Consider the following 72,089-nt stretch of genomic DNA (forward strand, 5'->3'; position numbering starts at 1 on the left):
CACAACAAGATAATTTTTATCAGTGTGTCTCAAAAAAGTAATTGTTTTCATCATTTTTGTAATGTATTTATCAAGGATTAATCATTATTAAAGCTACAAAAGTTATTCAGTCAAGAGCAGTGGGTTATTTTGTCTTTGTCTTTTATTAATTGATTATCATTAACCTCTTACACTCCTCGACCATTTTTGGGGATTTCCGCCTGGATTTTCCTACCGAAATTGAAAAGCCTCCCATTTCCACATATTTTTTCCAAAATAGACAATTTTGGTGTCATTTTACAGTGCTAAAAGTGATAAACATTTAAGTATATGTTGTCTGAGCTGTAATCAAACCAAAAAAATATAGGCGCTTTTTGATTTTTTAATTTTAAATTCATTTTTGAAAGTGTGTAACTCAGGCCCTGTGGGGTCTAGCAACATGCAGACACTTATGGCTGTTTCCTCTAGATGCCAGCAAACAAGAAAAAAGATTTTTTTCTCTACACAAAAAAATGAAAAAGATGTGCATATTAATCTGAAGGGAGGAATATTACCTTTTTTTTATGTAATATCCACCTACCCAAATCTAAACTCTGCTCATACCCATATACAGTGGAATATATGCAATATTCCAGTGTCATTTTACAGAAAACACTTTGAAATTATATAAAACACTGCTGGATGTGATAAATATTATAGTATATGGTGTCTGTGATATAATAAACAGAAAGAAAAAAATAGGCGCTTTATGATTTTTATCATTTTATTCTTTCAGAAGATACAAGACTTATCATTTTACAAATTATTTGCCTAAAATCTGTGGTCTATTACAATCTAGAACAGGATCCTCATCCTCCAGATTTATATAATTCATTATATTGGCATCAGATTTGTCACCTGTGTTGTGCATCACCTCAACATCACCGGCCAGCCTCCAGGAGATCTGATGCCAAACTGTGCCCACTGTGCCAATCTTCAACAGAACATGAAACAAAGAAAAACACTATTTATACATAGTTTCTGCACTGTAATAATATCCATTTCACAATATCAAAATGTAGATTTACTGAAATTACCATTTTATTCCACTTATGCAAAGTTGTAAACTATTGCGCAATAATATTTTCCATATCCAAAACGTTTGACATTTATTTTCAAATAATAGTTTATCAGATTGGTTGCTGTGCTTTCACATTTCAAACTAACAATATTTTAATCAAAATATTTATATAAACATTGTAAATGCTGAAAAACCATGTACCATACGTACCCAAAAGCTAAGTGCATCTGGAGAGTGCGCATTCTCCAACAACTCCAAATCGTCCATTTAGAAACCAGTTGCACTTCCAAAGATCGTTTTTATCAATGCCATTGATGCTTTTATCTTTCTAGATGCAATTTTAAAAATCAAAACAGTTCATAAACTATAATAACACACGCAAACTCGCGGCTATCTTACTCAAAAGAGAGCTCGCGCTTACCCGGAAGTGATCAAGGAAGCGCATCCGATCCGACTCTGTTGAACTCGCGTCTTCTGGTCTTTTGTAATAAGTCCGTCACAGATATGCGACGCGAGATTAGTTCCGGTTAGATATATATACTAAATGCTTGCCTTAGCAGTTGCTTTGTGAGTAAGGCTCGCGCCTATACAAATGGCATGGAGATCTAGTGTCAGAGCGCTCAGAGCGCGTCTTCTCTCAGTTCATTCGAAAAGGTTTTTCTTACCAAGGAAAGCTCACAGAAACGTGAAAATGGTCTCATTTGAAAGATTACATCCTAAGCTAAAAGGTGATATAGATTATGTGGCTGTTTGCGGCTGACTGAAGCCGCCATCGGAGCAGGAATGTGATACTTTTATCTGTCATCTCTGTTTGATTTTATTTCACTGCGCGATTCTTTTGAAGATATTTCGGTCTATGATTGTCTCACAATGTAATAATCTACATCGTCAAATTCCTTAGAATGAGAGCTTTCTTGTGATATATGACTTGACTGTTTTGTGAAATATATAAAAAATAAATATTTGTAGAAATATTTCTTCGCAATCATAAAGCGGAATTTTTTGCCTGGGACCAATGCATATTTAAGCTAATATTTCATTCGACATGTATCATGAAAACGAAAGTGATGGTATTCTTTGTAAAGCTTAGATTCTAAGCTTTAAAATGATACCATGAATTGTCTAATACCATATAAGGAAGTTTATTAAAAGAACGTACGAACATCATAACAAAGATTTTCGATCCCGGTACCGGGTCGGTGGAGTTTATGTGGTTAATAATAGACAGCAGGTTTATTAGGCTGCTGTCACTTTAATGCTGCATTCCATTTACCTCAAAAGAGGGATGTTGAGCTGGGAATGACGTCACACCGGAGTTGACCACGTTCCAGTAAACAAGTCAGAAAACTAAGATGGAGGAGTCCAGGCAAACCTTTATTGTGCTTGCTCTTTCAGAATTCAAACACATAAAAAAGCGGTATTTTGCACAGATAATGCCGAAGTATCATGTCCACAGGTTGGATAGTACTGTGTCCAACGCTGAGCTGGAGAAGCAGTAAAACAGAAGTGCTAATAAACAATATATTACTACTGTTTCATAGGGCTGTGTATCGGCAATAATCTGGCGATACAAAATGTATTGTGGTACAGGGGTTATGACAGGATATTGTCACATCTGCTGTGTAGATGATCAACACGAACAAGATGATGAAGAGAAAAGTCTCTTTAAATCCACAGGCATAAATCCAAAACAGAGAGAGAGCTACTCACACACACGTAACATAGACAATACCCGACAATGAACACCAACAGAACTGAACTTAAGTACACGTGATAATGAGGTAGATAATGAGGTAGATAATGAGTGCACAGCTGAACATAATGAGTGACCAAGACAACAAACGACTAACTCAGGCAGGAGGTGGTGAAACACAAAAAATCAAAACTATCAGAACCATGACAGAACCCCCCCTCCCGGGAGGCGCATCCTCGCGCCGTAGAGAGAAGGAGATGGTGAAACAGGCCGAGGGTACAGGAGGCAGTTCTGGAGGTGGACGGATAACCGGGAGGAGGCAGAAAAGAAGAGTCCAGGGTGGTGATGACGGTGGAAGGATCCATGGGATGGCCTTGAGCAGGGGCAGGTAGATGATGCCCAGTGCACAATCAGGGCTGCGATCCACGGTGGCGTACCTGGAGGGAGGTGCGATGGAGGAAGACAGCCGGATGGCATCATGACGACAGGAGGCAATGACGACATAGGAGGTGGAGCCCACCGCATAGCCGGAGAGACGATGGAGCGAAGGGACACTGATGACTTAGGAGGGTGGAGCAAGCCGCAGCTGAAGAGGTGGAGGGCAGGAGGGCAGCGAACGGCCCGCAAGTCTGTGGCGAAGTTGGTGCGAAGTCCGACCCAGGTGGAGCCAATGCACAGAGGGAGCCTGGTGAGGCCGAATGTCCGATGGTCACTGCAGACATCGAGGGTAGAAGGAGCGCAGGCATGGGAGTCAGGGCATCAGGTCGAGTGGAGTGCACAGAGGCTGGAGGCGGAGCCATGGGCTCCCCACGCCCAGGATGAGATGACTCCCAGCAGTCCGGCGGTGAAACCGCTCCACTAAGAGGAGGCTGATGTGGAACAGAGGAGCTGATGGGAGACAGCGATGGTTGGGTGGCAGAAATGGTTGGGAACTGGGAAGGAGCTTGAAGGGCCAGACAAATATCACCCAAAAATAAAACAGTATTTGGGAGAGGTGGTGGGAGAGGGGGGTTGGGTGGGAACAGAGAATTTGGGACATGCCAGACAGTTTCAGATGATAACGGGGCAAACAAGTCAAATTCTCCAAAATAATGAAAGTTTTCCCATGCTGGAACCAAAAACTCAATCTCAGTGGCTCCTTGCCCTCGAATTCCACAAGAACTAACTCGGCGATGGATGGGGCAGCCGTTGCTCAGGCTCCATGGCGAAGTTCAGCTCGGTCACTCCTGTGGGCGCTGGCTCAAACGTCGCAGTGGAGTCTCTTACATTGTCTCCGGTGAGCTCTTGCTGTCGATCCTCGCAGTCTGGGTGGTCTTGGTTGTGCACTGGGTTGCGAGTGGGGCTGGCGTCATCGTCAACGGGTCCGACAGTAAGTGGTGATCCGCATGACGCCAGCAACCACTCCACAAAATCCTCGAAGCTCCCCTGAGGTCCCTCCCCGGACAACTGCTCCTTAGTGGTGGTGTTCAGGCCTCCATACAGGAAGGTGCAGAGGCAGTTAGCCGGGAAGAAAGATATGGTCCTCTAAATGTCTCTCGAGGGAGCGATTTCCCTGCTCAAGGCAAATTAACAAAAAATTGGGATTGTCCATGATGATGAGGAAAAAACAAAAAGGAAAAAGCCCCAAAACACGATGACACAGACACTAACGCACCGCAATAATCACTTTTGGTTGGGTATTCTGTCACATCTGCTGTGTAGATGATCGACAGATGATGATGATGATGAAGAGAAAAGTCTATCTTTAATTAATCCACAGGCATAAATCCAAATCAGAGTGAGAGCTACTCACACACATGTAACATAGATAATACCCGACAATGAACACCAACAAAACTGAACTTAAGTACACTTGATAACGAGGTAGATAATGAGTGACCAAGACAACAAACGACTAACTCAGGCAGGAGGTGATGAAACATAAAATGTCCAAACTATCAGAACTATGACAAAATAAAAAGTGTGAATCATAAAAAAAAAGAACCATGACAGATATATTATGATATATTGTAATACTGTTAGCAAGGTGAAACCTTATGATATATTGGCAACACATAGGCCTATGCATAAAATCTGAGCATAAAAGGTTTAATTTAATTTAATCGGAACATCCAAAGTTACAAACATCCGCACTTTTTTGTGAATCTGACGAAAGAAAAAATAAATAAAGTGCTTGCAGGATTCTTTGGGTAAAAAAAAAAAAAAAAAAAAAAATGTATACCCAAAAAAAACTACTGTTGTCACAGAGTCACCAGATCAGCATGCATTGCTCCGCCCACTCGTTCACTCTCCCCGGAATTCTAATTCGCCGCACCTGCACATCATCAACCACTCACACTATAAAGAGACACTTCCCCGTCACTTCTTTGTCTGATCACGTCCTAACGTGATCTCACAGACTCTACTCAACTACTTACCTGTTGCTACCTACCTCGAAGATTCCTCTCCAGTAGGGATGGCTGACGCGAAACAGTCGTTCCGAAGCTTTGCGAGATCCCGAAGTGCAGATGTTTCGAAACACTGATCCGAAGCATGATTCAAAACACCCATGTCACGTGACTATGGCCAAACGAAGCCTCGAAGTGTTTCACTAAGTGTTTCATCAGGTGTGGTCCGCCGAATCAGCGTTTGATTGACAGGTCGGGAACAGACCACACAATCGCACATCTGTATAAAAGTGAAATCAACGCATATTGACCTCGTGGGTTTTTGTGAGAGGAGTTTGATTTTGAGATAGCGGATTTTTGATGATATAGTGACCTAGTGCGATTTGACTATAGGCTCTTTAGGCTTACATTTAAATTTACACAACACATTGACTGATAGGCTACAGACAGAGTATAGTGACACATTAATAGATACATAGATATAAATAGACAGCTAGATTAATAGATACATATATAGATAGATTATACATACATGTATAAATACATAGATTGATTATAGATAGATACATAGATTATATCTAGATACATATCTAGGTACATATCTAGATACATAGATAGATTCATATAGATCAGGGATGGGCAACTTCGGTCCTGGAGGGCCACTGTCCTACAGAGTTTAGCTCCAACCCTGAAAAAATCACCTGCCTGTAACTTTCTAGTAATCCTGAGGACCTTGATTGGCTTGTTCAGGTGTGTTTAATTAGGGTTGGAGCTAAACTCTGTAGGACATTGGCCCTCCAGGGGCCTGTTTCAGAAAGGAGGTTCAACCAACTCTGAGGCCCCGTTTACACGAGAACGCTCGCGGGTGAAAACGTAAAAATATTTTATCAGATGTGCCTTTCGTTTAGACGGCGACGGCGTTTTTGGGCCTTAAAAACGCAAAAAAGTGAAACCACCCTCCAGAGTGGAAATCTTAAAAACGCTCCACCATCGCGTTCCCGTCTAAAGGGTAAAAACGCAAAAGTATGCTAGACAGTGAAGGCACCGATCACCGGTCCATTGCCACCTAGCCGCCTGGAGTGCATACTACATCGAATTTCACACAATTTTGCATCACCATATGCACGCAGATTTCCCCCCCAAAACGCTTGTCTAAACGCAGAATAAAAAAGTGATAACGCAACGCCACTTTTGCGTTTTCTCTTCAGATAGTTTCCGTGTAAACAGCCTGAGTTAAAACTTGAACTCTGGGTTGACTTACCCTGAGATGTGAGTTTTCGGTTACAGAACAGCTGAAATTAGTTAGTTCAATCAACTCTGAGTTAAGCGCGTGCACCACAACTATAAAAAGCCATTATCAATGGAGCGCAGATATTATGAGTCACCATGGCAACAGCGCCAGACAAAAAGAGGTCTGCATATTTCTCTCCAGCAGAACTGGATGTGTTTCTGCAAGCATATGGAGAGTACAAACATTATTTCGTTTATAAGTTATAAGTTTACATTTTAATTACTGTTATACAGTGATGGGTGTAATTAATTACCAAGTAATCATACTGTAATTTAATTAAAGGGATTACTCTTAATTCTTCTGTAATTTAAAATTAAATCTGATGGAATTGTATTAGATTATAGAACAATTCTGTATAGGCTATTTAACATACATTTTTAAAAGGTATATTTTTAATGTAACCTTCTCCCTCTACACACTTTGGTCAATTCAAGAATAATTCATGCAATTGTATATTGTTTATTTGAAAGCATTAAAAGTGCTGTTTCTTGTCTCTCCTTGTGTTGTTCAAGTGTTTGAGGTTGACATGGGATTTAGTAATTAGTAATAAGTAGACCAATAATTTCTAAAGATAGTCATTATTACATTAATCTAATTACACTGTTGAAGATGTAATTTGAAGTTAGTAATACAAGTAACTTACCCAACTGTTATAATATCAGAGGTGAAACTTGAAGAACAGTGTGTTATTCAATCTAATTTTAATGTTCATGTAGGTGCAATCCTGCAGGTATTAAAAGAACATGGCAGCAGCTGAAAATTAAGTATAAAAACATAATTCAATCAAGTAAGGCTTGAGCATATCATGGGTGTAGGCTACCTGACTTTACAAACATTTGACATATTAAATAACTATAGTATCCAGTTCCAGTGTCTAGCAGTGCAGCAGCATTTTCGGCTGAGGGAATTCCTGGAGGGACTTCAGAGCCAGTCCCGAAGATCCAAGGGCCTTCATAAAATGTAAGAGGTTTACATATGTGTTTATTTTTTATATAGGCTATTTTTTTATATTTCCATATATGTTGGTCCCAATATATTCTGATGGTAATATCTGTCTTTTGGAGCCTCCTGTCCCAACAGAACCCCAGGCAGGTGTAAGGCACCTACTCAATACACCAGAAATTATGTTAAATAGTGCTATAAATTGCACTCAACCAAATGCTCATCACATGGGGATAAAGAGTTTCTGCTGCCACAGAGAGGCCTACAGAGGTAATGTTAATATTATGTGTCTACACATCAAACAATTCACATTTTTTCACATTTTTATGTGGAGTAGCCTATAGAATCTAAGTTTAAATCTGAGTATAAACAGGTATTCTTATCTCTTCCCCCGTCCCCAGAGTGTGGAAGAACAGCAGGAGGACGGTCCATCAACTTCTGGTGCACAGATGAACAGTTCAGTGATTTTCAGTAAATGCCACAGTTTAATTCTGTAGAATTTGTTTAGAACTACATTATGTAACTCTAATCTACTACTGTATTTTCAGTTGCCAGTTAAGGAGTTACATAGACTTCATCTTATTAAAAAAATAAATAAATAAAAAACAGCAGTAAAAATAGCAATCTTTTATATTAATAAAATATGAATTTTATTAATAAAAAGGTACTGAAAGAATGAATGAGGTGTTTAAACACTGCTTCCTCTTTAAAAAATGGGAGGAGACCGAAAGAAACTCTGGGTTTACCGAAGAAAACCTGCTCCTGACCAGGTTAGGTTCACAGAGTAAGTTACCATGGTAACTGACTCTGAGTATAAGTTACCTCTCTTTCAGAAACGAGCTTGACTTACTCTGCTTTCTCAGGTTTAACATACCTCCCATTCTGAAACAGAAAACTCAGAGTTTCCCTCATTTCAGGGTTAACATACTGAAGGATTCAAATTTAAGAATATGTTTTAGATCTGCTGATCCTACTTCCTTACATAACATCACATGAAAAACTAAGGTAAATTACACTGTATTGGGCATTCAAGGTGAACATGATGGCATCAATTACTGATCAGAAGTCAGCTGTAAGTCAGCTGTCTAAACATTGTAATAGTCAGGGGTTTTGTTAGTCTTTGATCTTCCAACTAAGAGTTGAACTGTTTGTGAATGTTACATAGTCTTAGGTCTCGTGACCATTTGTTATTTATACAATTTGGGGGGTACCATCAGCTCAGTTGGGGGTAATTGCCTCTATTGTTTTTAGCAGTAGTCATCCCTAAAGGATGTGTATAAGTTCAGCACCTTTAGGGACAGCCCACTGAAATGCCTATAAAGAAACCATGTAAAGTTACGTTAGTCAGATCATGTTGGAAGTACTGCAGCCACGTACAGCGGAGTTCTCAATAAAGAATAACTTCTGTTGAACGTGATCCCAACTGTCTCCTGGTCTCTGCTTCGATGAAAGAAAACTTTACAACAATACTCAGAGTTTTCACTTAACCTCCTTTCTGAAACAGGCCCCAGGACTGAAGTTGCCCATCCCTGATATAGATAGATACATAGATAGATAGATTTGGATAGATAGATAAAATGGAGGCTCCCCAGAAGAGATGCCGTACATCTGTGGTGAGGGAGTATTTCCGTTTAGAAACCCCAAATAAAGTGAGATGTGTGTATTGTGATCGGCATCTAGCCTACTGCAACAATACATCATCCATGATGCGCCATTTGAGGAGCACTCATCCTGCCATTTTGCAGGGTGCAGAGGATGGCATTCTCCCTGTACCTAGGCCTGCTACTGACACTGCTGGGCCATCTAAGCAAGGTATGCATTGTTTGAAATGTAATTATAATTGAAATATAATTACAAACTTTTGGGACACTGTTTAGAAAGTCCATAGCCCTATGCCCTACAACCTAATGTCCCAATCACAACTGCCAATCATGTTAAAAATAGCTTCAATGTGAATATAATATAATATAATATAATATAATATAATATAATATAGTGTGAATATATTTTTTTTGGCTCGTCAAGGTTGTTTCAGATCAACACCTGCAAGGGACCACTAGGTGTCACCGTTGAGACGGGTGTCGGATTGATTCGAAGCCTCGAAACAATATGGCCCATTTGGTTCAACTGTTTCATTGCTTCACGAAGCGTCGATCTGCCCACCACTACTCTCCAGTGCTTCATCCTCGATCGCCCGCTTCCCGTCTTCCGTCTTCTGTCTGCAGCCATCTGCCCACTGTATCCACATTCATCATCTACAAATAAGAGATCAAGATTATTATCCAGCTAAATTCCTTATTCAGTACAGATTCTTCAACATATGTACTCACCAGTCATCTCTACTGTTCCACTCCGTACCGCTGTTCAATAAAACCCTGTTTTTTTAACTACTCACCTGTCTGCTCCTCTCTATACCGTGACAGCTGCGTTAATTGCATGAATTATTTTTAATGAGTTAAACTGAAGGGGAAAAAAGAATTGCAAAATAATATGATTATTTTGTAATAATAATTGCAAATTATTGCAATAAATAATATTTTGTATTATTTTATTCTAAGGTTGCTTCATTCCACTTATTACTGCTGGCCTCCTCAATCGTGCCGCTGACAAGCCTCACGACAGCCTCTGGTCCAGACAGAGTGCTGGCCAGCTGTTTGGGACCACTTTTGGGCCATACAGCTACGTCTGTTGCCCCTCTGGACTCATCCCTCCACCAGTTGTTTCTTCTCCTGTCTGAGTGGATATCCCTCAACACAGAAAAAACTCTGGCCACAGCTGGCCCTAGGGCCCCCGCAGAAATGCGTTCCCCAGTGAGCCTTCTTGCACTACGGAGCTAAAATCAGGAAGAGATAGAGCAGGTCCTGATAGTTGCCCCTTATTGGCCCAACCAACCTCTCCTCTCTACCGCCTTCCTGACTCATTCCTCTGAGTTCGTTCTCAGGGATGGGGAATGATGGCACCCGCGTTCTGGTTACTACCGCAATAATTTTTTATGCCATAGAGACCATCACTTCTGCGAGAGCACCTCTTAAAAAAGAAGTGGTTCTCTTAGAAGTGGAACCTATTTGTTGAATTGAGTCTTCTCTCCATGAGGAGATCCCGAAGGTGTTCGATCACTTCAATGCTTCCTTCCTGCTAACGGTTGGAGTAAGGGCTGTCTCCTCCACCTCAAAATGTTGTGGCCTCTGTATTGATGCACATCATGATGCAGTAGATACAAATCCGTGGGAAGAACAAATTGATTGTCCGGTTCCTGAGGCGAGCTAGGAGAAAAGAAATAACCTCTTTACCCTCTTGGGACTTATCTCTGGTGCTACTGCACTGTAGAGACCTCCCTTGAGCCCTACAGGCAGTGAGTTAATTTTTTTTTTTTTTAAAGAAACAGTTCTCCTGCTTGTTTGGTCTCCATCTAGAGCAGGGGTGTCAAACTCAGTTCCTGGAGGGCCACAGCCCTGCAGAGTTTAGCTTCAACCCTAATTAAACACACCTGATCAGCTAATCAAGTCCTTCAGGCTTATTTGAAAACTGCAGGTGTGTGTGTGTTGAAGCAGGGTTGGAACAAAACTGTGTAGGGCTGTGGCCCTCCAGGAACTGAGTTTGACACCTGTGATCTAGAGGGTAGGGACTTGCCCGCATTTTCGGTCAACGAATCGTGCCTGGAGTTCAGGCCGGCTAACTCTCATGACACCTGAGACCCCGGCCTGGATATGTGCCTAAGGTTCCTACCTATCCTACGGGACCAGGTGGTGAGCCTGCAAGCACTGCCCCAGAGGAGGCAGATCCACCCCTGGCTTTTTCTCTGTTCGTCCGCTCCAATGCGGTTATATGTGATCAGAATGCAAAGCCTTGACCTTTCTGCTGTTTCCAAGCAGAGGTGTGCCCACTACATGTGGTTGCCTTCATCTTGAGCCCCTTTCACACAGCGCTTTGAACCCGGGAAATTGCCGGCAAATTGCCAGAGTGCCTTCTGTGTGAACGCAAACACGACCCGGGATTGATGCCGGGATCGATGCCGGGTTGGGGACCCAGTAACATTGCCGTGTTCAGTCCCGGAACGCGCGCTGTGTGAACAAAAGCCGTAATGCCGTGTCGTAGTGATGACACTGATGCCGGGATCGTTCGCCAGCTAGTGAAACGGTACGTAATGCGCAAGTTTATGATCGAATCAGAGAAAAAATGCACAAGCGTAGTTTCTCGAGAGAGAGAGAGAAATCGCAGCTCATAAGCAAACTTAAGACGCTGCTGAGACATTACAAGTCACACCGATGTCACGTGTCTTTACGGGATTTTTACGGGTTGTGTGTGAACGCACTCTCTGATTCCGGAAAATCACTGGCAGTGTGAATGAACCAAAATCAAACGAACCCGGGTCAAATTATCCGTGTTTTTTCCGGAATCTCTGTGTGAAAGGGGCTATAGTGAGAAAGTTTCCCAAGATGCACATGCCCACCTGGTAGTGAGCTCCTCCTAAGCGAGGGTATTGCTCCCTCCTAGACGTTGACACAGAGTGCCTTGCTGAACAGGTGTTAAAAAGAGTTGGGGGCTGGGCGACACCTATACACGTTCGCTAGAGAACTAGCTTATGTGTCGAACTGTTGCTTCCCATGGGCTCCCTTCACATGAAGCCAGTTTCACTGTAAGCACAGTTCGAAGTGTCAGCTTGCTGCGCCATTCCCCTCCTATGGACTGGATACTTGTGCAATTCCAGTGAGTTCCCCTTATTAGCCAAACCCTGTCGAGTTCCTCCATACCCTTCAGCAACGGACGTGGCGGAATGTCCGAAGCCAGGCCTATCACTCGTATGCACTGGTGGAACCTGTGTTAGGCTGGGTCCATATGTTGTGATCCCTACACCGATCCCATTTGTGTATTGTTCCATGGTACAGCCCCCTATGGGGAGCCCGTGTCTTCCCTCGGCAGTCACTGTCTGCCTGCCGTCGATTTGTCTTCTCACAGCAGTCTTCCTCTGCTGTCACTGTTCGGTTGATCCTCCCCCCGTTATAGGCTGGAGTCATCCCAGTGACATTCCATATGCTGTACTGCCTGTCATCTGTTCAGTCCATAAGTGTATGCTCCACATGTTACCTCCCTTCGGGCAGGATGTGGTTTCCGCAGCGTCCCTTCCTTCCTTGATAGGGTACGCTTTCCCAGTGGTCCTGTGGAACAGCAGTTGACTTCCCTGGCCTAAGCCTTGCCCTTCTCCACCTCAAAATTGCAGGTAGTCAGGAGGCTTTCGTCCAGGCACTGGAAGGTGGCAGCTCTAGTGGCGCTTTCCATAGTAGATCCCATTCTATGACTCGATCCCATTCTACGACTCTATCCCATTCTACGACTCTATGAGTCGACTATGACTCCTTCCGTATTTATACCCGCGCCGCGGGGGGCGGAGTGTGTGATGCGAATCACGCACGCCAATTGCACTGGCTCATTCAATAATACTCGAAGATGACAGGCTCCCTAGCATGATCCCATTCAGTCAAACGTCGACTACGTCTCCGTTCCCTCCTTCAGGGAACGAGGGTTGCATACGCAACCGAGACGCTCATTTTGAGAGACCTATAGCAATAAATGTTATTGTCTCCAGCATTCTAACTCATATCACAGGTTTGTTTTAGCACTGTATGTTTATGCTTTATATATATATTTTTTCTGTTTTTATAACCTCATAAATTAACAGGAGTGATGTCAAACCTCACAGCTGTCCAAATGTGGTTGTAATAGGTGCAGAACAGACATTTCTGTGGTGTTCATGTTACTGCATCCAAGGCCTCAAAGATGTGTTTTATTTCTAAACCAGTTGTAATTGTTTAATAGACTAATAAACAAATGTATTCATTAAAAAATGGAAACACAATCATAATTACAATACCTTACCATGTATCATTATGCCATCACACCCAAGTTTTCACAGAAAAAATATTTTGTTGGAAAAAAAAATCTGACAGTATTCTGAAAAAAAAAAAAAAAAAAAAAAATCAGTAAATAAGAGGAAAATACGCTTTGCATTTTAATATATATATATATATTTTTTTTACAAATTTTGATTTTGCTTTAGATTAAAATCCCATTTTATATACAGTTATCTTATGTTATTATCTTATAATGATTATTGTGTATTTATAAATATACATTAAAAGCATCCCAGAACAGACTTTCCGAAATACTAACAGAAATGAAAGACTTTGCTGTAACCGCACTGGCATTAGTAGTACATTTAACATTAGCTCAAATGATCTATAGGGAATTTTAATAATTAATCATGAATATGATTAATATTTTGCATATTACAGTTACATTAATTTATCGAAACTGAAACTTGATCGATATGTATATATGAATAACCAATCACAACAAATTATAATTCCTCATTCATATATCAATAATCTTATTTCAAATCGAAGTTATGGGATAACTTTCAATGGAATTAATTTAGTTATCAAACAATCTGTTTGTCCAGCAAACATTAACGTAAGATTAACTTATCAAATCTCAAGTAAAATTATCCTTCTTACAAACGCAAGAAAGAGTATTTTTTCTGGCCTTGAAAAAAAAAAAAAACTCGCTGTGTTTATAAAATTAGGTTACTTCAATCGTAACAAGATAAAGCATGTAGCTTGGATCAACAAATCATTGACTTCGTAAAATGAGCATTTAAGACAAGATGCAATCAAGGATATATGGAATTTTAATAATTGGACTAATAGCCTACATCGAACTAAGGAATACAAAATACTACAATTTACACGAGTAAATATGTATGTACAGGACACGTAAACAAAATACAAGACTAAACGAATAACGAAAATGAGAGAGAGAGAGAGAGAGATCGGACAATGAGAGAGATGAGACCGGAAAATGAGAGAGATGAGAGAAAGTGAAACTAACATGTGCGATCAAAGAAAGATCACAGTTAGGCAAAATCACAGACCAGGTAACCTTTGAGAGACAACAATAAATCAGATTACATTAAAAGTTCAATAAACTTATCTTGCAAAATGGTTCTCTTGCTGAAGAACGCAGAGTCGTGCGTGTGTTTCTTTAAGAGCAGGGCATGCTCTTTCGTCTCTTCCTGGCGAGCGCGGTCGCGGGATGTTCAAGTCTCTTTAAAGTTGAAGTTGCCAGCTACGTTTGCTTCGCTGAACGTAGGGAGAGTCCGAAGACGAAAATAAAGAAAAGACTTAAAGAAAAAGAAAAACGGAGAACGCTCCCAAAAAGGGAGCCATATGGATCTTCTCGCTGACGAAGAGGATTCGTAAAAGTGCTCCAGAGAAAGTTCTGTGTCAGTCTCTTATGGAGAGGATGGCTCACGCCTGCTTCGCGTACGTGAACCAATCATCTTAGAGCATCTCGGGCGGGAAGATTTTTCCTTTGTCCTGTTTAGACACGCCGACTTGAATGTGTCATGAGGAGATGAAATTAAAGAGCACCTATTATGGCATTTAAAATGTTGTTTTAGAAGTCCCCAACAACAGTTTTGCATGCATGCAATGACAAAAAAGACTTTAGTTTTCTTATAATATGCATTTATTTTTACCTGTTTTGACCGCGATTCTCAAATGATTCGTTTAGTGAATCACTTTTCAAAACCCCGCCTTTACGTGACGCTAATCTGCGGTGATTGGTCCGATGATGTTAGCAGTGTTTACAGAGATAATACTTATTGTTTAACATGGAGTACAATGATGCTTTTATCAATTAAATTGTGTTATAATAATGATTATAGTCCACTGCTTTGTAGTTTGTAGTAAAACATTTAAAATGAGATAAGGAATTTAATGTTATGTTAGCGAGCATAGCCCAGAGTTCATATTGTAAAAGCACAATCAGTCTTTGTTTGCGTTAGCCCGAGACATAAACATAACGTTTTTACAACAACAAAAAAAAAATGCAGTTACGAGGTAGCCTATTACTCTATTCTTTAAGACAACTCCGAAAACAACGACAAACACTTCACATATCTCAATACAATTGTCATTGAAGACCTAGAAGCTAAACGGTGCTTACACAACAAACCAAACAATTATTAAGCATGCTACATAAAACATAAAAGCAACAATTATTAATAACACTTACAGGTTGTGATACGGAGGAGGAAGCTGATGCAAATACACTTAGAACTGAACCTTCCTTCAATATCAGCCGGCTCGCGAATCCAAGTTTGATTGCATTTAAGTTGGTAAAGCAATCGTCTTCAAAATGGCGCGAACAAAGCACAAGGCTCGGACTATACTTCTGTGGTATAGTTGCATATATGAATTGTAGCCACTTAGTCTTCAAATGCTTCAGAACACAGCGTCTCGTCGCCATGGTGTTTTCAAGTTTTCCCTGGCCTTGGAGCGCAGTAAGTGGGCGTATCGTATTCAAATAACTTGACAAGTTGACGTCATCTAGTCAGACAAGTTGACGTCATCTAGTCAGAGAAAAAGCTTCGGTCTTCTAACGATTCATAAAAATGACTCAGAGTCGACTCTTACTTTTGAAAGACAATAACTTTATATACAGTGCACTTTCATATTTCAAACTTTGCAGGATGTTTTTGTTCACTTAGATCTATGTTACACACTACATGAAAGGTAAATTTCAAAATTCCATAATAGGTGCCCTTTAAGAAGATTTGCTCACGACATATGAAATGTGTCGCAATGATACAAATTACTGCAGTTGGTTATCGAAATTCAACTCCGTTAGATTGAGAGAATTTCAACGATATCACACACATCATATGAAGATAGGAATACAATACATAGGAATGCAAAATTACATAAGATGCATATTACAAGCATTTTAAGGTTCGTTCCTTCAAATACGTCATAAACGGAGTGAATATAAACTGGGAAACACACAGGAGTATATGAAATATGACATGCTTACTGTATATTCTAAGTTTAATGTTCAAAGTTTGTGTATGTGTGTGCGTTGGAATGTTCGCTCCCCGTTATCTCTTGCAGCGGAGCTGGATGAGCTGCAGCTTGGGAGTCATAAAGTTTATGACCTAGCCCTGAAGATTCGATTCCAATGGGAGAAACATTCTTCAAAAATACATTTCAGAGCCACAAACACACACTAGACGATCATAACTAAGTGATATTCAACACTAATCAACATGCATACAGGAAGCTCAGATACAAGTCTGAGTTACATACATTAAAAGGATATTTCTATCCTAAGTTAAACACAAAGGATGTTTGTGTGTGTGTGTGTGTGTGTGTGTGTGTGTGTGTGTATGTGTGTGTGGGATGACTCCTCAGTCTCCCTGGGGTCGTAAAGCCTGGCAAAGCTTCAGGAAGATGTATATGATTGGACCGCAGGGTCGTAAATGATGTAAAAGAGGCAACCTAAACCCAGACCTGGTGACTCCATACTGGTAATTTAGATGCTCAAGAGTCAGGAGGTTAAAAGCTTTAGTAAGCTTTAGCAAAGAATGTGTTGGGAAGGAATGTGCTTAGAAAACACAGAGAGTCTGAATTTGTTAATTCAGGCCAAACGAATGAATGATTCAAATAGCCCAGTCGCTACATTGCCTTTAGATTAACTTTATATTTTCTTACCTGGCTGATACTTCTAGCTCTGACACCATGCACCTTGTCACCTTCTTCGCACGCCGTCTTCATCCAATACATTGGAAATTGTCACATCTAGGGTTTTTTTAATAGCAAAATTTTAACCCTTTACATCAGTTTAACGATTGATAATTAAGTATAGTGGAAAATTATACAAGTTAAGTTAATTAAACGCAATACAATAGTTTTTTGGTGGTAAAAGAAATATATGTATATATGTTACTTTAACAAAGAAAATTTGGGTGAAAAGAACAGTGCCACAAAACCAACATTTTGAGTGTAATATATAATTGTATATTTAAAACGACATTAAAATGATTGTGATACTGCATTATTGTTGGCCCTTGTTCAACAGGGTGCTTTCGAGAGAATGCAGCCATGCTGCCTAGGACTGACTTTGTTACATTTTTATTTTATGACAGGTTTACACACTCAGAACTGTTACATTACATATAATTAAATAATTGCTGAATTCTTTGAATATTTAAATAGTAGGTGGGTTCAATGGAGTATAATCAAACCTCATGTTTAATGGGATGTCCCTTTTTTCTGTACATATAAATTAGTTTAAATCAGTGAAGGAAGGCAAAAAGCTGAACGCTGTACTATAGCTTCGAAGAGGCTTTTGATGAGTTAACAACAGGGCCAGGCTACATATGAGGATATAATCAATTCTGGAAAATGTTTGACAGGAGCATCATGGAGGAAAACAGTCAACAAATCCAGTATTGCTTTCCAAACAACAGTTTGTCATGTTTCAAAGAAGTCAAACATGAAGCGGAATATGTAATTTTGTACATATTCATTTCATTATTATCCGTGTTTACTGTGTTTCTGAACCTGCTGGTGATCATCTCCATCTCTCACTTCAAGAAGCTTCACACTCCAACCAACCTGCTCATTCTCTCTCTGGCTGTGGCTGACCTGATTGTGGGACTGATTGTTATACCTTTAATGGGCATCACATTCATAGAATCATGCTGGTACTTTGGAGAGACATTTTGTTCTTTATTTTTATTTATTGCTTTTATGGTTGTTTCAGCTTCTCTTGGTAACTTAGTCTTTATATCTGTAGATCGTTACATTGCTGTGAGTGACCCTTTGAGATACACAGTAAGGGTCACAACTGACAAAATTGTTTGTTGGATTATTATAAACTGGCTTTGTTCAAGCATATATTCTATCATTATCTTATATAACACTATGTTTAACCCAGAGACACATAACAGGTGTTATGGAGACTGTACAGTTTCTTTTAAACTTGAACATGTTGTCACGGATCTCATAGTCACTTTTGTTGCCCCTTCTTCTGTAATCATGTCTATATATGTGAAAATCTTCTGTGTTGCGAAGCATCAGGCCAAGGTTGTAAATTCTGTCACAGGTGTCAGCAGGTCACAAAGAAAGGCAGCAAAAACTTTGGGTATTGTTGTAATGGTTTACTTTATGTGTTGGATACCATACTATATTGTCACTCTTATTGAAGGAAATGAGTCATCAGTTGCATTTAACATAACATGCTGGATTTTGTACATGAATTCCTGTATGAATCCACTTATTTATGCACTGTTTTATAAATGGTTTAGAATATCAGCTAAACACATTGTGACTCTAAAAATATTAAAACCCTCATCAGAATACTTCAGTCTTAATGTATAATTTTTTTTAAAGACTTTATAAGAGTTTTCCTTGGAGAGTCACTGATCTGATATAGCCTATTCCTTCTTGTTTTCTTGTACAGTATTCATTACTTTGTATTTGAGGATAAGTAATGTTGTACATCAGCAGGTGAAAGTTATAAAGTCCCTGATGAAGGTTGGTTAATTCATAACATTCATAGAACCACTGCAAACACAAGTTGTTTCTTTTTACATCAAGATTTTACATGAAAATGTACTGACTTATATGAAGGAAAATGTGTATGGTGTGCATTTCTTTTCTTTTTTAACCTCTTTGCAGTTCACTTACTCCTAAAGGGTGCCAAGATTGTGACAGTTATTGTTGTATTAGTATTATTGTACTATATGTAGTGTCTCAATATGAAGTCATGGAACCTGCCTATGCAGTGATTATACAAGAATTAGAAAAATGCCGTTTAAAATAGCTTTAGAAGTAGTATGTGACAGTGTTTGAAATGTCAACTACCAACATGATTGTGTACAAATGTTTTTCTTAGTTCAACGTCAATGTAATCAAACAGGGCCAGACTTGTTAAAAAGTAGAAAACATGAGTATGAAAAAATTTAAGTACACATCACATTAAATCATTTAAATTGGGTCAATACATAGAAGCACAACACCTCAAATGTATATCAAGTAAATATATTAAATAAATATAAATTGAATTAATAACTTTACACACAGACCTGGCAGAGTGTTTCGGTCCAGAAATCTTTGCACAATATTTTGTCTTAACGCTGGCAGAGTGTCTGATATTCTAAAGAAAAGATTTAAGTAAAGGTTTAAGCTAAGTACTGTAGCATCTGTTTCATTTATTAGTTTTTATTCTTCTGTTTCGTCTGGTTTTCAGTCTTTAGAAGCCCACAGAGAATCCAAACATTCATAGCACACGTTTTGACACTCAAATCAAAACTACTCAGTTTCTTAACAGCATCTGTTTTTTCAAACTCGTGTAATACAACAATATGTGAAGCCTCTACCACATCAGTCAAAACTCACATTTCTATGGTGTTCATGTTGCAATAATGAAGGCCCCAAAGATGGTGGCATAAATATTTGTATTTCAAAACAAGTTAAATTATTTAAATGATATGTCATCATCACATCCATGTTTTTTTATTCTTTTTAGTTTTTAATTAAAAACTAAAATTACTCTCGATTACTAGCCTGGGTTTCCCCATGCTGCCTTGTGCGCAGCGCGATTTTATTCACGCTGCTAGGCAGTCTGGCTACCATGGACCAGATTTTCGCCTCAGTTAGGGAACCAATCACAGAACGGGGAGGGAGCAGCAAGACGATGACGACATCTATGCGACACACCGAAGCAGTTTGTTTATATCTATGGATCTAACATGAGACGTAAAAATATATGCATATTTTTAGGAACACATCTACAAAAATATGCCTGTATTTCAAGTTGATAAAATAATTTAAAATCAACATCAGTTTATTTGTGCCCACACGCCACGCCCTCCCAGGATCTATAACGTGCTACCTAGGCTACTTTCACTTTTAAAAAATTCTTCACAACCGCGCGCGCGTGATCTGCTTGCAGTTGTCGAGATGGATGCTGAGGAGTTGAAGAAAAGAATAGCTAGTGGAGATTGTAAAGTTGTCGACAATACGTCATCAAAAATAAAGTCCAGTGTGTGGGAGAAATTTGGAGTTATCTGAAGAAAATATTGTGAAAGGCTTTGCTGCAAACATTTTCGTGTTGGATAGCCGCAAATGTGGAACTTCATCCCCGAGGAAGCACGCAGAAACTGTGGCAAGAAAGCAGTTCTATCGAACGGTATTTTTCATATTTAACACTGTGTTAAGTAACTTATGTGTGGTGTGCAGGGCGTGTTTGAACCCAAAATGGTCAGATGTAGGCTAGACGAAATTGCGTGGCATATAGTGGTGTAGCCGCGTCTGTTCGATTGGTAAAATGTTATAAAGCTACTCAGTTTTGTGGTAACGTTAGCCATGTTCTTCATGTACCGGCCTTTTGACAGCTTCGGCTGAAGTTGTCCTTGTGTTAATTGTCGTGTAATAACTTCTGTATGACCTGGCAATAAACATTTTTGTAAGTGTGTCTATAATGTGATAGTCTAAACTGATTTTATTTCGGGTGCGGGTCGGGTGTCGGTACTATTTTAAGCGGGTCGGGTGCAGATTTTAATTAGTGCTGTTGACGGATAACGGGTCGGGTGCTGTTTTAAGCCCTGCGGGTACGGGCGGGTGCGGATACAAAATAGGACCGTGCAGGACTCTGGTGTACACATAAATCTCTGACCCATCGTCGTCTTCTTCTTTGTTGAATATCTGTCGCTCTACATACGTCATCTGGTATAATTGAAACGATTGGCTATGAGCTACGTACAGGCGCATTTGATAGACATTTGTAGCGCCCAATAAACGGCTCTGGGCATTCGTAAACCACGCCTCAAATACGAGAAAATGCACATGTGGTTCCCAGACCACGTCTCAAAGAGAAAGTGGTCTGACGTTAGCCAGGCTACTCGATTACTCCTGTCTGCCTTGCTCTCGATTGCTCCTGGATTGCCTTGCCTCTCAATTGCTTGACAGGATTGCTCCTGTCTGCCTTGCTGCTGGTTTGTGTCTGTAAGCTCCGTATAGCTTTCTGTTTTGAATCTTACTATCATTCCTTGTTTTTTATATTGCTAAATATAACTTACTCATAAACATATATTAGATATTTTCTTATATTGCCTATCACATTAATCTGACATCACTAGATTTTAACTAAATTGTCATCGCTAGCACAACACGCTAGTATCTAGCTTAACCTGCCATCCGTGCTTGCCGTCTTTTTTCTCGCACGTTTTCACGCCTTTTATGAGTCAATCAAACAACTCTGGTGAGTAGGATCAGTCAAACACGGTGAGTAATGTCTTCTGTTATTGTCACTTGCACTTCATGTCACATGTATAGTATAGCATTCTCTGTCAGCACTGAGGGCTTTACATGTGATAAACGCAGGGAGATGGTCAGGCTGACGGAGAAGATTTCATAACTACAGACATACATCCAAGCTTTAATCAAGGATAGTAAGAATGCAAGGGCTTTAGATACTACTTTGGATGCGACTAGCTTAGTGAACTCTGTACATTGTTCGGTTCTGGCTGTAGAGCCCACGCAGCAGGGCAACTGGGTGACCGTGAGATGCTAGTCACGGGACAAAACACCGCTCTTCCGTTCTGATTACCATAACAAATAGATACTCCCCACTCAGTAAAACACCCACTGTGAATATTAAAAGAAATATCTGATCATCCTCCATAACGCGGTCACAATTTACACCTCTTATCATTAGTAAACTGTTGCATTACCAAGGCAATGACTGATGCATTTATATTGCATTCCAAAGAACTTCATGTCACTTACATGTGACATGAAGTGCAAGTGACAATAAGAGGAGAAGATGACATGACTTACCATGTTTGTTGACTGATCCTACTCACCACAGTTGTTTGATGGACTAGTAAAAGGCACGAGTGTGCGAGAGAAAAAATAAATAAATAAAGACGGCAGGTACGGATGGCGCCCGAGAAAAAAAAAAAAAAAAAAAACGCATTTTAAGTCAAAATGTTAACACAATAGTGCATATTTGACCATTCAATTTTTGATATTATAGGGGAAGCCGAGCTTCCTTTGCAGTCTCAAAGAAATCCCCACTGATATATATATATATATATATATATATGAGATGTGACCCTGTAATTGCAGCTTCCATGTCACCCAACAGATGTAACTATAGCCTGTATGTCTGACAGCACAGCTAACATGAACAGCTAATGGTAAAACAAAATCTATAATGATTCCTTGGTAAACTTCTAGTCATTTATTGTGCATGCTACCTTATATTTACCAGTTGTTATTTTACCCTAATAAAATTGAGATATGTCATGCATGGGATTGGTAGGCTACCATAGGGTTTAACCAAAATCTAAATGTAGCAATCAGTAGCTATGTAGCTACCTTATATTTTCCAGTTTTCAGCTCAGCAACCTCGGTTTTGCATATCTAAGCTACCCGTAATTTAACCCCCTGAGGTCGGCAAACGCGCCGGCACGTTTTGCTCGATTTTTTTTACATAGCAGCAAAATAGACTTAAAATACTCTGTCATTTATGGTCATACAGACTTAAGAAATATAAAAAAATAAACTGTTAAATGTCTACTTTTTTATGTTTCCACTTACAAGCGAAACAACTTTTTTTTTGGAGCACGTCTCTAAACTTAAACAAAACTCAGCGAATACTATTCACCCAGGCATGAGCAATATATCTTTATAATCATTCAAGTGTGTACTTTTAAATGATCTAATTCAAAACTAAATCAAATATTCTCTGTTTATGTAATCTGTATGAAAAGAGAGAGATGTTAGTCGCTCTCATTTCAGCTTATTAATGTGATCCCGCCCACGGAGAGCGCGCGCTATTCAAACACAAATGATATGAGGCAATCCATGCAAACTGTGAACGCCCCCATATCAGCTCGAGAAAACACATCAAGTTTAATCAGATCATTGTACTTGTGTACTTGTTATCTCGCGGCGCTGTGAGGAATAATACTATCGTAATTAGCCTGGGTTTCCCCATACTGCCTTGCTCGCAGCACGATTTTATTCACGCTGCTAGGCAGTCTGGACACCATGGACCAAATTTTCCCCTGAAAAAGGGAACCAATCACAGAACAGGGAGGGAGCAGCAAGACGATGACGACACCGAAGCAGTTTGTTTATATCAGACTCGACGTTACCTTCTACCCTCATGTTTATCTTGCACAAACGGTAATATTCGCTAAACGCCATCGTGTACAAATAAATCTTTGACCCATCGTCTTTTTCCTCGTCGAATTTCTGTCACTCTACATACGTCATCTGGTATAATTGAAGCGATTGGCTATGAGCTACATACAGGCGCATTTGATAGACATTCATAGCGCCCAATAAACGGCTCTGGGCATTCGTAAACCACGCCTCAAATACGACAAAATGTACACGTGGTTCGTTAGCCAGGCTATATCGTAATAATAATAATGGAAAATGTACCTCAGAAGTGCTGGTATTTCGAGGAGCAACGGATCCAGCTGAGATGAAGAATACTATAGTAAGTTTTTTCATTCTCAAGTGAATCGTTTCTGTGTGTGAATTAATGAACGGCAGAGATGTGCACTGTTTAACACAGCTCGCAAAAAGACGGTTTAAATTTGAATCGCGTTTCTGTGTGTGAATGAATGATCCGCTTTTAGCAAACTATATTGCTATACTGAGATGAGTAAAAATCGACTGAAATATGTTGAAATAAAATGTATTTGTATAAGCAACGTATTAAACTGCAAATTAACATTTATATTCCCTGTCATAAAAACTATAGACCAATGTTACAGACGTTACAGACATATGAAAGACAATTGTTGAGATTCATAGGCTGATTCTTGATGTCTGTGTGTCTCTTTTTTGTATAAGAGAAACTTTTTAGAAATTATTTGGATTACATTGTAAAAGTTAAAAATATTATGCCGTAAAAGGCCAGTGCTGCTATAATTAATAAAGTAAACCTAACTCATAAATTGGACTCTATATGAGTTCAGTGATTCAGGTCAAATGATTGTGAAATAATGATTATGTTAAAACACAACCAACACCATCAGATCACCTTTTCTATTTGATCATCTGGCGGTTATAACTCAGGTACAGCAGCCAAACAAAACTTAAAGTTAATAATTTAAGGGTCCAAGAGCCCAACTAAAACAATGGTGACTTAAATTATGGTTTTCTCCTGCTTGTTAACATCAGTTATCTTCAATGTTGGCAATAAAAAAAGAATTCTTAATTCAGATATTTTTGTTTAAAAATTGTTTTTGTACATTTTACTCATTTTAAATGGTTAACTTTTAAGGAATTAATTTAATTATTACTCAATTCTAATTTGTTAAATTGAATCAATAATATTGCTTGTAATCTGTTGCCACAATTTTATTGAGTAGATATAGCGTATTCATTTTTACAGAGTTGGAGAGATAGATGGGAAGGTGAGTGTGTGAGAGAGAGAGAGAGAGAGAGAGAGAGAGAGAGAGAGAGAGAGAAAGAGAGAGTAAAGAGAGAGTAAAGAGTAGAGAGACTAACATATGGTGACTGTGACATTTAGATTTGTGTATGAGAGAGGTAGATGGAGTGAATGTGTGAGTGAATGCGGGGGTGAGTGAGAGTGAAGGGGATGGAGAACTCTTATTTGTACAGGAACTTTGCTCGTCTATCTTTCTGAGTGGCAAATCTCTCAATGACCCTTGTGTTGAAATCTGGAATGTCCCGTGTGAGTTTTTTCTCTATAGAGAGCATAGCCAGAGCGTTGAGGCGATCTTGTGACATCGTGTTCCTAAGGAAAGTTTTTATCCTCTTTAAAGTAGAGAAGCACCTCTCTGATTCTGCTGTTGTCATTGGTGTGGTGATGAGGATCTTGAGAAGACTTACAGTTTTGGTGAATGTGTCTTGAAGGTTATTTTCCATTACAACCTGAAAGAGAGCCAGTGCACCACTGCAACCCTGGAAGTCCTCATTTTCATAGATCAGGGACAGTTCTGTTTTAAGTCTGGCTTTGTCCAACATGGGATAGGCATCCACCATGGTTCCTAGTGCTGAATCTGGGAACTTTCTGCTGTGTTGTGGGAACAAGTCTCCTTGCAACAGAGTGGCACTGATGAGATGATTGGTGAAAGAAAACCTCTCCTTGGCATGGCTCATAATGGTATCACATACCTATGCAATGATAGCCTGGGTTTCCCCATACTGCCTTGAGCGCAGCGCGATTTCATTCTCGCTGCTAGGCAGTCTGGACACCATGGACCAGATTTTCCCCTCAAAAAGGGAACCAATCACAGAACGGGGAGGGAGCAGCAAGACGATGACGTCGTCTATGCGACACACCGAATTAGTTTGTTTATATCTATGGATCCAACAATGGCAGCAGACGCGAAGTTAGCTTTCGATGCAGCCTTAGATAGTGTTCTAAGTAGTTTAGAACGCAAGTTTATTTCGTCTTCTTCCTCGTCGAATTTCTGTCGCTCTACATACGTCATCTGGTATAATTGAAACGACTGGCTATGAGCTGCGTACAGGCGCATTTGATAGACATTCGTAGCGCCCAATAAATGGCTCTGGGCATTCGTAAACCACGCCTCAAATACGAGAAAATGTACATGTGGTTCCCAGACCACGTCTCAATGAGATGTGGTCTGACGTTAGCCAGGCTAATGCAATGATACATAATTGTAGAAAAGTAAGCACATAAAACAGTAAGTTTTCACATTTCTCAGTTCAACAATACAATAAAATCAGCATATTCATAGCAGTTACAATTTTGTTATGAACAAGTAAGTTTTATTAATTATAATTATAACACACACACTAGCTGTCATTCTCTTATCCACTCAGTCTCTCTCACACACACACACACACACACACACACACACACACACACACACACGCAAACACACACACACACACACACACACACACACACACACACACACACACACACACACACACACACACACACTCTCTCTCTCTCTCTCTAATAAGCTTTATTGGCTGTCTGTGTCACTCTCACACATACACACCATATACACAATAATTAATAAAAGCACAAATGTGGAAAAAAAATCATATAATTTCTGCATTCTCCAGTAGATAGATATGTCTAATAATGACAATTCAGAATACAAAAATGTGCAAACGAACACGAATACATATAGGCTAATAGAATACAGAAATAGAATTTCTGTTACTGCTTACCTCTATTGCCAGATGGTGTTGCGTTTCTTCTCCCATTGCCCTCCGTTTCTTCAGGGGTGGTTCCTGTACAGGTCCCCTATACTCCTCATCCTCAACTAGAGAAGGAACGGAGTCCCTGATCCAAAATAAGTTTCACAAGTCACTGTCCACCCTGAAATTACTGTATCAGAAACCAACTTGCTGGAGATATAAAAATAATTTTAATAAAACTGTATTAAAATATGTGCTATTGTTGTGTTGGGCCTAGTCAATGTTATCTAGATTCATCACAAATAAATTCACTAGTCTAACATGTTGGCGAAATTGTGATATTTATGATAGGTTCTATTGTGCTCAGCCATGTGGATTTATGTTTTTATTGTTTCATAAGCATGTTTTCAGCCAATATGCAAAATCATAGCCTACCTGATAGCCTGTATGCTGTGAGTGAACCTCTGGGTGATCCCTGCGATGAAGACAGAGTCTATGTTCCTCTTCTGCAGATGGTTAAACAGCATGTCTACATGTGGCATGATTTTGAGGAATAACGCCAGGATGAAACAGAAAACCTCATCTTCCAACATTCTCATACAACCCCCCTCTCTCTTCGATATGGCATCAAAGTCTCCTCTGTCTCGAATGGTTTGGAAGCACTTAACCAGTTCATCTTTGTGCTCGTAAACTGTGTTAACCGCACAACTGTGGAAGTTCCATCGCGTTGTTGAAGCACCTGGAAGTCTGTGTGCCACCACTTCATCCAGCACTGCCGTTCGTTTGAATGACTTGGAAAAAAATGTAGAAAACCCCCCTACGTCTGAAAAAAACTGGCCGATCTTTGGGATGTGGGATGTTGCCTGCTGCATAATGAGGTTCAACTGATGCGCATAATAGTGAACGTAGTATGCACTCCCGTAGACGTCTTGCACTTTACGCTGCACTCCACCTGTAGCACCCCTCATCACTGCGGCACCATCATAGGCCTGGGCAATTAATTTTCCCTCTTGTCCCGCAGGAAGGATGGTGCTCAGCCTTTCCAATAATGCAGTGGCAATCGTATCAGCGGTCGCATTTGGAAGCGCAATAAACTCAAAAAAGCGTTCTTGAATGTTGTTGTGGCCATCTATGTACCGTAGCACAAGCACAAGCTGACAATGAGTGCAGATGTCGGTTGTCTCGTCTGCCTGAATGGCAATATAGTCCGACTGTTTCACCTCTTCCAGAATGCGGTCTCTGAGAACTGACAACATGCAGTCTAACAGTTCATTTTGCACGGTCTTCGAAGTGCCTTTAAAAACAGTGGCGTTCTCCAGGTGCACCTCCAACTCACGGTCGATTGAGGCCATGAGATCAATTAGACCCAGGAAAATGCCAGGGTTTTCTGATGTGTCACTCTCATCGTGAGCACGCAAAGCAAGTTCAAAGGCACCACAAAATTTCACGGCATCAATGATCTTTGACAAAATATGCCGATTCCTGTCCACCTCCTCATTGTGCCTTCTTATGGCAATGCGGTGTCCCTCATCTAGCTGTGTGGCTATGCTAATTCGGCCCAGCATGGCTAGCTTCACAGAGTTGTCCATATACTCTTGCCCGTTCATGTTTCTTAATGCGTTCTGACATATGTTTCAGGTCTGTCACCCCTGTCTGTGTCCACGAGCTATCACAAGCACTTTCCTAGGCCAGACCTACAATTTCCACAGCTTCAGGCGAGGATGGAATATAGTGCCCTCCGCCTGAGACAACAGATCCCTCCTCAGAGGAATCTGCAATGGCAGAGCTATCAGGAGTGAAATTAAGTCCGAAAACCATACTCGGGCCGGCCAAAACGGGGCTACCAGAAGAAGACTGATGCCCTCCTGACGGACCCTCTCCAGGACTCCCGGGAGCAGAGCGATTGGGGAAAAAGCATACAGGCGAAGCCTTGGCCAGGCCTGTGCCATGGCATCCAACCCCAGCGGAGCTGGATGAGTGAGGGAGAACCAAAGTGGACAATGGGACGTCCCTCGAGACGCAAACAGATCCACTTCCATTGGTCCAAACCTCTGCCATATCAGCTCCACCACCTCTGGATGGAGTCTCCATTCCCCGGGACATATATTGCTCTTATAGATAATATTTTCCCTTGGGACCATAAAATAATCTGATGCGCCAATCTGGATAGAGGGCGCGATCTGAGTCCCCCTTGTCGGTTCAGATACGCTACCACTGATGTATTGTCCGAATGTATCAAGACGTGATAACCTTTGATGTCTGGGAGGAAGCTCCTCAGAGCCCTGAACACAGCCAACATTTCTAGGCAATTTATATGCCAAGAATGATGATGGTCCTGCCACAGACCCCTGGCAAAGCGACTGATAACCGCTCCCCAGCCAGTGATGGAAGCGTCTGTCAAAATGGTTTTCTGGTAACATGACGCCCCTAATACTGGCCCTTGGGACAAGAATAGGGAACGAAGGCATCTGCGCGTAACCTTTATTATACGGAATGGATTCCCATTGGGGGAAAAACCCCTTGGCTTTGAGCCACCACTGAAGGGGCCTCATGTGAAGAAGGCCCAAAGGAATTATGTTGGATGCCGCTGCCATGAGGCCCAGCAGTCTTTGAAATTGCTTTACAGCAATTTTTTGATGGCCTGGCCTAGCTTTATCCCTGACACCATGGTCAGGATGGATTCGATACGTGCTGGAGACATACGTGCCTGCATCGTAACCGAATTCCATACCACGCCCAGAAAAGTAATTTTCTGAGCTGGTTCTAACACACTTTTCTTTGTGTTGAGTCTCAACCCCAATTTCTGAATGTGGCCAAGAACGACATCTCAATGCCGAACTGCCATTTCTCGAGACTGGGCCAATATGAGCCAGTCATCGATATAGTTCAGAATACGGATGCCCTGAATCCTCAGTGGAGCCAGAGCTGCATCTATACACTTAGTGAACGTGCGGGGAGAGAGTCCAAGGCCAAACGGAAGAACCCTATATTGGTACGCTTCGCCCCCGAAAGCGAACCTCAGGAACCTCCTGTGACATGGAAGGATGGAGACATGAAAATAGGCGTCTTTTAGATCTATCATGACAAACCAATCCTCGGATCTGATTTGATTCACGATGATGAGAATAGTGAGCATCTTGAACCTGAATCTCCTCAGAGAACGATTCAACTGCCTCAAATCTAAAATCGGCCTCAGCCCGCCATCCTTCTTTGGAACTATAAAGTACCGGCCTCCCTGTCTGGTAGGGGAACAATTTCTATGGCCCCTTTGACCAGTAGAGTATGTACCTCTTGTTCCATAACCCGAGCCTGTTCTGGAACCACTGCAGTCGGTACCACCCCAGCAAACTTGGGAGGTCGGTGACCGAACTGCAGTCTGTACCCATATTTTATAATATTCAGGACCCATATATATAGATATATTCAGAAGGCGTTGCCATTCTTCTACAAAATCTACTAAGGGAACCAGCCCTTCGAAACTGACCTTGGGTTTTTTTCGAGCACTATTCTTGACCTCCTGAAGCGCAGGACCGACAGGAAAAAGTCGAGAAAGATTTTGTGACCATAGTCGGTGCCCTGTTGCAAGCTTTTGGGGCGAACGCCACGGTGTGCATTCGCTGGAAATCGATGTGGCCCGAAGCGCACTTTACGGCGGGATACAGACATCGATTTTCCTGAGGGCTTCCCCAGAGGGGAGGCTCTTTCGGTTTCGTTCTTGACACCCTGAAGCGGAGGACCGGCAGGGAATAATCGAAAACAGTTTCCGATGTGCGGACGCGAACACTGCCTGGCCGCAAGCCTTTTGGGCACTACAGCGTGCATTCGCTGAAAACCGATGCGTCCCGAAGCGCACTTGATGCTGGATACAAGCATTGATGTCCTGAGGGCTCCGCGGAGGAGCAATTCTCGCTCGTCCCTCCACGGGGGGGACAGCCATCTTCGTCTCGTTTTCGATACCCTTAAGCGGAGGACCGGCAGGGAAAAATCGAAAACGATTTTCGAAGTTCGCTGCTCATCATTTTAATTCCTCAGAATTAAATGCAGCCAAAAACACTGGATATAATAAGTGAAACACTGTCTGGATGGTAAGCTGAATTAAAATATCTAACTTCTTAAAGTCAGATAATATATTCCATCATTTTAATTCCATAGAATTAAATGCAGCCATAATCCCCAGACTATGTGTATATATATATATATATATATATATATATATATATATATATATATTATAATTATTAATTATGTTATGTTTTTCACTATTGATGTTTCAGAGTTTCACGCCTTCATTGCTGAGCACTTTTTTTTCTGCATCGTGGCCGATTTGTAGAGATTTTATGTGTTTTTGTCAATTTCCCATTCATTTCCTATGGTCGGTCATTTTTGACCGAAGAGCAAAAGTGTGATTAATTTTTTTATGACCACTTAGCCTGCTCGAATCATGCCTTAATTTTTTTGTGTGTTCACATACCTAATGCAATGCCATAAAAGTCACCAAGTTTCGTAACATTCCGATGAAGCTGTGATTTTTAAAAATTCAAAACAGATTTATTTTTAATCACAGTTCATTGGTGTGTATGTGTATAAAAGTGTGTTTGTATGTGTGTGTGTGTGTGTGTGTGGGTGGGTGTGTCTGTTTTGCACTCTTGATGTTTTAGAGTGTCACCCCTTTATTGTTGAACACTTTTTTTCTTCATCGTGGCCGATTTGTAGATTGCACACACACAAATTCTCCGAATTTTTGTCAATTTCCCATTCACTTTCTATGGTCGGTCATTTTTGACCGAAGAGCACAAGTGTGACTATTTTTTTTACGACCACTTAGCATGCTCGGAAATGCTACCAAATGCCATAAAAGTCACCAAGTTTCGTAACATTCCGATGAAGCTGTGTTTTAAAAAAATTCAAAACAGAAAATTTTCCGGTCAGAAATGACTGAAGATGCTAGACCTCCACCCCCTCTCGTAAACCGTATAGTCAGTACGAACAAGTTCAGAAAAGGGACTTTGATCCCCAGGATAGTGATGTATGTCTCGAGACCACTTTTACATGGTCTTGGTCTTGTCTTGGTCTCGGACTTCTCGGTCTTGTCTAGGTCTCGCCGTTTAATGAGATGTAGCCTAATATATGTTGTCAGTGCTGAGAATTTTCGTGTGACTCGTTTCGCCTAATTGAACAATGTATATCTTATTAGTCCAGTGGTAGAACTTTCGCCAACCGTGTCAGAGGTTTTGGGTTCTAATCCGCACTCATATAGTTTTTTTTTTTTTTCTCGTATAGTTTTTTTTTCTCATCAAAACCGATTATGTTCATCAGTGGTTGTATATCAAGCAGGGACACGTTTGTGTGCATTATGTTTTGTGATTTCACCAGAACGGATAGAGAGTATCTGCAATGGATTGAAGCCATAGACTGTAAAAAATAGATTGAAGTGCGCGTCCGAGTGAAGACAGTGCGGCGTGTGCGCGAGCCACACGAGAAAACACTGTATCCGCGCCACTGATCGCAGCGGCAACGAGCACTTTGATCACTTGATTTAAAAAACACATATCAGTGACATGATGGGTTTTAACTTCATTCAGGAGATTTTGGGTAACTGCACAACTGACAGATGACTTTGAGCGCACTGCCAACGGTGTGTGTGTGTGTGTGTGTGTGTGTGTTGTTTGATTACAGTATTGTATTTAAGATGGTGTTAGACTAAATAAATGGTCTTTTAAATATCATCTGCATATCTCCATTGTGTTGACTAAACATTAGGCCTAATCCAAGTTAATAATTGTGTATCTTTAATTTGATGTTACGATTTCATCTACACATTAAGTATAATTTCAATTGGTTACATATTTCTCATTCTTTAGACAGTTGTTGGAGGAGCAAGATGGTGTTGGAGGTGTTTGATGTTTTGTCAGATGAACCAGTCAGTACAAGTCATGTCAGTCCTCAACAGTACACAAAAGTTAAGGGAGTCTCAATCCTCTAATAGTGCAGTAACAGCCGTCATGCAATTGCTACACATAGTTGATCTCACCCAGTCTGCAAAAACATTTACAGTGAGCTCACAGTCACACACATGACATGGTCTGTCTCTGTATTGTTCTGCCTGTGTAGTTGAAGTAATACCGTCTAATATGTAATGTAAACTGCGGCTGAACCCTATGCTGCTGTTCTTGAATTCATACAAGTTATTGCTTAGCTTCAACACTAGTCTGTTTTTTTTCCCTCTGGTCTCGACTTGGTCTCGGTCTTGGTCTCGACTTGGTCTTGGTCTTGACTTAGTCTGTCTTGGTCTTGGTCTTGGTCTTGTCTTGGTAGTGTCTTGGTCTCGGTTTAGGCGGATTTGACTACAAGTCTACCCGAGGATTTAACCATGTCTCTGTAATGAAGAGAAAATCCAAGCTGTGCAAGGTGATAAAAGTCATTTAGAATAAATGTCTTGTTTACCATTGACCACGCTGATCAGAGCCATCCTTAGCGGCAGCGAGTCGTCTCCATAGTGAGTTTCCCAGCGCAGCAATTTCAAGTTTTGATGATTCACTACACCTCGACGAACATGCAGCAGTCGTTGACAGACGCTATTAGCAAAGTGTGTTGGAATCACAGGCCGAATCCAATCATGCCGTAATTCCAGGGAGCCCCTGGATATAGAATAATCGTAGTTTCGTTCAAATGCCCGCACATCCGGCCGAACCTGGGTCGCAGACCAATCAGCCAGGCGGGACTTTAGAGCAACTAAAATACCACAGCGCTTTCCTCATCTTCTGCTGCGTTTTCGTCGATGTACAGCACTGGGCTGTCGAAGTAGAAAAGCCGGAACAGACGGAACAGACTAATATTTAGAAGGGTTTGACGATTGTACGTCCGCAAAGTTGAGATGTTTGAATTAAAAGCAGAAATAAAAACAGCAACAAAGCACACATACTAGGACACAGACGGCCTGCCACGCACACCGGCACCATCTTGAGTACAGATACTCCCCAGTCTTCAACCAATGCTTGGTTATAGCATTAAGTTCACCACCAACAACAACACATATTCAAAAACAAATATTTTAGCAAAATATATGTATATTTTAGTCAGAATTACAGCGCTCATATTCTATTGTGCTCTGTCTGTGTGGTGCGCATGCACGCGGTGGCGCTCGTTCATGTACATGCAAGTTTAGCTTTCAGACGGCCCGTCCACTCTTGACAGAAAAATATAAATATTTGCTTGATTTTCAGTTTTAACTTGAGACAGTTTTAAGAACAGATAATGCAAAGTGCTGTTATAAACTTCTCTTAGCGCACAGTTATCTGCAATGTCTGTCAGTGCAGCGTGACTTCTCACTTGAAATGCAATGTAAGTCGGTTTGGATAAACCTGTCTGCCAAATGCATAAATGTAAATGACTGCTGATACACTTACAGCAGATGTGACAAAGTAAATGTTCTTTTACTTTATACTGACACCTATTGTTTGGTTATAACATTGTGTAAAAACAATTTCATGTCTCTCTTTTGTCTCTTATGAACAGCAGTTTCAATGCTAAAGTTGAGATTATTAAAAGAAAATAAGGTCCCACTTTATATTAAGTGGCGTTAAGTACTATGTACTTACACAAAAAAAATAAGTACAGTGTACTTATTGTGTTCATGTTGTATTGTAAAACACTTTTGCTGCTATTGAGGTGTGATACGGGTAAGGTTAGGGACAGGTGTGGTGGATTGGGTAGGTTTAAGGTGTAAGGGAAGGGTCAACTGTGTAATTACAAATGTAATTACATAAATTAATTACAGCTGTAATTACATGCAGGAATTTTTCAAATGTAAGTACAATGTAAAAACATGTAGTTACACAATAAGTACATTGTATCAAATGATTAATTTCAATGTAAGTACATGTAAGTACTTAGTACTTAAAGCCACTTAATATAAAGTGGGACTGAAAATAATTATGTCATTATGCAGCGTCAGTGTGGCCTGTAGAGGGTAAGTCGGTCTGATCCAGACACTTTATAAATGAAAGGACACTAAGGAGATCAGAACAAACTCCTAACAGCAGGAGACTCACTCATGGCCTATAAGACAGAGGATCATGAGACTCAATACTGCTTTCCTGCCATCAACTCATCATGTGTCAAAGGGAAACGCTCCACACATGAATACAATATTATGTATGTGTTTTTTTCATTGCTGTCAGCATGGACTGTGTTTCTGAACCTGCTGGTGATCATCTCCATCTCTCACTTCAAGAAACTTCACACTCCAACAAACCTGATTATTCTCTCTCTGGCTGTGGCCGACCTGCTTGTTGGACTTATTGTTATGCCTGTGGATGCCATCAAGCTGATTGAGACGTGCTGGTACTTTGGAGACACTTTTTGTGATCTGTTTATGATAATCATGGGACTGCTTATCTCAACATCTATGTGTAATTTAGTTTTAATTGCTGTTGATCGTTATGTGGCTGTGTGTCACCCTTTACAGTACCCACAGAAAATCACCACAACTAAAACTTTAATAAGCATCTGTGTCTGCTGGTTTTTCTCCTCTACCTACAATATTGGCTATTTAATTAGTGGCAGATATTTTGAAAGTTCCCAAAGACCAGATGTGTGCTATGGAAAGTGTTATTTAGTAATCAGTTTTTCATTGACATACACAGACCTGTTGTTTTCATTATTGTTTCCTTGTGCCCTTATTATAATTTTATATTTAAGGATATTTTATGTTGCACATCAGCAAGTGAAACTTTTAAACTCTCTGATAAAGGGTGGAAAATGTGTAATGGAAGGTTCTGTGAGGAGGAAATCTGAGAGAAAGGCTGCAATGACATTAGGAATCATTGTGACAGTTTATCTGCTGTGCTATATTCCATACTATGTATTGTATGTAACAGGGACTATAATCTCTTCTGCCACGGTGACATTTCTAATATGGATTTTGTATGTTAACTCAAGTCTGAATCCTCTTATCTATGCTTTATTTTACCGCTGGTTTAAAATATCAGTTAAACACATCTTAAATCTTAAAATATTGGAGCCATCTTCCTCTCTCATAGACCTTTATACAGATTATGAATAATTTAACCCTCTATTGCATAGCGTTGCCATATGGCAACAATTACTTTATCTTAATTTTTTTTAAAGCTGTGATATAAAATCTATGTTTTTACAGTTAGTTGTGAAAAGGGGGCTTTAACTTTTAAGAAAATACAATTTATGAGGTCACATGACCAGGATATCCTGTTTGCCAGTCCTTTTTGCTCATGGACATTGACATGCAAACATCACTGTCTGGGGCTCCTGAAGATAGCCTTTTATTCAGAATTTTGGAAAATTTTCATCAAATAAAAAGATTAAATCAGTATCTGGGGTAAGTAAACTTAAATTTTTTAACATTAAATTCAGTTTTGATTTTATAAGTTTTTTGTAATATGCTAAAATACATTTGTTGCCATATGCCAAATATGGAAACGTCCTGGTGCATTCAACCTAATGGAGTCCCATTGACTTACATAGCATGAAACTACTCTGAGACTATGTTTACAACTTTTGCTTATATTTTAAAGGTAAAAACATTAGACCTTCAACAAGCTGTTGTGGTGGGGAAAAATAAAAGAGGGCCCCAAAGCTTTGTCCCGCCAGATCCTGTCCGCAGAGACCGCACAGACCACTGGCCCTTGCATGCATCTGAGAAGGGCAGATGCAAAATGCCAGGATGCAAGGGCATTGTAAGAAGCAAGTGCTCCAAGTGTTTAGTTTTCCTCTGCTTCACTGACTTTCACAAGTCATGAAGAGAATTAAATGAAATGAAACAGCAAAAAAAAAAATGACTAAATGAAATGAAACGAATGAATAGTGTATTTTAGTGAGACAGGTTCCAGGTTCCTGGTTATTATTACCAGACATTTCAGATAACTGTTGAAATTATATAATGTTTTTACTGTATAAATGTTTGTTTAAACATTTCACTAAGTATGAGATGGATTTGTTGAGTCTTGTTTTAAATAAAATTAGTTTTTTTTTTTTATTTTTTTTTTTTTTATGGTACTTTCCACGATTGCATATTGTTGCCATATGGCAACAATTTACCAACGACCCCCCTTTAAACTTTTTTTTAGATTTTTTTTATATATATCTGTTATTTAGCTCATGTTAAGTAATAAAAACATGCAAAACATTTTTTACAATGTCTAATTAATAATGCGTGCAATAGAGGGTTAAAGACCAACATACTATACTTAATTTTAAGCCATTTATTTAAATGTGTTTATTTCTTGTAATAATTTTTAATCATATTTTTAATCATATATATATATATATATATATATATATACATACACACACACACACACACACATACTGTATACACACACAAGTCCCCATTGTAGTATGTGTATTTTGTTTGTGACTGCTGATACACTTACAGACGATGTGACAAAGTAAATATTATTTTACTTTATACTGACATCTATTGGTGTGGAAATAGCATTGTGTAAAAACAATTTCATGTCTCTCATTTGTCTCTAATGAACAGCAATTTCACTGCCAAAGTTGAGATTATTAAAAGAAAATAATTGTCATTATGCAGCATCAGTGTGGCCGCTAGAGGATTAGTTGGTCTGATCCACACACTGTATAAATGAAAGGATAGTAAGGAAGGATAGCAGAACAAACTCCTAACAGGAGGAGACTCACTCATGGCCTTTGAGACAGAGGATCATGAAACTCAATACTGCTTTCCTGCCATCAACTCATCATGTATCAAGGGAAAACACTCTAAATATGAATACAATATCATATATGTGTTTTTTTTCATTGCTGTCAGCATGGACTGTGTTTCTGAACCTGCTAGTGATCATCTCCATCTCTCACTTCAAAAAGCTTCACAATCCAACCAATCTGATTATTCTCTCTAAGGCTGTGGCCGACCTGCTTGTTGGACTTATTGTCATACCTGTGAATAACATCAAGCTAACTGAAACGTGTTGGTACCTTGGCGACAAACAATGTTCATATTGAAGGCTATGAAAACAAACATAAATCACATTACATTCTAATATTGTAACATTACATCTAAAAACAAAATAATGCTTTTTAAAGAAGTTAAATTCACTAAACTTAAAAAGAAAATAAATAAAAACAAAACTGCTATCATAAAAATACACTTTTAGGTTTGACATTCTTATCTACATTTTATGTTCACCAACAACAACAAATATTCAAAAACAAATATTTTAGCAAAATATATGTATATTTTAGTCAGAATTACAGTGCTATTGCGCTCTGTCTGTGTGGCGCGCATGCACACAGTGGCGCTCGTTCATGTACATGTAAGTTTAGCTTTCAGATGGCCCGTCCACTCTTGACAGAAAAATGGAAATATTTGCTTGATTTTCAGTTTTAACTTGAGACAGTTTTAAGAACAGATAATGCAAAGTGCTGTTATAAACTTCTCTTTGACTTAGCGCATGGTTATCTGCAACGTCTGCCAGTGCAGCGCAATTTCTCACTCGAAATGCAATGTAAGTCGCTTTGGATAAACGTGTCTGCCAAATGCATGTAAATGTAAATGACTGCTGTGCTGATACACCTACAGCAGATGTGACAAAGTAAATGTTCTTTTACTTCATACTGACACCTATTGTTTGGTTATAGCATTGTGTAAAAACAATTTCATGTCTCTCTTTTGTCTTTTATGGACAGCAGTTTCACTGTCAAAGTTTATTACAACTTTATTACAAGATTATTACAAGAAAATAATTATGTCATTATGCAGCGTCAGTGTGGCCGGTAGAGGGTAAAATGAAAGGACAGTAAGGAGAGCAGAACAAACTCCTAACAGCAGGAGACTCACTCATGGCCTATGAGACAGAGGATCATGAGACTCAATACTGCTTTCCTGCCATCAACTCATGTATCAAGGGAAAACGCTCTAAATATGAATACAATATCATGTGTGTGTTTTTTTCATTGCTGTCAGATTGGACTGTATTTCTGAACCTGCTGGTGATCATCTCCATCTCTCACTTCAAGAAACTTCACATTCCAACAAACGTCTTGGTTACTAACGTAACCTCGGTTCCCTGAGATGAGGGAACGAGTATTGCACAAGTTAGCTTACGCTATGGGAAAACTCCTTTTCTCGAGAATATTGAAGCCAAATCATTAAAACGCCATGCAGGTGCACAGCAAACACAGATGAAAGGCGAGAGCAGTCATTGGCTGTGCTGCTGCAACTGCACGAACCTATGGCGAGGCGGCTCAGACGCGTGAACCAATCAGGACACTTTGCGCCCCGCACATCAGAGCCCGCCAGAATGGGCGTGGCCTACGACTATAAAAGTGCCCATTCTCCGCCTAGGACCTCAGGTTTAACCCTTTCACACGTAAGTTTAAAATATTCTGGCTGACCCCCCAGTGTGAGTTTTTAAAGGTGACTGTTATTTAGAACTTGTCACTTTATGGTTTCCATGGTGACGCGTCATTGCTTGTCACGTGACATACCGCAGCAACAACAGCGCTGAATGAATGATGATCTGCTTTTACGTCAGTTTTCCTTTTTAATTCAAAATATTCACAAATTTGTTAGCTATTGGATGAAATATCTGATATTCCGATTGTCAAATATATGCAAGTGGAAGTGTTTTGTTGTTTAAACACCTTTATAACGATCACGTTAGTTGAGCTGTATGCGCGATGGGCGCCGCCAAGTTAGTTTGTGCCGCAGACGCAGTTCAGAGAATCGGATCTGTTGGATTTATTTACAACACGTGAATTCATCCACTTCTCCTGAAATACATAAAAGTAAGTGGCTGGTGAACTGGGAGATGAATAGAGTAAACTTTAAAGTTACTTACACAATGTGTATCTGAATAAAACGTAATTATAATGGAAATGATTATTATTGCCTCTTCCATAGACATAAGTGTGTATTTTACAAACTATAAATGTATTGTTTTTTTTAATACTTATGTGAATTTATATGTCTGAAACCTAAAATAAACATTATGTGGTTGAAAACACTGAAAAGTTGTGATATATGACAGCTCTGAACACGCCTGTCTCTGGCTCAGCGCCAGCTAACGCGCAAAAGCACATTTGAATTTAGCAGTTGATCACGTGATGCACTGACCGTTCTAATCACACAGGTGTGATCGTACGCTCCAGGGACCAGCCTAGACTGATCACACCGGTGTGATCGTACGTGCGAAAGGGTTAATCGACTGAAGTGATCCCCTGATCAAAGTACAAAAGCACGGCAGGTTACGCAATACTTGTTCCCTCATCTCAGGGAACCGAGGTTACGTTAGTAACGGAGACGTTCCCTTTCGAGAGGTCTCTTGCATTACGTAAGTTAGCTTACGCTATGGGAACCCCCTTCAAAAAGCCATGCATGCTTAACTTCGCTCCATACGTTAACCCGAGGCAAGATGCCTGAGGCTGTCAAAGAGTAAAGTATGAACCCAAAAAAACAGTCAGTGACTGGCTTCATATAGAGAAAAACAAGGAATGGGCCTAATGAGGGCCAAACTCTTATAATGTATATATATATATATCTCAGCAGAGATACAAATCTCTGCTTTGACACGGCGAGCCCCTTGTGCGGCCGCCAAAGCATATGAAAAGCTATTCTGAATGAGGCAGAACGCTCTAGATAAACTCTGAGAGCCCTAACGGGACAGAGTAAATTCGCGTCTCTTTCGTCCTCTGGTGAGTAAAGAGCTGCTAGGGAAATAACCTGTGCTCTGAATGGAGTCGAGAGCACTTTAAGAATATAACCATGCCATGGCTTAAGGACGGCTCTGGAGTCGTTAGGCCCAAATTCAAGGCAGGATGCGCTCGCTGACAGCGCGTGTAAATCACCTACTCTTTTTACTGAAGCGAGCGCCAGTAAAAGAGCGGTTTTGAGTGAGAGGTGCTTCAGGTTTGCAGATTGAAGTGCCTCAAATGGGGCACCCTTCAATGCTTCCAGGACCGTGGAGAGGTCCCAGATAGGCACAGAGGGGGGTTGCGGAGGATTCAGCCTCCTTGCCCCTTTAAGGAAGCGGACGACGAGGCCGTTTCTTCCTAGTGATTGTCCGGCCACAAGAGTGTGAGATGCTGTTATGGCCGCCACATATACTTTGAGCGTGGAGGGGGTATGACCCGCGTCCATAAGCTCTTGTAAAAAGGCGAGTATACTTGGTACTTTGCATGAGTAGGGGTCCAGGCTCCATGCTGCGCACCAGCCAGAGAACACCACCCATTTCTGAGCGTAGAGGCGCCTAGTTGAGGACGCTCTAGCTTCAGTGATGGTTTTTTAGCACCCTATCCGGGAGACACCCGGGTACCCGTTGAGGGGCCATACACGAAGGGCCCAAAAGTCAGGACGGGGATACCAGATTTTCCTCTTCACCTGCGAGAGGAGATCTCTCCTCAGCGGAATTGGCCATGGGGCTGTTTTCAGCAGTTGTGTCAACTCGGAGAACCATAACTGGGTCTTCCAGAGAGGGGCTATTAGTAGCACTACACACTTGCTTTCCCTGATCCGTTCGATGACCTGTGATAGCATCGTGACAGGAGGAAATGCACATAGCGGCCAGCTCGGCCATTCGTGGGCAAGCGCGTCCCTGTTCTTTGAGAAAAAAATGTTCGGCAAAGAGCTTTGTCTTCTTCTTTTTTTAATTTTTTTTTTTTATTATACATAAGGTGAACACAGAACACAACAACAGAACACAAAAACAACAATAAAACAGCAGTAATCATAACAGCAAGGGGGAAAAAAAGCAGCAACGACAAATAATAATAGTCACAGTAGAAGTATTTAAATAGTAATAGTATGTATAATAATAATAATGATAATATTTTGTGGTGACGGTAACAGTAATATCAGTGATAACAGTAACAGTAATAATACAATAATGATACTAAGGATGGTGATAAGTTGTGTTGACGGCAATAGTAATATCAATAATAATAATAATATATAACATTGTAATAGATAATAGTGATAATAACAATAACAGTATTGGTACTCATACTAACACACACAAAAAATGATATTGATATTGATAAAATCAATAATAACAATAATAATAATAACAACCACAACATTTATATCAGTAATAATAGTAATACTAAATATGGTGATGATGATAATATTTTGTATTGACAGTACAATTGCAATAGTTATATCAATAATAATATAATAACCATAACAACAATAATAATAATAATAATAACAACAACAATAGTATAATAAAAAAACAATAATAATAATAGTAATGCAAAAGATAGTAATGCTAAAGATGGAGATGATGATAACACTTTGCGGTGACGGCAACAGGGATATCAATAATAGTTACAGTAGTAATGATAATAATAATAATAATAATAATAATAATACCAACAATAACAATACAAAGAGCTTTGTCTTCTGAGGCTAAGAGGTCGACCTCTACCTTGCTGAAGATGCTCCATATTAGCTGAACCGTCTGAGGGTGGAGAGACCATTCCCACGGGGGAACCTTGTCTCTGGACAGCATATCTGCACCCTGGTTCAGAATGCCTGGCACATGCGTTGCCCTCAGCGAGCGCAGGTTGTGCTGAGCCCGTAGAATGAGACTCCTGGCCATGGCTTGCAGGTTGTTTGACCTGAGACCGCCCTGGCGATTTATTTAAGACACCAATGCCATGTTGTCCATTCTGACCAGGACGTGGTGGCCTTTTAGATTTGGGAGAAAAGCTTTCAGTGATAGAGCGACCGCTCTCATCTCTAGACAGTTTATATGTAGGCGCTTCTCTGGGCTTGACCATAGGCCAGAGACGGGCCTACCCTCGTAAAGGACCCCCCAACCTAGGTTGGAGGCATCTGTCGAGATCACTTTTTCTCTTTGAAACCACACCCAAACTCACGCCAGACTGGTACCAGTCGGTCGCTTTCCAGGGAGCCAGGGCTTTGATGCAGCCGTGACTTGCTCTGATTAGTAAGTGGCCAGATAGCCATACGTGAGCTGGTACACAGTGTTTTAGCCAGTGCTGGAGAGGACGTATGCGCAGTAGTCCTAGCTGGAGTCCCGGTGATGCTGAGGCCATGAGACCCAACATCCTCTGAAATCTTTTGAGAGGAGCGCGAGCGCCCGCTCTGAAAGACACCGCTAGGCATTGAATGGAGAGCGCACGCTCTGGTGTAAGGCACGCTTTCATTCGTATAGAGTCTATCACTATACCCAGGTAAGGAAATATTCTGGCTGGGAGACAGTGTGCTTTTGGAAATGTTGATCCTGAGACCCAGTCATTCTAGATGGCTGAGGAGCCAGGATCTGTGAGTTATTAACTACGCCTCCGAATGAGCTATAATCACCCAATCGTCGAGGTAGTTTAACACTCGCACTCCCCGCTGTCTCAGGGGAGTAAGTGCTGCGTCCATACACTTCGTAAATGTACGAGGTGCTAGCGATAGGCCGAACGGTAGTACTGTGTACTGGTAAGCCTGCTACTCGAAGGCGAATCTCAGAATTGGCCTGTGATGAGGCGATTTTTGGATGTGAAAATAAGCATATTTCAGATCCACAGAGAAAAACCAATCGCCTGGGCGAATTTGCGCGAAGATCTGCTTGGTTGTCAGCATCCTGAATGGACGCGTCATCAGTGCCTTGTTCAGGTGTCTGAGATCTAGGATGGGCCGGAGGCCGCCATCCTTTTTCGGAATGAGGAAGTAGCGATTGTAAAAGCCCGACTCGCTTTGTGAGGGGGAAACTGGTTCGACAACTCCCTTTTTTAACAGTTTTAGCACCTCGGTGCGAAGAACGCCCCTTTACAGTGGGCACACCCGTTATCACGTCTCCAGCGTGAGCTAGAGGGAAAACTGATGTGGGAACAGTTTTTATGTGTAGGGGTGCGTACTTTACAGTGGGTGCACAATCTACATTTATTGTCTCTCCCGCACTGGCTGGGGGGAGAGTTAATACAGTGTTGGTAGTGTTTGTGTGTAGGGGTGCATACTTCACAGTAGGCACGCGCGCTACATTTATTAAACTTCCAGCGTGAGCTGGGGGAAAGTTTGAAACTGTGGCCACAGTGCTTGTGTGTAGGGGTACATACTTCACAGTAAGCACACTCACTACATTTATTAAACTTCCAGCATTAGCTGGGGGAAAGTTTGAAACTGTGGGTAAGGTGCTTGTGTGTAGGGGTGCGTATTTTGTAGTGGGCATGTGACCTATATATGAGACAGACAGAAAAGAGCTCTTTTTGTTGTTTGTTTGCGTAGCCGTAAAAACGGCGTCTGTTTGCAGGTGAGCGTATTTTGTAACAGGCCCATTGAATGCAATATCGACAATTCCAGCTGCCTGAGAAGAGGGGACTGGAGAATGTTTGAGATTCTTAGTGCTTATGTGCAGGCGTGCGTACCCTAATGTGGGCATACAACCTACATTTATTATACCTCCAGTGCCGGAAAATGCTAGAAAGCACTCTTTCTTCATTAGAGTCGCTGTTGAAACAGCGTATGTTTGCAGGGGAGCATACATTACAGTAGACTCAAACCTGCATTTTCAATACCTTCAGCTTGAGCTAAAGAGGATTAGCAATTACCCATTGTAGGAAGCCAGAGATGGCTCTTTAACATGACTAAGCACTTATGCTGGGATTAGATGGGAGGCGGGGTCAAAGTTGAGCCCGACCAACCCCGTCTTTGGACGCTGCCGAAGAGAATGAGTCACGCGGGGGCGGGGCCAGCGTGAGCTCGTTCGCTTTGGTAAAAAGATTCAGCTCAGCCAAGATTCGAACTCGGGTCTTTGGCGCGAAAGACTCAGATTCCACCACTGAGCCACAGAAGGGGTGTGAATAAGCACAGGAGAATAAAGTCTGTCTCTGTAAAATGTGAGTCACGCGGGGGCAGGGCCAGCGTGGGCTCATCTGTTTTTGATCGCTCATCAATACTCAAACCCCGTCGTGTGAACGGGAGGGCGTGAGGGGCGGGGTCGCTTTCTGTACCTAAGAAAGCTGGCCGCGAGCTCAGTGAAGAGAGCAGCATCATCTGATGCAGTGAAGAGAGCAGGATCATCAGCATCCGCCCGAACTAAAGAGAGGACTGGGAAATGTGTGAGAAATGGAGGTTGGTCTGGCCTCGGCGGGACTAAAACACTCTCTTTCTTTCTTTCGCCGGTGAGTGACGCAGTTTTGAAAACTCACTCACAGTGTCCGTCTAGGTCATGCAGAGAGCTTGAGAGGGCTCTGCATGATGTGCGAATGGGGCAGCTCTCTTGAACGTAAAGAGAGCTAGCTGCGGGCATGGAACTTTGCTCGTGTCTGTCCGCTCTGACATCCTTTGTGCGTGGCACTTCTTTTGCGTGGCTCAAGCAAAGGGAGAGAGAGAGGGAAGCGGGGTTGTCATATGCAAAATCAGCCAGTCGTGCCCGCAGGGTGGGGAGATCCATCTTGTCACTCTCACCTTAACTAGTGCAGTTTCCGCGTGGTAATGGCCCAGACAGGAAGCGCAGAGGATGTGATGGTCTCCGCCGAAGAGAGGGCCTCTAGAGGGCAGGTGGTTTGAGGCATTTGCAACAATGCCTCAAATTTGCTCTTTTAGAAAAAGTATGACATAATGGCAAAAACACTAATGCATTAAAAGGATATATAGCGCACCGGATGGCACAGCAGAACAGTGGCTGAAGGCGGAGTCCAGTTGAAAAACCAGGAAAGCCGGCATCCTCAGAACTGCAATGCAGGTGGCTTGTTCCGCTGAAGCTTTTCGGCGGCGGCTTCTTATCCAGAAATCAGCGAAGTGGTGAGTTCGCTGAAGGAGATAAAATCTGAGGTCCTAGGTGGAGAATGGGCACTTTTATAGTCGTAGGCCACGCCCATTCTGGTGGGTTCTGACGTGTCGGTGGCGCGAAGTGCCCTGATTGGTTTGCGCGTCTGAGCCGCCTCGCCATAGGTTCGTGCAGTTGCCGTAGCACAGCCAATGACCGCTCTCGCCGTTCATCTGTGTATGCTGTGCACCTGCATGATTTGGCTTCAATATTCTCGAGAAAAGGAGTTTTCCCATAGCGTAAGCTAACTTACGCAATACGAGATACATCTCGAAAGGGAACCTGATTATTCTCTCTCTGGCTGTGGCCGACCTACTTGTCGGACTTATTGTTATGCCTGTGGATGCCATAAAGCTGATTGAGACATGTTGGTACTTGGGAGACACTTTTTGTGATCTGTTTATGATAATCATGGGACTGCTTATCTCAACATCTATTTGCAATTTAGTGTTGATAAAACAAACAAAATATAGCTTTAATGGTAAGGAATCTTTATTCTATTGTATTTATTTGTATTACTTTTTAAAATTTAATTCAAAGATATAAATCAAGCTACCTTGTGTTGTGAAACCTCTTGAGCAACAATATTACCCATTGTAAATTGAATAACACAAATACAATGAGTCAGCAAACATTTAGGTGAGATAATTGTAATTAAATGTATGTATATATATATATATATATATATATATATATATATATATATATATAAATTGTAACGTATATAAATTATATCTCATTGTAACGTTATGCAGAATTAATGCAACATGATATATGCAGGTGTTTCTTTAATGTGATGTGAGTAGGGCTGCACGAATATATATATATATATATATATATATACAGTATATATATACATACAGACCTGAGAAGTCTTTCACTTAACTTAAAAATTATCTCTGAAGTGACCCTAGCATGACCAAAAAATATTTTCTCTTAACTTCCATCCTTTACCAGCAAAGCGACTTTTCCCCATCACACCACATCACATTTTTTGCAGATTAAAGCAAACCAAATCACTCTCTAAAAAAAAGTCCCTGAAGACTACACATTTACATTGTGATTAATCAAAATTCACATCATGGCTTTGAAAATGCATGGATGTCTAGAATTACTTGCTAAAAGTACTATTACTTTATCAGTAATAAAAGTGCTAGTTATTATTAATAATGCATCAATGTTTTTGAAAAAGAAACATCTAAAATTACTGTTTCAAATAACAGCAATGCTGTTTGAGCTGAACTGAAGCACTTTAAGGGTTATTTAACTCAAAACGCAACCTATGAGATTAATCAGATATTTATACAACATAAACATAATATTACAAAGTGAACTTGAACTAAGTTACGTGCTAGTAAGAACATGCAATTCCTGTTTTTGATGGACTCTTTGCGTAACAACGTGCTTAAACGTGACAACTAAAACCAACGAATTCACAACGTTTTATTATAGTGTTCTCATTATAACGTTATGCAATGTGAAAGTCCCAATAGTTATTAATTTGTGCATTGCTGTTTGAGCTGCATGTGCTGAAACAATGATCACCGGTGCGCTGTTCTACCATGTTAATTCTTAACCAAAAGCATCCTATATGAGATAAATCAGATACATATATATATATACACAAAATAAACATTACAACTTACAATTGCACAAAACAAAAAGCTGCAAATAAACAAAACTTATTGTCATGAAGGTATAACTCCGTTGTGGATGCACTCTAACAACTTGCTAAAATGGGCGTAAAAAGAATTCTCATCATTCTTTTACTGCACTTAATTGTATTTTCCTTTTCGAAGTGATTCCAATCATATTTCAAGCCATTTGAAATCATCATGCCGAGTGCACATCTGAAGTGTCTCAGCTGAAGGACATAATCCATTACTTATCGGCTTGAATTTATCCGCAAATTTTATTATTGGGTCGACAACGATAACATTAAAAATGAACGTATCGGCTGATACCGATATGGTGGCCGAAATATTGTGCATCTCTACTTGGTAGACTGATCCACAGTTTGGGACAAAAAAAAAAAAAGCTGATCACCCCTAGTCTTCAGTCAAGACATTTGGACCAATAAAAGTCTTTGATCCAAAGACCTTAGATGTTTGACAGGTGTATTTATTTCCAGAAGGTCAAAAAGATAAAAATGTGGGAGCCCATTTAAAGCTTTACACATTCACCATTTTGCACATTCACAATATTATACACATCATCCAATTCCTCATTGCATGCTTTGAATATTTAAATAGTAGGTGGGATTAATGCAGCATAATCAAACCTCACATTTCATTGGATGTCTCTGTTTTTTGTATATTTAAATCAGAGTTTAGTCAGTAAAGGAAGGCAGAAAGCCGAACTGAGAGTTTGAACATTGTACCACAGCTTCAACGTGGTCTTTTGATGCAGAAGGGGGTACACAGTCCCAGACTACATATAAGGATATTTTAATTGTGGAAATGTTTGACACAATAATCATGGAGGACAACAGCCAAAAAATACAGTATTGCTTTCCAGACAACAATTTGTCATGTTTCAAAAATATCAAACCTGAAGTGGAGTATGTTGTTTTGTATGTTTTCATTTCTTTATTGTCAGTATTCACTGTGTTTCTGAACCTGCTGGTGATCATCTCCATCTCTCACTTCAAGAAACTTCACACTCCAACCAACCTGCTCATTCTCTCTCTGGCTGTGGCTGACCTGATTGTGGGACTGATTGTTATACCTTTAATGGGCATCAGATTTATAGAATCATGCTGGTACTTTGGAGAGACATTTTGTTCTTTATTTTCATTTATTATATTTATGGTTGTTACGGCATCTCTTGGTAATTTATTTTTTATATCTGTAGACCGTTACATTGCTGTGAGTGACCCTTTGAGATACACAGTAAGGGTCACAACTGATAAAGTTATTTTTTGCATTATTATAAACTGGCTGTGTTGTGGCATATATTCTGTCATTATATTACACAATACTATGTTTTATCCAGAGACACATAACAGGTGTTATGGAGACTGTACAGTTTCTTTTAATTTTGAACATTTTATCACAGATCTCATAGTCACTTTTGTTGCCCCTTCTTCTGTAATCATGTCTATATATATGAAAATCTTCTGTGTTGCGAAGCATCAGGCCAAGGTTGTAAATTCTGTCACAGGTGTCAGTAGGTCACAAAGAAAGGCAGGAAAAACTCTGGGGATTGTTGTTGCAGTTTTCTTCATGTGTTGGATACCATACTATATTGCCACTCTTATTGAAGGAAATGAGTTTACAGACTCAGTTGAACTTAATGTAACATGCTGGATTATGTACATGAATTCTTGTATGAATCCACTTATTTATGCATTGTTTTTAGGGCTGTCAATCGATAAAAAAATTTAATCGCGATTAATCGCATATTGTCATGAGTTAACTCGCGATTAATCGCATTTAATCACACTTTTTTTAATTTGTTCTAAATGTACCTTAAATTAATACTTTTCAAGTTTGTAATACTCTAATCAACGTGGGCATGGATACATATAGATGCTTTATGCAAATGTAGCCTATGTTTATTATTGAAAACATAGTCAATATAGAGCATAAAGACGAGACATGTTTCAAAGGTCATAGATGTTTTTCAAAGAACTCGTTCATGTCTATTAGACACGTAGAAAGAACAAAAAAAATGCCAGGTTACCATTACTTCTCTTTCTTTGCACTGAGCAATTTACTAACACAAACATGTTTAGATTTTTGCATGACAGGGCAGCTCTTCTGAAAATGCTAAATGTACATTTGTTATTTATTAGCCTATTACATAGTTTGTCTCTCTCTGTGCCAATTTTGATGAAGCTAAATTCTCAATAAAACTGTTTTCATTGGTATATTTTACTGTTTCTGTTGTCAAACAACGGAATGAATTTGAAATTGTGACTGAAACGCGACCCAATAAACATAACCAGCTCTCCCTTCCAAAATGTTAAGTTAATCTGCACAAAAATTCTGATAATCGAGCCGTCGTCTGGTGAAATCAAATTCACATAAGATAAAGACTATATCTGTGCTCTGATTTCGGCTATACTTGTAAAATTAGAGAAGCAACATAATATCTGTGCTTAACTGAATAAAGCGCTGCTCCTCCGCGCGAGACGCAGAGAGAGAGAGAGAGAGAGAGAGAGAGAGAGAGAGAGAGAGAGAGAGAGAGAGCGAGAGAGAGCGAGAGAGAGCGAGAGGTGCGCGCACGTGCTGGAAGAGCAGCCTACCGGCGATTCTCAGAAACTAAATAAGGTTTAGTTTTTTACTCAGAAACTAAACTAAATAAGCGTTCTAAATAACGCTTTGTTGAAGGGAAAAAATCGCTAAAGGGGTCTGCAATGTCGCTAAGTTGGCAACACTGTATCTCCATTTCTCCAACTGGGGTTGGGCCACGGGTCAAACCGAAAATACGCGCTGCGTTAATCGCGCGTTAAAAAAATTAGTGCCGTTAATATGATTTTGCGTTAACGCGTTATTAACGCGCTAACTTTGACAGCCCTAATGTTTTATAAATGGTTTAGAATATCAGCTAAACACATTGTTACTCTAAAAATCTTGAATCCATCATCAGAGCACTTCAGTCTTTTCCCAGACGATAAATGATCGATTTATAATTTTTTAAATAGTTTTGCTTGGAGAGGTACGGATCTCATTCCCTTATGTTTCCTTGTACAGTGATTATTACTTTGTATTTTAGGATATTTTATGTTGCACATCAGCAAGTGAAAGTTATAAACTCTGATGAAGGGTGGTACATTTGTAATAGAAGGTTCTGTAAGGAAAAAAGAGCAAATCAGCTCTGACATTAGGAATAATTGGGACAGTTTTTCTGCTTTTTACAGTTATCTCATCCACCATATAAAAATGTCTAACTTGGACTTTGCACATTGACATCATATCTGAATATTTTCTATGCTTTATTTTACTGCTGCTTTAAAATATCAGTTAAAAACATCATAAATCCTTATTAATATTTACTCACATATATTCCTTATTAATACTGATTAATCACGCCTAACATAATTGTAGATTATTACACACATTGTAGATTCAAAGACAGTTTATTTTAAATAGGTGTTTAATGGCATCATTTTACTAAGTATGAAGGCCATCATCACCACTACGATACCAATACTAATGTCTATATTAAATGGATTCCCCCCCCCCCCCCCCTCATGTTTAGCCATTAATTATAACCATTCAAAATTACACTGTATTTGAAAGCCATAACTGTTACATTTAATAGGCTTTAAAAAATATAATAACTTTTACATGTAAGTGAACTTAAAAAAAACAATCTTCACATAAACCAATAATAATAAATATCACATTTAACTGTGCCTTTAACATAGCAGTGCTCAATGCTAAGGATTTTTTTTTTTCTACTGGCTGCTTCATATTTTTACCTGGCAAGTTTTTCCATGCATATTTTTAAAGTAAATTTCACATATGGAATTAAGTAAACTTAAGTGAGTTAAGTGAAAGTAACAAAGAAAATGAGTAAACGGCTTAAAGGTTGAGTAATATCTATTTAATTTAAAATTCCTTTGCAATACATTTTACTCAAACAATATAACACTGAATTAAACCACACTTTTAACGTATATGCTTTACTTAGAAACATCTAGGTAATTAATACAATACATATTGTGTGAAACACCATATTTACATAGTACATATTTTGATTATAGTGAACGCAGAGACCTCAATACTTGGTAGACAATACACAATGACGGTAACATTTGATGGATCGTTTTTGTGTTTGAATCTGTCATTTTGAGTAGAAAATGAACTCCAAATGTCACAAAATGTCAAGTTACTAATCCTAACAACAAAAGCAATGATAAAACAGCAATAAATACAGCTGGAAAACAGTGAAAAATCAACCAAATTAATTATTCAAGGTCCAGTGCATGATGGGAACACCAGTATCAGGAAAGTTGAGTAATTTTACTTAATTTTATAATGTTGATATTTACACTTTCATTTCTACACGCTTGAATTGAGTACTAATATATAATTACGTTTTTTAAATTATTGCCTGAAATAAATTTTCATGTAAATGACGTTGTTTTTTTCTGTAGTATTTACTACACCACAAAATAAGTTTTATCAGTGTGTCTCAAAAAAGTAATTGTTTTCATCGTTTTTGTAATGTATTTATCAAGGATTAATCATTATTAAAGCTACAAAAGTTATTCAGTCAAGAGCAGTGAGTGATTTTGTCTTTGTCTTTTACTATTTGATTATCATTAATAATAGACAGCAGGTTTATTAGGCTGCTGTCACTTTAATGCTGCATTCCATTTACCTCAAAAGAGGGATGTTGAGCTGGGAATGACGTCACACCGGAGTTGACCACGTTCCAGTAAACAGGTCAGAAAACTAAGATGGAGGAGTCCAGGCAAACCTTTGTTGTGCTTGCTGTTTCAGAATTCAAATATATAAAAAAGCGGTAGTTTGCACAGATAATGCCGAAGTATCATGTCCACAAATAGAGGTTGGATAGTACTGTGTCCAACACTGAGTTTGAGACGCAGTATAAAACAGAAGTGCTAATAAACAATATATTACTACTGTTTCATAGGGATGTGTATCGGCAATAATCTGGCAATAAAAAATGTATTGTGGTACAGGGGTTATGACACGATATTGTCACATCTGCTCTGTGTAGATGATCAACAAAAACAAGATGTAGACAAAAGTCTCTTTAATTAATCCACAGGCATAAATCCAAGACAGAGAGAGAGCTACTCACACACACGTAACATAGACAATACCCGACAATAAACACCAACAGAACTGAACTTGTACACGTAATAACGAGGTAAATAATGAGGTAGATAATGAGTGCACAGCTGAACATAATGAGTGACCAAGACAACAAACGACTAACTCAGGCAGGAGGTGGTGAAACACAAAAAGTCCAAACTATCAGAACCATGACAGAACCTCCTCCCGGAAGGCGCGTCCTCGCGCCGTAAAGAGAAGGAGCTGTGGAGGATAAGGAGATGGTGAAACAGGCCGAGGATACAGGAGGCAGTTCTGGAGGTGGACGGATAACCGGGAGGAGGCAGAACAGAAGAGTCCAGGGTGGTGATGACAGTGGAAGGATCCATGGGATGGCCTTGAGCAGAGGCAGGTAGATGATGCCCCAGTGCAAAACCAGGGCTGCACTCCACGGCGGCGTAGATGGAGGGAGGAGCCATGGAGGAAGACAGCAGGGTGACATCATGATGACAGCAGCTAATAGCTAATTAGTAAGAGGGCCACTTTCATCATAGTGAGAAACGGTGAACCTGTAAGGTACTATGTGAAGACGTGTATCATGCATTTACGCATTTTTATATTCCTGCTGCTGTATATACACATTTAAACATTTATCCATTGCTGACGGTTTCATCCAAAGCGACTTATTACATTTCAAGACACACTTTACGTCTTATCATTTCTTGCTTCCCCAGAAAATGAACCCATGACCTTAGCGTTATGATCTCCAATGCTCTATTGTTTGAGCTACAGGAAACGAGTTGAAGGGAAGCAAGGCGCTGGGGAATAGTGAACATAAAACTGAGAATGAGGCTAGCTTAGTTACATAAAGACAGTCCATTGGAAACACAAGCCGTGATAGACCACACAGAGCAAGGCCACGATGGACCACACGGAACAAAGCCATAACAGACCACACACAGACAAGGCCGCGATGGACCACACAGAACCAGGCCATTATAGACCACACAGAGACAAGGCCGCGATGGACCACACAGAGCCAAGGCCACTACGGACAATACGGAACAAGGCCATAACAGACCACACACAGACAAGGCCGCGATGGACCACACAGAGCCGGCCACTATAGACCACACAGAGACAAGGCCGCGATGGACCACATGGAGACAAGATCGTGATGGACTACACACAGCCGGTCACTATATACCACACAGAGATAAGGCCGTGATGGACCACACAGAGCCGGCCACTATATACCACACAGAAACAAGGCCGCAATAGACCACACAGAGCCAGGCCACCTTGGGCCACACAGAACCAGGCCACCCTGGGCCACACAGAACCAGGCCAAAGTAGCCGCACAGAGCAATGACACGCTGGGCCACATGGCCTTGCTAGACCACAGAGACAAGGCCGCAAACAGCCACATGGCCGTAGTAGACCACAGAGACAAGGCTGGCAATCAGCCACCACGGTCTCTAATGCCAACAGAAGACAAAGTAAGACTGGACATGGTCGCAAGGCCACACGAAACCAAGGCCGCAAGGCCTACGAGACCAGCATGGCCATTTTTTAGCAAGGCAACAATGCCTCAAGGCCACTTAGCCACACAGACAACGGCCACTAGGCCACATAGAACCAATGCCGCTAAGGGCCACAAGAGCAGTGGGCATTTTTTACATACAGGACAAGGCAATGATATGCCACAAGGCCACATAGAACAAACCACACAGAACAACGGCCACTAGGCCACATAGAACCAATGCCGCTAAGTGCCACGAGAGCACTGGCCATTTTTTTCATACAGGACAAGGGAATGATATGCCACAAGGCCACTAAAGGCCACATAGAACAAACCACACAGAACAACAGCCACTAGGCCACATAGAACCAATGCCACTAGTTCACACTACACAACTTTAAACATTGGCAGATCACTGTGCTGTTTAGACTACATGACTTGCTCTGGAGTCTTGAAGTCGTTGTGGTGTTCACACTATGTGACACTACATAAATGATCTGCAACAGGGGGTTACACACTACACGAGCTGACAACAACTCTGTCACCCAACGACTCTATCCGGTCCCAAAACCACATTTTGAAACGAAAACATGTGCAAGAAGTGGAATGGGAAATGGCGCATTCCAGTGGCGCATTGTCTATTTGAAAATGGACGGCGGGAAAAAATTAATAATATATATATATATTGCGCAATGATCTGTTTAGAAAAAAAAAGAATATGGGTGAAAGGATGGATAAGCACACGCGGGCAGCAGGAATTGTCTGTCAGAGAGAGTTGGAGGTGAGTAAAACATTATAATGAAAAAACAGCTGCCTGTTGTGGTTTGGCAACGATGGTTACAAATACAAAAGGCTTTTGCAATGTCATAACAAGCTGATCATTGGCTGTTGCTCATCGCGACACGTGACACCACAGGCTATCGAGTCGGCCGACAGCTCCAGATATTTGGCATTCTAGATAATTGTCAGGCGTCGGCGACGTGTCGGCGATGTGGCAGCGAGCGCTTTGATGTGTCGTTAAGTATTTCACACTTAAAGATTGGCGAGCGCGGATCATCCGCAGATTTGTTCAAGTTCAAGTTCAAGTTCGTTTTATTTGTATAGCACAATTGGCTGACCAAAGTGCTTTACAGATGATACCACATACACAGAAACCCAGACCAAGCAAAATTTAATATAACTCAATTTAAAAAACAAAATAAAAGAAAATAAAAGAATCACAGTAGTCAATATCACAGTAGTCAATACACTAAGGAAAACAAATACGTTTTTAGCAGGGACTTAAAAACAGACAGTGAAGGGGCCATTCTGATCTCTAGAGGCAGGGCATTCCAAAGTCGGGGCCCTGCCACTGCAAATGCGCGTTCGCCTCTACGCTTAAGCCTAACGTGAGGGACTACCAACAAAGCCTGGTCACGGGATCGTAGGCTTCTGGACGGAGTGTAGAGATGAAGAAGTTCAGAGAGGTAGAAAGGGGCTAGGTTGTGCAGGGATTTGAATACAAAGAGTAAAATTTTAAAGTCTATTCTCTGACAAACCGGCAGCCAGTGTAAGGATTTAAGAACCGGGGTGATGTGTTCATGTTTGCGACACTTTAAAAGAAGTCTGGCCGCAGCATTCTGAACGAGCTGAAGACGTGCAATTTGACCCTTAGATATTCCGCAGTATAAAGAGTTGCAATAATCTAGACGAGATGTAACAAAAGCGTGAACAGACATTTCTAGAGTTTTTGGAGTGAGAAAATGTTTAATTTTAGACAGTAAGCGAAGCTGATAGAAACTGGTTCCGATAACAGAGGAGATGTGTTTGTCAAATTTTAAATGGTGGTCAACAAGACCTGTCGGCGAGCTCGTTAACTTGCACATCGGGCTTAAATCGGGCTTAAAATCCTGTAGTGTGAACTAGCCATAAGGGCCACGAGACCACTGGCCATTTTTTACATATGACAAGGCAACGATATGCCACAAGTCCTCGAAGACCCAGACAAAGACAAGGCCCAGCTGAGCCACAAGGCTGCTAATGCCACACAAAACGAAAACACTCATAGACAAGGCCACTAGGCCACACAAAACCTAAGCCCCGAACGACCATACTGCCAGCGATAGGCACAAGGACAAGGCAACGATATGCCACAAGGCCATGGAGACTACACAAAACCTATGCCCCGGAGGGCCACACTGCCACGAAGGCACAAAGGACAAGGCAACAATATGCCACAAGGCCACACTGAGCTTGCTGAGCTTGAAGGATGGTTTTTAGATCGGGTCTTATTTATGACTTGAATGCAGAGGAAGACCATCTGCCCAGGATCTTGATAGCTGCAGTAGAAACACCACGTTCAGCCGCTGTAGTGGCTGCCCCGATCCTGAAGGAGTGTCCAGTATACTGGGAAGGAGATAGACTGCAGCTTTTTGAAGACAGAAACTAGATGAGTCCTGAACCAGGCTTTAGAGAGTGGTGGTCAGTTAGGTAGGATAAATAGGGGGAAGTGATCTGAGGATTTATGACGGATTTTTAGGAATTGAATCATTGATGAGAAGAGACAGAAATTATTGCTAATTAGAAATTGTTAATGTGATGCCGGAACCTTGAGAGTCATTCTTAGAGTGCTTAAGAAAGAGTGTAAAGAATTTATATGAGAAGTGTAAATCAGAGAAGGAAAGACCTTGGGCAGGATCGAATTGTTTGGTTACTGAAGTGAATTCCCCTGTACGCATGGATCTGTAAAAAGCAGTTAGAAACACAGCTTATAGCATAATATTAGTGTATGTGGAAGAGAGACCATTGTGGACGGAAATGATTAATCTTTGCAATAAAGGCAAAGTAAAAGCAACCGTTTATCTGAGAATTTCTAGAGGATTTAGCTATGCCTTTAAGTAATAAGCCAACAGAAGTAGCAGTGAAAAGACTTGGAAAATTGGAATATATATACTTGTGTAAAATTGAATACCTGCGAGCAATATACTAATGAAGAAACATTTAAATTATGATATCATATACAGTGCCTTGCGAAAGTATTCGGCCCCCTTGAACTTTTCGACCTTTTGCCACATTTCAGGCTTCAAACATAAAGATATAAAACTGTAATGTTTTGTGAAGAATCAACAACAAGTGGGACACAATCATTAAGTGGAACGAAATTTATTGGATATTTCAAACTTTTTTAACAAATAAAAACTGAAAAATTGGGCGTGCAAAATTATTCAGCCCCCTTAAGTTAATACTTTGTAGCGCCACCTTTTGCTGCGATTACAGCTGTAAGTCGCTTGGGGTATGTCTCTATCAGTTTTGCACATCGAGAGACTGAAATTTTTGCCCATTCCTCCTTGCAAAACAGCTCGAGCTCAGTGAGGTTGGATGGAGAGCGTTTGTGAACAGCAGTTCCCTTTCGAGGGAACTCGCGATGCGTCGATGACGCTTTGGGAACGCTTCTGTGTGATTGCATCTGAAGCACTTGTATCAACTAGTCCAATGGCGAGAGTGGGCGTCACGTGTGTTCCTCCCTGCCCTCTGTCTTTACGGGTGGGGATACACACGGTGTATGTGTTGTTTGTTTGGAACGGAGCAGGTTCTGTCAGCGCTCGAGGGTGCTGACTACGAGCATTGCGAGTTACTATCGTACTCGTTCCGTTCCCGCTTGTCACTCTTTGAGGAGGGTGTTCAGGCTCGCGTTCCTCGCAGTACCGACACCGTGTTGCCGAGGCAGCACGGAAGTTGGTATTGTGGGTTCGCAAATAGATGTCGCGGAGAGGTTAGAGACGGGCTCCGCCTTTTCTCTGCCTTTATCCGGGGGATCCAGCGCTCTCTCTCTGGGATCGGAAGCCCGCGCCGCGGCTTCTTCCGCCCTGGTTAGAGAGCCCGGTGTTTCAGTAGTCTATCTCTGAGGAGGTAGAGTGCTGAGCATCGATGCATTGTCCACAACCACAAGCATAATATATATCTAGACAGGAGTATGGGGAGCAAACAGCTTTGGATCGTGTGTTACTCCCTGCCCTCGTTTCATTACAAGTGGACACGCGATTCATGTGGTGTTTGTTTGGGAGTGGAGCATGCACGGTCTGCTCTAGTAAAAGGGGCTGACAGTGTTCATTCATAAATTCCCGACGTGTAACATTTGCACTATCGAGAGTTTAGTTCTGCTCCCGATGGCTTTCTTCTCGAGGGAAGGAAGTCAATAAAGATTATTGTCTCGGATCTCGCGTTTGCTGAGGCAGCGCGAGGTACGGGTCTGCAATAAAGATTCTGTTACTCGATCTCGGATCTCGCATGTGCTGCGGCAGCGCGTAGATTACCGGTCTGCAATAACAATAATAGTGGACTGGCTACGTTCATTCATGAACATTACCGACGTGTGTTCACTATCGGGAGTTTCCCCATGCTACTGTTTATTTAAAAAAAGACTGCAATAAGAATCCAGTGGTTATACAAATGCAATGCATTGATTTAAAGAGATACACAGTGTATTGCAAGCTACGAATTTAGGATTCTTTTATTATACTGTATGTTGAAACTATTTTTATATATAAGCTTATATATTCAGCCACAGACTATATTAACTTGTCTGGTTGATCTTTTGCTGTTTGATTCTGAGGAATTAAATAAGTGGGCTGCATTTAAATTAGCTTATCTGACTTTTATTAGTTAAGATTCATGTATAAGTTCAGCATTTCATCCAGACCGTGTAACTTGTCTGGTTGATCTTTTACTACATTTAATTTGGAGGAATTAAATGGTAAAATTATGTGCTGAGCATCGAGTTAAGGGAATTGAAGATACTCCATCTCAATCTCCTGTGTACAATGAGATTTGAGTTTATAACTTTGTAAATGGGGCTGCTGGGCGGAGCAGCACTAGCCATTAACAAACTCCTTGTACAGGCAGAGTGTCATTTCCTGTGCTCCCCCTCAGAAAGATTGGGGACCAAAATGGCATTCTCAACAGAAGCCTTTAAAGCAGAAGATGGATCTGAGGACTGTTTTTTCTGTGAAAAAGGCTTCGGCCAAGGTCCTGATGCCACTGGTGTCAGACCTCTGGGGGCAAACCCGACCGGGGTGGAGCGGTGTACACCTCAGTATACGGTGCCCACCCCACCTCGGTGCCCTCAGGAGGCCGTTCTGCCAACCCCGCACCCTTGGTCTCGGGGCGTAGCGGTCTCCAGCGAGCACATGGCTCAGTGTCACCACGACACCGTGTCAAACTCACACCCTCTTAGGGGGGTTCAAAAACAGTCAGTTCGGTTGTTTCCTGCCAGGATGCTTCAGGTCACCGAAGTGGCTGTTACAATAACATCAGAGGCCAGTCTCGAGAGACTGGTACCCTTAGTAGATTTTCTGACAGAGTGGAAGAATCTGCCGAATATATCTCCATGGGTCCTGCAGATAATAGAGAAAGGTTACAGAATCCAGTTTCGTTCTCCTCCATCTCGTTACAACGGGGTGCTACTCGTGTTAGTACATCCCGAGCAGGCTCTGGTAATGGAGCAAGAAGTAGAGTCTCTATTAGCGAAGGGAGCTATAGAGAAGGTGTACTCGCCCGAGAGAGAATCGGGGTTTTACAGTGCTACTTTATTGTTCCGAAAAAGGATGGGGGGTTGCGTCCCATTTTAGATCTTCGTTTGTTGTATCGTGCAGTCATGAAACTCAAGTTCAAGATGCTCACACTCAAACAGATCGAATGACTCAAATCAGATCCGAGGACTGGTTTGTCACGATAGATTTAGAAGGCGCTTACTTCCATCCTCCCTCTACAAAGGAAGTTCCTGTGGTTTTCTTTTGGGGGCAAAGAATACCATTATCGGGTGCTTCCATTCGGTCTAGCTCTATCACCCCGCACGTTCACAAAGGGCGTAGATGCAGCTCTGGCCTCGCCAGGCTCCAGGGCTACGCATTCTGAACTACATCGATGACTGGCTGATTCTGGCGGAATCAGAGCAGTTAGCGGTTCGGCATCGAGATGTCGTCCTCGCTCAGATGAAGGAATTGGGGTTGAGACTCTATGCCAAGAAGAGTGTGCTTTCTCCATTACAGAGAACCACTTTCCTTGGTGTGGTATGGGATTCAGTCACGGTGCGAGCCACATTATCACCCGTTCGTGTAGCTGCTATCCTCACAGCCACAAAAGAGTTGAAGCTAGGCCAGTCACGCACTGTGAAAACAGTTCAAGAAACTGTTGGGCCTCATCGCAGCAGCGTCCAATGTGATACCCTTTGGCCTACTGTCCATGAGACCCTTGCAGTGGTGGCTCAGAACCAGAGGGTTCTCCCTGAGGGGAAACCCACTTCGTACGATCAAGATCACGCGGTGGTGTCTCCGCGCCTTGGTTATATGGAGGAAATACTGGTTCCTATCTCACATGAGCAGTCACGCATTATCAAACAGTTCGAGAAACTGTTGGGCCTCATGGCAGCAGGTCCATTGTGATTCCCTTTGGCCTACTGTACATGAGACCCTTTGCAGTGGTGGCTCAGAGCCAGAGGGTTCTCCCCAAGGGGAAACCCACTTCGTACGATCAAGATCACGCAGCGGTTTCTCTGCGCCTTGGTTATATGGAGGAAATACTGGTTCCTTTCCCAGGTTCCGGTGTTGGGAGCTCTTTGCCATCGGGTTGCTATCTCGACAGATGCTTCCCTCACCGGCTGGGGAGCGATAATGGGAGGCCGCTCATCCCAGGGCCTGTGGAGGAGTCATCATCTTTTTTGGCACATAAATTGCCTGGAGATGATGGCAGTCTTCAATGCATTGAGACATTCCTCCCAGACCCGAGGGACCATCATGTGCTTGTCCGTACAGACAACACATCGGTAATATGGTAATACATAAATATGTTGGAGCAGACATCCTGTTGAGGCAGGGGCTGAGGCCCAGGGAATGGAAGCTCCACACTGAGGTGGTGGAGCACATTTGGGGGGTTTATGGTCAGCCACAAGTGGATCTCTTCGCGTCTTAGGATACCACTTTGGTTCTCCCTCACACACCCAGCTCCCTTGAGGCTGGACGTTGTGGTATGGACATGGCCGAGGCTACGTCTGTACATCTTTCCCCGATTACTCTGCTCCCAGGAGTTCTGGAGAAGGTCCGCCGGGATGGATAATTATACTTCTAGTAGAACTGTACTGGCCGAGCCTATTGGTTCTCGGACCCGGTGTCTCTCCTCGACAGCTCTCCCTTGGAGATTCCAGTCAGGAGGGACCTTCAGTCTCAAGTGGATTGGGTGATCTTTCACCCAGCCCAGAGATTTGGATCCCGTGGGTTTGGCCTCTGAGGGGGCCCAACTCATTGACTTTGGTCTCTCAACTGAGGTTGTGGAGACCATACTTCTCTCCAGAGCTCCCTCCACGAGGAAACTTTATGTATTAAGTGATGGGTTTTTCACTTCATATTGCGGGTCTCGGACAGTGGGGCCCAGTTTACTGCCCGATTGGTACATTGCTGGAGTTACTGCTGGTTCATTTTTCCGCAGGGTTATCCCCTTCCACACTGAAGGTGTACGTGGTGGCCTTAGTGCCAACCATGTCCCTTTTGGTGGTATTTCCCTGAGGGGGGGGGGGGGGGGGGAACCTTTGGTTGTTTCCTCCGTGGTGCTTTTAGACCAGGACAGGAGTATGGCGGCTTAGAAGCCTTATTATATATGTAGATATCCTTGTAGGATGTGGTATGCGGCAGCCTGGTCCTCTCCGCTCACATTCGTAAGGTTTTGCCACTTCGACCTGGGCGCTTCCCCAGGTTCTCAAATGCTCTTGTCTTAGTTGTGCAGTATTCACACAGACAGGTTCTGTTTCGTATGGCGTATTGGGCATTCTCATTCCCAAAGCGTCATCGACGCATCGCGAGTTCCCTCGAAAGGGAACGTCTCAGGTTACGACTGTAACCCTGGTTCCCTGAGAAGGGAACGAGACGATGCGTCACTTTGCCATACTTCCTACATCTCTGTGATCGACTTGCTTCGGCCCTTTTCGAAGCTAGCGCGGTTGTAAACCGGATGTCCTTTATCCTTTCCTGGTCGTCACGTCACCCGCCCGTGACGCCCACTCTCGCCATTGGACTAGTTGATACAAGTGCTTCAGACGCAATCACGCAGAAGCGTTCCCAAAGCGTCATCGACGCATCGTCTTGTTCCCTTCTCAGGGAACCAGGGTTACAGTCGTAACCTGAGACGTTTTCAATTCTTTCCACAGATTCTCGATTGGATTCAGGTCTGGACTTTGACTTGGCCATTCTAACACCTGGATATGTTTATTTGTGAACCATTCCATTGTAGATTTTGCTTTATGTTTTGGATCATTGTCTTGTTGGAAGACAAATCTCCGTCCCAGTCTCAGGTCTTTTGCAGACTCCATCAGGTTTTCTTCCAGAATGGTCCTGTATTTGGCTCCATCCATCTTCCCATCAATTTTAACCATCTTCCCTGTCCCTGCTGAAGAAAAGCAGGCCCAAACCATGATGCTGCCACCACCATGTTTGACAGTGGGGATGGTGTGTTCAGGGTGATGAGCTGTGTTGCTTTTACGCCAAACATAACGTTTTGCATTGTTGCCAAAAAGTTCGATTTTGGTTTCATCTGACCAGAGCACCTTCTTCCACATGTTTGGTGTGTCTCCCAGGTGGCTTGTGGCAAACTTTAAACAACACTTTTTATGGATATCTTTAAGAAATGGCTTTCTTCTTGCCACTCTTCCATAAAGGCCAGATTTGTGCAGTATACGACTGATTGTTGTCCTATGGACAGAGTCTCCCACCTCAGCTGTAGATCTCTGCAGTTCATCCAGAGTGATCATGGGCCTCTTGGCTGCATCTCTGATCAGTCTTCTCCTTGTATGAGCTGAAAGTTTAGAGGGACGGCCGGGTCTTGGTAGATTTGCAGTGGTCTGATACTCCTTCCATTTCAATATTATCGCTTGCACAGTGCTCCTTGGGATGTTTAAAGCTTGGGAAATCTTTCTGTATCCAAATCCGGCTTTAAACTTCTCCACAACAGTATCTCGGACCTGCCTGGTGTGTTCCTTGTTCTTCATGATGCTCTCTGTGGTTTAAACGGACCTCTGAGACTATCACAGAGCAGGTGCATTTATACGGAGACTTGATTACACACAGGTGGATTCTATTTATCATCATTAGTCATTTAGGTCAACATTGGATCATTCAGAGATCCTCACTGAACTTCTGGAGAGAGTTTGCTGCACTGAAAGTAAAGGGGCTAAATCATTTTGCACGCCCAATTTTTCAGTTTTTTATTTGTTAAAAAAGTTTGAAATATCCAATAAATTTCGTTCCACTTCATGATTGTGTCCCACTTGTTGTTGATTCTTCACAAAAAATTACAGTTTTATATCTTTATGTTTGAAGCCTGAAATGTGGCAAAAGGTCGAAAAGTTCAAGGGGGCCGAATACTTTCGCAAGGCACTGTATATAGACGAGGAAGGAACCACCGGCATAATCAGAATGGGAACTAGAATCTGGAAAGAAAAGCAAAACATTAAAAACGGAGACAAGCAGAAGTACAGTATAAGCTTTTAAGGTAGAGGGAGCCACGGCTTAATGAAGTATTGTCTAGCTGAATTAGCAGATCATCTAATTTAGCAGGATGATGGATCCGGGTTGGCTGAAGGGCAAAGCTGTCTGAAGCCTGAAGACTAAAGCACGAAAGCGCGTAGCTATGGCATTGCAATGGCCAGGAATGTGCGCGACCTGAATGAAATTAAAGACTACTGATTGCCAGATAAACGTCTCAGCATAGCATGATCGTCTGACAAGAAGATATGCCTTAGTGATGCAACCGAGCTTCGTTATAAGTTTTTCCACCACTTCGAACACAAAGGAAGTTAGCAACCGCTATAGGGTAATTTTCGTGAAGCGCGGATGACGAAGCCTGAGTAGGCTTCGTAATTCGTCTGACCTTTGCTGTTCCAAATGTCCAAAATCTGAGATCGGACATGCACCCTTCGTCTAGCTGTATTGGGTCGCTTAATTGGGCACTGAGTGAGCCGGCATTAACAGACCAGAGATAAATGCCCTGCCTTGAAGAAAGATGCTCACATTGAAATTTCGGTGACCGAGCAGAGAAGCATATGCCGCTTAAATATTCTTTTTTTATTATTAGTATTATAATTTGTTATAATATTAAAAAATATATATATAATTATAAAAAGCGACCCCATAGGTTTCAACGGAGAAAAGTGAAGTCAATTAGAAGCTCTCACTTCCTGATGGTCGAGCGTACTGCGCAGACTCAAACTGAGCTTGACGATGTAGATGTAACGTGAGCAACCCGTCTGTCTTCTAGTAGCTGTGCCAAGAGAAATCTGAATCATTCCCTTCCGAAACTTGCAGAGACGGAGAGTGTGAGTAGGAGGTGTCCATGAGCTAGGAGCAGGAGCAACTTTTGCTAAGTATTCTGATTAATTACTTAGTCATTTTGCCTCCACGTCCCCCCGATTGTGCGCAAGCTTCTCCTTCTGTCCATACGGTAATTTCTCTACTGTGCGACAGAGAGTCGCGTGGTTATGACGCAATTGTTAGCCTATTTTTACAAAAACTGCATCTACGGGGCCATAACATAAGATACAAGGTAATGGAGCCTATTATACATTTTCGTGTTTCTTTAGAAATAAATAATGGAAAAATGGAGTCTTTAAACGCCTCAGATGTAAAGTTATTCGCTGTCAAAGTGACGCCAAAATGAATGGGAGTCAATGGAATGCTGACAGCAGGTGATGGTCCGCTAATCAATGGCGGCGCCCGGGGAAGCTTCAATATTTTATGAAACCCTGCCCCCCTGGTCTCAAGTCCCATTGAATAGCACGGGGAGGCGGGTTTATGACCTATACTAGGACCAGTCACCAGGGGGCGATCGAGATGTTTTGGCTTTACTTTTCAGGGCTTGTGCGGCACGCTTGCTTTGTACACATAGGCTATACGCTCTTTAATGGATGTATGCACGTTTAAACCCAATTTAAACAACGTAGGCCTATTATTCCATGCATTACTTCTATATATATATAGGCCTATTAAGTTGCTCAAGCAAGTGGTGAAATATTTAACCATGTACTTATATTAAAATCACAAACATTTTAGATTAAAACTTAAAATTGACAAAAACAGCCGACTCACATGCCTTTTCTTTTGCATTTAAATTTTAATACAATAAATCTTGCATGTCACAAAGAACTTGTTTTTCCACCTCCACGAATGAGACGAGTGTTGTTCATTCATTATGTCGCCTTGTTGAGATAAATTGTAGTTTTCTTTGCTTTACCCCGGTCTTAAAGTATAAAGATGACTGTGAAAAAAAGTAGTCGCCTATTTATTTAATTAAATATATTTATGGTGAGATAACTATTTTATTTAATTAAATGCATTTATGGTGAAATTACTACATTTTCAGGTCAATCTGTGTTCAGTTTGACCACGAACCATGCGCTATCGCTTTAATTCAGCGTTAGCAGCACAGCAATAATAGACTTGGTGCGGAAACGATCGCTGCACTGCTGTTTATAGGCCTACACACCGCACCTAATATCACTTTCTTAGTACAGTAAGCCACGTTAAGCGTTTTCTTATAACAGTTTTCTATGGGAGGAAAATGCTTAACGTGTAATTAAACGCGTTGCGTTCATATTCTGTGCTCATCTGATTTTTTTATACATAGTATGGTTTATTAATATGATGTGTACTGAGTTTGGTCTTTTAATATCACTGTCTTAGTACAGTAAGCCACGTTAAGCGTTTTTCACGTTAAGCGTTTTAGAATGTCCCGCTGTATATGCACCGCAACAGGAACGGATCGACGGACTGCAACCGTGTGCAGTGTGAAAGCTCTAACCTGTTAACTTGGGTACGGAAAAAAATACGCACCGCATACGCACTGCAAACGGAGTATGTGTGAAACGGGCGTATGGGGTCGCTGTGTCCATTTCTTTTACTGTCTATGGCTATAACCGCACTATTCAAGTTTGCCAGATCGGGTAGCGGATCTGTAGTTCGAACGAGACATAAGAAACTACAAATTTGACTTGCTTTACGGCAAGCGTTACCATAGCAAAAAAATAGCAAGCAATGTTTGATATATATACGACCCTGTCTTTTTATTCTCTACCTGATGGTGGCAGTATATCATTCGACTGACATCAATGTTATTTGGATAATTTATGGATGGATAGTAAATGTTTGGACTGATCTACCCAACGTTGCTTCCTCTGGTGGAACATAGTTCTCCAGAGAAGTCGTTTGCTCCAATTTGATCTCTTTTAATTTGTCTTTTATTTACCAACATTCATTGCCCCATTGGACTATTATTTTCTTTTGTTTATTTAAATCCCTAGACATTGCGTTATATTTCTGTAACATATCATTTTTCCCTTAATAAATAAGCCTACAATGCAAACCGTTCGTTTGTATGTTACTCTTTAGTTACGGTCGGGAATGAGCTAGCCGTGACATATATACACACACACACACACACACACATATATATATAAACACACAAACACAAAGACATAGTTGAGAGTGTCTGAGTCAGCTTTCTATGGGGCTTTATGGGGTCTTAGCGTCAAATCCTTTAATGATGGTTTAAATTAAGTTTACAGGATGCATTGATACACATCAGTTCATCAACACTACTGCTGCTTTTCAAACTTTCTATTTTATTTTTTATTAACATTACAATAAGAAAACAATGTTTAATTTATTTTATTTTCATTCCACAGGTGCACAGTTAAAATTTCTCACTCCCATGAAGAAATAATAAATGCTAACATGATTAATGTATGAAGACATTCAGTTTGTGGTATAGCTCAGAGATTTCACAGTTTTGTTAGGATGTTTAACTTCATTTGACATTCATTTGGATAGATACATTATGGTATTAAAATCAGTTAATCAGAAGTAAACAGTAGGTCACTGACCCATGACTCATCAAAAAAGCAGAAGCTGTTGCATCAGTCTGTTATGTGTTGTGTTTTTCACACCTTTAATTAATGGTTCAGTTAAGGATCATCTCAGTATTCAGCAAAGATTTTAACAGCACCCTCGGGGGCACATTTCATAAATAACAAGCCACAACCATAACTGGTCTTCAGAGTGTACTATTATTGATTTACTCAGATGCTCATATCTAATCATGAGGGGTCACTGCCTAATGGTCAAGGCTTTGATCTGCTAACTGAAAGGCTCTTTAATCCCATGAAGAGCAACTGGAATCATATAGCATCTCTGGCTTTATATATCCAGTGTTTCACAATCAATTAATGCCAAGCCCAACATGAGGGCACTTACAAACATTCTTACACATCTCATAACAAGAAAACAATGTCCACCCCAGCTAACAAAAATATGTTCTAAGAACGTTGTGGGAACGTTGATTTGAAATGTTCTAAAAACGTTGAAATGTCCAGTTTGCTTAACGTTGCTGGAATGGTTAGAAAAACATTGCTGGAACATTAGCATAATGTTGCTGGAACGTTATCTTAAGGTTAGCATAACATTGCCGGAATGTTAGCATAACGTTGCTGGAACATTGTCTTAAGGTTTGCATAACGTTGCTGGAACATTATCTTAAGGTTTGCATAACGTTGCTGGAACGTTATCTTAAGGTTAGTATAACGTTGCTGGAACGTTAGCACAACATTGCTGGAACATTCTTAAGGTTAGCATAACGTTCATGAAATTTTATCTTAAGGTCAGCATAATGTTCATGGAACGTTATCCTAAGGTTTGCCTAACGTTGCTGGAACGTTATCTTAAGGTTAGCATAACGTTGCCGGAACGTTAGCACAACATTGCTGGAACATTCATAAAGGTTAGCATAACGTTCATGGAATGTTATCTTAAGGTTAACATAACATTGGCATAATGTTGCTGGAACATTAGCATAATGTTGCTGGAAGGTTATCTTAAGGTTAGCATAACATTGCCAGAACATTAGCACAACATTGCTGGAACATTCTTAAGGTTAGCATAACGTTCATGGAATGTTATCTTAAGGTTAGCATAACATTCAAGCAACATTATCTTAAGGTTAGCATAACATTGGCATAACGTTGCTGGAACATTAGCATAACGTTGCTGGAACATCATCTTAAGGTAAGCATAACGTTCCTGCAACGTTCTTTCCCCCAAAATGTTATTAACAATACAACATTCAAAGAACATTAAAATGTCCACTTTCTTTCAAGTAAAAATGTTATTTTAAGGTTAGAAAAAAAATTCTGCACCATTCGTCCAACTTTATTTTTTTTATTAACACAACCATGTGAATTATAAACGCACACTTTTACAGCACATCAAAAAGTAGAAAATTTCATATGATTATCATACATTTTAAATGCTACATTATAGCTTAAAAAACAACAACAAATATTTTCATATAAACATTTAAATTAAATGAAAACGGTGTCTAAGGGTTAGTTCAACAAAAAATTCTGTCAGTAATCACTCTCTCTCATGTTATTCCAACCCCGTAAGACTCCCGTTCATCTTCAAAACACAAATTAAGATATTTTTGATGAAATCTGAGAGCTGGCTCACTCCTCCACTAAAAGCGACGTGAGATTGAATGCATTGAAAAGCCCTCGCGCTACTCATATACTGGGAGAGAGATAAGACAATAGAGCTGCACGATTCATCTTTAAAAAAAATGTGATCTCGATTCAAACACCCACACGATCTGCTTCCATTTCGTCTGTCTATTAAACCTTTGACAAAATCATATCGCAACATTTAAAGCTGTGCTGACCCAGAGTCGTCATGAAACAGCTTCACAAACAGTCTTTTCAACCTCATAGTATCATTATTTCTGTGATACAATAGTTCAAATTATCATAGAAGTACTTGGCTAAAAGTTTAAATTTCAAATATAAACACTGATGTTTATGATAGCGATCAAAATAGAGTAAAGCCCCAATCACACATAACGCGTTTTTCCGGTTCGAAAACGCGAGGCGCACAGCACTGCCCCAATCACACAGAACGAGCAGTAAACTGCGTTTTTTGTTGCTAAGCAAACACTGAAACAGCTGTCCTGTCAGTCAAGTAAACGTCAAATCAGCCTTTTATTAATTTATCCTCCATCATCGCACTCTCCGGCATTCAAAGCAACTGTAGCTTTCATCACTACAACGGAAGACCCGCCTCTCCATTCATTCGATTCGAGTTGATTTTTTTTTTCAACTCCAAAAACGTGAGGCGCAGCCGGCGGTTAAACGCGAGGCGCCTGGGGCACATAAACAGCGCGGAGAACGTGCACTGCCATAGGAAATCAAATGAAAAAAGGCGCCTCTCACTTCCAAAAATGCATTAGGTGTGATTGGCCCGTTAAAATAACGCATTTATCGATTATATTGTTTCGCCACAAGGTGGGGACAAGTGACTGTTACAAAATGTATTTGTTATTGAATCATTTATTAAAGAGAATCTAGTAGCCTACTAACTGTATGATGCTTCTGAAATAAGTCAGAAAGATGTGATGAATTGTTTTTGTAAATATGACTCAGCTTATACATCATTTAGCCTATACAGTCTGTAAGTGTATGATTTAACATTTTTTGATGGTCTAGTGTTAAAAAACAAACAAACAAAAAAAAAACATTCTTTAAACTGATGCAAGTTAAGCTCCATCCACACACAAAATAGAATCAGCATTTTTTAAGCCATTACATCAATACCTCTCATAATGGGAGTGGGGGAACGGATTCCAACAGATGTTTTTTTTGCCGTCGGATTCTGTTCCCCCTATATTTCTGACACACTGAGGTTCTAATATTTCTCAAATTTATGCTGTTTAAGCTCCATCCACCCACAGAATAGAATAAGCATATTTTAAGCCGATACATCAACATATCTCATCTTTGGGGTGGGGGAACGGATTTCGACAGCTGAACTATTTGCCGTCGGATTCTGTTCCCCCTATGTTTCTTACACAATAAGGTTCTAATATTGATCAAATTATAGCAAATTAGTAGCCTCAATAGCCTAGTGGTCAGTGACCTGACAATTTTTTTAGTTTTTTTTTTAGCTTTGGGCGACCCGAGTTCAAGTCCCGGGTCGTCGAACTTTACTATACTGTCCAATCATAATAAAAGGAAACATAAATAAATATATTCTTTAAACTGATGCAAGTTAAGCTCCATCCACACACAAAATAGAATCAGCATATTTTAAGCCGATACATCAACACCTCTCATCATTGGGGTGGGGGAACGGATTTCGACAGCTGAACTATTTGCCGTCGGATTCAGTTCCCCCTATGTTTCTTACTCAATAAGGTTCTAATATTGATCAAATTGCAGCAAAATTCTTGCCTCAATAGCCTAGTGGTCAGTGACCTGACAATGTTTTTTTTTTGTTTTTTTTAGCTTTGGGCGACCCGAGTTCAAGTCCCGGGTCATCGAACTTTACTATACTGTCCTATCAATATAAAAGGCAAAAAAAAACAAACAAAAAAAAACATTCTTTAACTGATGCAAGTTAAGCTCCATCCACAGTCCACACACAAAATAGAATCAGCATTTTTTAAGCCATTAAATTGTAGCAACAATGGCATCTGCTTTTCAAATTAAGGAATCATGTGACGTCAAAACACATCGTCTGGTTAATAATTTCCCCAGAGGGACATTTGAGCCATAAAGAGGACCCTGTTTTGAAGAACCCCTTTGTAAAACCCCCCTAGTTCAGCATGGACTTCCTGTGATTTTACAGCCTCAGGACATTCCAGAAGACACACACACACACACACACACACACACACACACACACACACACACACACACTCGTGGACTTTCAACCAGAAACCCACCACGAGATGCAACTGAAGCACATTTCCATATATGGACTTCCACATAGTAAAATTTCATTTTACCATTCATTACAAATTTATAATAGAGGTGTGGTTTGCTAGAGTAAAATCTTTCATTCCGAAGATTCATTGAAAGGAAATCACTCCATAGTGTCTTGTAACTCGAACCTGGTCATAAACTTTTATGGCTCCAAAGCTGCAGCTCATCCAGCTCCTTTGCAAGCCAACATTCCAACACCTTAACACACATGGAACATTTCAGAGAAAACTCTTCAAATGTTTGATATGTATTCCTGTGTTTCTCAAGTGTCTTCACATGCCATAACGGAAATACTGACCATTTTATTGTGTGTTTAAGCAAGCTTTATTTGTGTGTAATGATGCATATGAACATAATGTTATGTGTGTCCAATATCTACCTGTAATTCTTGGTATCTGTCTGACCGTCCTGTTTTAATTCAACCAGTCCCGCACATATTATTACAGTAAGATGTATTGTTCCAGGTGTACAATCTTAAGAAGAAATATGAATTCTTTCTCTCATAAGACATATGGTGAAAGTAGGCGTTTTCTTCTTCACACAAAGAGAATTTTCCCGCCTCAGAAAAGACAATCTGATTCGCTGTCGTTCCAAGAGAAGGCGTAAACAGATGTTTGTTAAAAGGCAGAAACCCCCTCATCACACTCTCTTCCTTCTTCGACCCCGCTGATTCCACTTCCTCTCTTCTCCGGTCGCTCTCATCCCGGACCTCATCCACGTGTAGCGCAGCTCCATGGCAACCAGCTGAACAGGCCTCGCCGTGGCCTCTGGGACACAAACCCCCGCGCCATGTAAAAGCCTGCTGCCTTAGAAACCAAGATTTCTGGCCTCTTCCGCACGGAAGACGAACCTAATTTTCGCGGTAACTTAAATTCAAGTAAGCCTTTACATCGTCTTGCAAAACGACCCAGAAGACGAAGCCAGACGCAAACCAGCCGGACACGCGCGCCTCTTTTACAGCATCGCACTGAAAGAGCACAGAATACTGCAAGTATATTGAGTTGATAAAAGCTGTTTTCCTGGTGTCTATCTCTTAGGACTGTGAATTAAGTTCCCCTTCTTCCTCTTCTCTTTTCTTTCTTTCTTTCTTTCATTTCATTCTGATCACTTATGTTATTGTTTGGTTATATGTTGTTTGTTTATTGTTTGCATTTTTACGTACGTGTATATTCGTAGCTCATAATCTCTAGTTTTGCATTTATTAAAATTCATAAATACTTTTCACTGCCTCTGTGTTTGGAAATCCACCTTATAAGTCAATGAAACTTTAAAAGATCTTAAGCTACAAGCTCGAAATATAGACTACTTGAGTAGTTTCAATTAATAAACTCAGGAAGTTGATGTCCGTGGCCAGGACATGAAACTCTCTTGAAGTTTGTGAATATCTCTTCTTGACTGTAATGATTTTACATTTATTTCGCTGGACGAATTAAAAGTCGGTCAGACCAGTCACAGAACAAGGTAGTCTCGATAATTGATAAAATAAATGTACATGCGACTTATGAATTATGACCATGAGTCATAAAAATTAATATTCCCAAAATTCCCCATATTCTTGAGCTAATTCAAATTTACCCAGAGTCGTATTCGTTACAAAATCAATACCTCTCATAATAGGAGTGGGGAAACGGATTCCGACAGATTCTGTTCCCCCCATATTTCTGACACGCTGAGGTTCTAATATTTCTCAAATTTATGCTGTTTAAGCTCCATCCACCCACAGAATAGAATAAGCATATTTTAAGCCGATACATCAACACCTCTCATCATTGGGGTGGGGGAACGGATTTCGACAACTGAACTATTTGCCGTAGGATTCAGTTCCCCCTATGTTTCTTACTCAATAAGG

At 40.8% G+C, this 72,089-nt stretch overlaps 4 protein-coding genes across 4 annotated transcripts; 3 read left to right on the forward strand and 1 right to left on the reverse strand.

Annotated features, from left to right (window-relative positions):
* Positions 1-17,593: 17,593 nt before the first annotated feature.
* On the forward strand, positions 17,594-18,571 carry LOC307152075 (trace amine-associated receptor 13c-like; the record flags this gene model as incomplete). Its single annotated transcript, XM_079860469.1, has 1 exon — positions 17,594-18,571. One exon carries the CDS (start codon positions 17,594-17,596, stop codon positions 18,569-18,571), a length of 978 nt encoding a protein of 325 aa, XP_079716595.1.
* Positions 18,572-24,767: 6,196 nt separating this feature from the next.
* On the reverse strand, positions 24,768-26,962 carry LOC307152829 (uncharacterized protein). Its single transcript, XM_079861774.1, has 3 exons — positions 26,798-26,962; positions 26,393-26,507; positions 24,768-25,357 (listed from the first exon to the last, which is right to left on the reverse strand). Exons 1-3 carry the CDS (start codon positions 26,959-26,961, stop codon positions 24,830-24,832), a joined length of 807 nt encoding a protein of 268 aa, XP_079717900.1. The 5' UTR covers position 26,962; the 3' UTR covers positions 24,768-24,829.
* A 7,426-nt stretch (positions 26,963-34,388) lies between these two features.
* On the forward strand, positions 34,389-35,426 carry LOC307152077 (trace amine-associated receptor 13c-like; the record flags this gene model as incomplete). The annotated part of the gene is made up of 1 exon (XM_079860471.1): positions 34,389-35,426. Exon 1 carries the CDS (start codon positions 34,416-34,418, stop codon positions 35,424-35,426), a length of 1,011 nt encoding a protein of 336 aa, XP_079716597.1. The 5' UTR covers positions 34,389-34,415.
* Positions 35,427-47,600: 12,174 nt separating this feature from the next.
* Positions 47,601-49,766, forward strand: LOC307152828 (trace amine-associated receptor 13c-like; the record flags this gene model as incomplete). Its single annotated transcript, XM_079861773.1, has 2 exons — positions 47,601-48,486; positions 49,660-49,766. 2 exons carry the CDS (start codon positions 47,601-47,603, stop codon positions 49,764-49,766), a joined length of 993 nt encoding a protein of 330 aa, XP_079717899.1.
* Positions 49,767-72,089: the final 22,323 nt, after the last annotated feature.

The sequence above is a fragment of the Squalius cephalus genome (assembly GCF_949319135.1).
Source record: "Squalius cephalus genome assembly, chromosome: 24".
In the NCBI taxonomy this organism is placed as follows: domain Eukaryota; kingdom Metazoa; phylum Chordata; class Actinopteri; order Cypriniformes; family Leuciscidae; genus Squalius; species Squalius cephalus.

Excerpts from the sequence above, each read along its gene's own strand:
- LOC307152829 (XM_079861774.1), bottom strand. The coding sequence starts at position 26,961 with ATGAGAATGTTGGAAGATGAGGTTTTCTGTTTCATCCTGGCGTTATTC. Across the intron at positions 26,508-26,797 it reads CACAGCATACAGGCTATCAG|GGACTCCGTTCCTTCTCTAG; the intron begins GTAGGCTATGAT and ends ATTTTGGATCAG. Across the intron at positions 25,358-26,392 it reads AACACCATCTGGCAATAGAG|GTATGTGATACCATTATGAG; the intron begins GTAAGCAGTAAC and ends ATCATTGCATAG.